The sequence below is a fragment of the Triticum urartu genome, chromosome 6A, assembly GCF_056163025.1.
Source record: "Triticum urartu cultivar PI428250 chromosome 6A, HENAU_Tu73, whole genome shotgun sequence".
Classification (NCBI taxonomy): domain Eukaryota; kingdom Viridiplantae; phylum Streptophyta; class Magnoliopsida; order Poales; family Poaceae; genus Triticum; species Triticum urartu.
The window spans coordinates 557,950,692-558,022,780 of NC_141878.1; the positions used below are offsets into that span (position 1 = coordinate 557,950,692).

At 42.7% G+C, this 72,089-nt stretch overlaps 2 protein-coding genes, 1 long non-coding RNA gene and 1 pseudogene across 5 annotated transcripts; 3 read left to right on the plus strand and 1 right to left on the minus strand.

Moving 5' to 3' along the window:
- Positions 1-15,151: 15,151 nt before the first annotated feature.
- LOC125514994 (large ribosomal subunit protein eL33w) lies at positions 15,152-16,816 on the plus strand. The gene is made up of 4 exons (XM_048680402.2): positions 15,152-15,310; positions 15,392-15,620; positions 15,735-15,779; positions 16,557-16,816. The coding sequence occupies exons 1-3, from the start codon at positions 15,243-15,245 to the stop codon at positions 15,774-15,776; spliced, it is 339 nt and encodes a 112-aa protein (XP_048536359.1). The 5' UTR covers positions 15,152-15,242; the 3' UTR covers positions 15,777-15,779; positions 16,557-16,816.
- A 4,045-nt stretch (positions 16,817-20,861) lies between these two features.
- Positions 20,862-21,601, plus strand: LOC125512725 (histone H2B.2 pseudogene; annotated as a pseudogene).
- Positions 21,602-26,109: 4,508 nt separating this feature from the next.
- Positions 26,110-35,777, plus strand: APC4 (Transducin/WD40 repeat-like superfamily protein). Of its 3 annotated transcripts, XR_015608833.1 has the most exons (22): positions 26,110-26,284; positions 27,110-27,221; positions 28,072-28,163; positions 28,785-28,868; positions 29,073-29,312; positions 29,597-29,677; positions 29,765-29,904; positions 30,241-30,401; positions 30,490-30,590; positions 30,671-30,745; positions 31,128-31,307; positions 31,496-31,578; positions 31,662-31,751; positions 32,146-32,250; positions 32,449-32,587; positions 32,749-32,961; positions 33,047-33,196; positions 33,427-33,508; positions 33,605-34,076; positions 34,161-34,487; positions 34,592-34,920; positions 34,996-35,777. XR_015608833.1 is itself a non-coding variant. In XM_048680403.2 (19 exons), the coding sequence occupies exons 1-19, from the start codon at positions 26,189-26,191 to the stop codon at positions 33,709-33,711; spliced, it is 2,331 nt and encodes a 776-aa protein (XP_048536360.2). In that variant the 5' UTR covers positions 26,110-26,188; the 3' UTR covers positions 33,712-34,210. The 3 variants fall into 3 exon arrangements, 2 of the variants coding, with proteins under 2 accessions (XP_048536360.2, XP_087384923.1); XM_048680403.2 differs by lacking the exons at positions 34,592-34,920; positions 34,996-35,777 and having other exon boundaries at positions 33,605-34,210; XM_087528797.1 differs by lacking the exons at positions 34,592-34,920; positions 34,996-35,777 and having other exon boundaries at positions 32,752-32,961; positions 33,605-34,210.
- A 2,244-nt stretch (positions 35,778-38,021) lies between these two features.
- Positions 38,022-38,931, minus strand: LOC125516929 (uncharacterized). Its single transcript, XR_015607725.1, has 3 exons — positions 38,816-38,931; positions 38,556-38,622; positions 38,022-38,454 (listed from the first exon to the last, which is right to left on the minus strand). It is a non-coding gene; the product is annotated as an uncharacterized LOC125516929 (long non-coding RNA).
- Positions 38,932-72,089: the final 33,158 nt, after the last annotated feature.

The following is a 72,089-nucleotide window of genomic DNA, read 5'->3' on the forward strand; positions in this document are numbered from 1 at the left end:
ATAAGTTTTTTTTTCAATGAGTACATACCTTGACAAGATTTTGAAGTAGTTCAAAATGGAACAGTCAAAGAAAGAATTCTTGCCTATGTTACAAGGTGTGAAATTGAGTAAGACTCAAAGCGCGACCACGGCAGAAAATAGAATGAGAAGGAAAGTCATTCCCTATGCCTTGGCCATAGGTTCTATAAAGTATGCCATGCTGTGTACCAGACCTATTGTATACCCTACACTAATTTTGGCAAGGGAGTACAATAGTGATCTAGGAGTAGATCACTGGACAGCGGTCAAAATTATCCTTAGTGGAATAAGGATATGTTTCTCGATTATGGAGGTGACAAAAGGTTCGTCGTAAAAGGGTTACGTCGATACAAGTTTTGGCACTGATCCGGATGACTCTTAGTCTTCATCTGGATACATATTGAAAGTGGGAGCAATTAGCTAAAGTAGCTCCATGCAGAGCATTGTAGACATAGAAAATTGCAAAATACTTACGGATCTGAATATGGCAGACCCGTTGACTAAACTTCTCTCACAGGCAAAACATGATCACACCTTAGTACTCTTTGGGTGTTAATCACATAGCAATGTGAACTAGATTACTGACTCTAGTAAACCCTTTGGGTGTTGGTCACATATCGATGTGAACTATGGGTGTTAACCACATAAAGATGTGAACTATTGATGTTAGATCACATGGCGATGTGAACTAGATTATTGACTCTAGTGCAAGTGGGAGACTGAAGGAAATATGCCCTAGAGGCAATAATAAAGTTATTATTTATTTCCTTATTTCATGATAAATGTTTATTATTCATGCTAGAATTGTATTATCCGGAAACATTATACTTGTGTGAATACATAGACAAACCAAACGTCACTAGTATGCCTCTACTTGACTAGCTCGTTAATCAAAGATGGTTGTGTTTCCTAACCATAGACATGTGTTGTTATTTGATTAACGGGATCACGTCATTAGGAGAATGATATGATTGACATGACCCATTCCATTAGCTTAGCACCCGATCATTTAGTATGTTGCTATTGCTTTCTTCATGACTTATACATGTTCCTATGACTATGAGATTATGCAACTCCCGTTTACCGGAGGAACACTTTGTGTGCTACCAAACGTCACAACGTAACTGGGTGATTATAAAGGAGCTCTACAGGTGTCTCCAAAGGTGAATGTTGGGTTGGCGTATTTCGAGATTAGGATTTCTCACTCCGGTTGTCGGAGAGGTATCTCTGGGCCCTCTCGGTAATGCACATCACATAAGCCTTGCAAGCATTGCAACTAATGAGTTAGTTGCGAGATGATGTATTACGGAACGAGTAAAGAGACTTGCCGGTAACGAGATTGAACTAGGTATTGAGATACCGACGATCGAATCTCGAGCAAGTAACATACCGATGACAAAGGGAACAACGTATGTTGTTATGCGGTCTGACCGATAAAGATCTTCGTAGAATATGTAGGAGCCAATATGGGCATCCAGGTCCCGCTATTGGTTATTGACCAGAGAGGTGTCTCGGTCATGTCTACATAGTTCTCGAACCCGTAGGGTTCGCATGCTTAACGTTCGTTGATGATATAGTACTATGTGAGTTATGTATGTTGGTTCGGAATCCGGGATGATATCACGGACATGATGAGGAACTCCAGAATGGTCCGGAGACAAAGTTTGATATATGGGATAATAGTGTTTGGTCACCGGAAGGGTTCCGGAAATCACCGGAAGGGGTTCCGGATGTTTCCCGAAATGTTTGGGTACGAGAACACTTTATTTGGGCCAAAGGGGAAAGCCCATAAGGTTTTTGGAAAGCGCAAAAGGAAGTTTTGCGGAGTCCAGGGGCCAGACGCCAGGGTCCCTGGCATCTGGGTCCAGACGCGGGAACCCTGGCGTCTGGCCCTGGAGTCCGAGAAGGACTCTTGCCTTTCGGGTGAAACCGACTTTGTGGAGGCTTTTACTCCAAGTTTCGACCCCAGGGCTCAACATATGAATAGAGGGGCAGGGCTAGCACCAAAGATACATCAAGAAACACCAAGTCGTGTGCCGGCAACCCCGTTCCCTCTAGTTTATCCTCCATCATAGTTTTCGTAGTGCTTAGGTGAAGCCCTGCGGAGATTGTTCTTCACCAACACCGTCACCATGCCGTCGTGCTGCCGGAACTCATCTACTACTTCGCCCCTCTTGCTGGATCGAGAAGGTGAGGTGTCACCGAGCCGAACGTGTGCAGAACTCGGAGGTGCCGTGCTTTCGGTACTTGGATCGGTCGGACGTGAAGACGTACGACTACATCAATCGCGTTGATATAACGCTTCCGCGAACGGTCTATGAGGGTACGTAGACAACACTCTCCCCTCTCGTTGCTATGCATCATCATGATCTTGCGTGTGCGTAGGAAATTTTTGAAATTACTACGTTCCCCAACACTTGCACCGTGTGCCTCATTCTTTCAAGACTTTATTGATGCTTAATGCTCATCCGTACTTTAGTCTTCTCAAGTGTTTTGCCTTGACTCACACACATCATTTTTGTTGAGCCCTTTCTTAAGTTGCCTCTTTTACTTGTTGCTCAACCATGTGTTTGTTGCAAGTACTAGGTTTTGTTTCCGATATGCTCACTTGCACTTGTTGTAAGTTTCTATTGATTTTGGGGGAGCTGTGATCCTATTTTGTGCACTTTGTATCCAAATACAAAAATTCTTATGTGTGCACAAATCATGGGGAGCTTCTCTAGTTTCTTTAGAACACTCCTTTGCTCATATCATAATATCCTTTATTCATGTAGCTCGTAGGATCTTTGGTCTAGTTGGTTCAATTGATACCCGTTGATTGCTTGCTTCAATTGGTACCTTTTGATTGCTTGATTGCTTGTGTCTCTCTTTGTTATGTCCTTGTGGCATATCATTCCTTTAGCAATCTTGGTGCCTCAATATAGTTGGTCTTCCTCCAAGTATTACCGTTGGATATGTGTATTGCATTCCACTCTCTTGTTGAGAAATACACAACTTATGGAGGAACATAATTTATATTGGCCTTCTAAGCTTTTCGCCCATTTTGGCAATCGATGCCAATGGGGGGGAGGTTTCAGAGAGTTTTGTGGATAAGTTTAGAGAGTTTTTTTCTTCTTGCTTTGGTTTTGTACCTAAGCATTTGCATCTCATACACATGCATTGTTGGTTGTTGCGTTGCATGGTGATAAATAATTCCTTATATAAACTCTCTTGAAAGTGAGTGTCATCAATTACCAAAATGGGGGAGATTGAAAGGACATGCGGTGCCCCCATGTGTGGTTTTGGTAATTGATGACAATCTCTATGGACTAACGGTTGCCTTGAGTTATATTTGAAGCATTTGTCCATAGGCTTGTCTTGAAGTCCATGTGTTGGTTTCAAGGAGTTTATGAGATGGCCAAAGTGCTTTTCAAGGAATTATCCAAAGATTGGCCATGTGTGAGTTGAGATGGCCAAAGTGCTTTTCAAGGAATTATCCAAAGATTGGTCATGTGTGAGTTGAGATGGCCAAAGTGCTTTTCAAGGAATTATCCAAAGATTGGTCATGTGTGAGTTGAGCTTGTTGCAAGCATGTCTTGAAGAAGAAGATTGTGTGATCATTCATGTTTACCTTCAAGACATCATGCAAATGAAGAGAGTTGGAAAGATTCAATGTTGATCAAGACTAAGTCAAGAGTGAATCAAGTTGATCAACTCACAAAGCGTAGAAGAAGTACCGAGAGGGATCAAGTGATCCCATGGTATGGTAAGCATTGTCCATTACGCTTTGTGTACTAACCCATGGTCTACATGAGAGTTCTTTGTGGGGTTAGGTGTGTTTCCATGGTCTTGCGTCAAGAGGAAGATCTCATACAACCCATGGAGGATGACATCAAGTGGTGATCGTCAACAAGTTTGCAGTGTGCAAGTTCAAGTGGAGCAACTCGAAGAGTGGCTCACCCATAATGGAGTATGGGGGAGCAATCAAGCTTGAAGCTTGCCGTCCATTGTGGTGTCAATGGAATTTTGAAGATGTGCCAAAGAGTGGCTCACCCATAATGGAGTATGGGGGAGCAATCAACTAGTCTTCATCGAGCCAACACAATCAAGAAAGGTGGTCCAACTTGAGGAAGTCAAGATCGTCATCATCTAGCTCAAGTGGACTATGTGCAAGGCAAAGATTTGCCCTTGATAGGTTTTCTATTTTACCGGTCTCATAGTGGTAGTTGGGAGACTGGGTTGTAGGATCGATTGCCGTACTATCAAGGGGGGCTCTCTAGGGAGTAGCTTGATCGTATCATTAGTCGAGAGCTCAAACCATTGCATCCTTGCATCATGTTTCTTGGTTCTTGTTTGGCTCCATTTGTTAGTCTTAGAGCTTATGGTCATCTTGATGACAAGCTTGAGTTCATCGAAAACGGAGTTCGCATGCATCTTCTATGATGTTTTCGGTGTTGGAGGTTTTACCAGTCTTATCCAAGGAAGGGTTCTCACCATTTTATTATGGTCTCATTTGCTTCTTATTGATATTTCTCTCAAGATTGTGTTAGCCCTTGTCATTAGCTTTCCAACAAACTTGGTTTCGTTGAATTCGGAGCTCGTATGCGAAAGTTGTGGCTGTTTTGATATTGCCTGTTTTACACAGAGAGGTTGTACCGCCCCATGGAGAGGTTGTACCGCTTGACCGGTACAACCGGTGTTTGGAGCGGTTGTACCACTCCAGAATTGGTCCGGAGGTTGTACCAGTCATGTACCGCTCTACCACCGGACTGGTCTCTGTTGTGGTGCGGTTGTTGGGCGGTTGTGGGCCGGTTGTACCGCTTATTGCCTGTTACCGGTTGTACCGGTGCTCATAGAGGTTGTACCGCTCCTATGTTATTCTGTACATAACGGGCAGATTCGTGGGGACCTATTTAAGGGGGTCTTCTTCCCCAATGGTTCTCTATCTCTTGAGCTCGTTTTTGCCCCCATTGTTGACCTTCTTTGAGCTTGCTAACTCTCAATCCCTCCATGGATTCTTGCTAGTTTTTGAGGGAAAAGAGAGAGGAGATCTAGATCCACATTTCCACCAATCACTTTCTCCTCTATGTGAGGGGAACCCCTTGGATCTAGATCTTGGAGTTCTTGGTGTTCTCCTTCTTGTTCTTCCTCTCATTTCCCTCCCTAGCATTAGTTCCTCCGGTGGGATTTGAGAGAGAAGGACTTGGGCACTCCGTGTTCCCTTGCCATTGCATTTGGTGCATCGGTTTGAGTTCTCCACGGTGATACGTGGAAGTGAAGTTTGAGAAGCTTATTACTCTTGGGTGTTTGGGCACCCTAGAGCTTGTTCCTCTTGGGTGCCCTGGCGCCCTAGACGGTTGGTGTTGTTCGGAGCTCAATCATTGTGGTGTAAAGCTCCGGGCAAGCGTCGGGGTCTCCAATTAGGTTGTGGAGATCGCCCCGAGCAATTTGACGGGTATCGGTGACCGCCCCCAAGGGTTGCCAAAGTGTACGGGTTTGGTGACCGCCCCCAAGGGTTGCCATTTGTACGGGTTTGGTGACCGCCCTCAAGGGTCCTTTAGTGGAATCACGGCATCTTGCATTGTGTGAAGGCGTGAGGAGATTACGGTGGCCCTAGTGGCTTCTTGGGGAGCATTGTGCCTCCACACCGCTCCAAAAGGAGATTAGCATCCACAAGGGTGTGAACTTCGGGATACATCGTCGTCTCCGCGTGCCTCGGTTATCTCTTACCCGAGCTCTTTACTTATGCACTTTACTTTGTGATAGCCATATTGTTTCTTGTCATATATCTTGCTATCACATAGTTGCTTATCTTGATTAGCATAAGTTGTTGGTGCACATAGGTGATCCTAGTTTTTTTAGGTTTTGTGCTTGACAAATTAACCGCTAGGTTATTCCGCATTTGTTCAAGCCTAAATCGTAATTATTTTAAAACGCCTATTCACCCCCCTCTAGGCGACATCCACGATCTTTCAAATGGGATGCCACATGATTCACTTGATGTATGTTTTGGTGATCAACTTGCGGGTTCCGCCCATGAACCTATGCATAGGGGTTGGCACACGTTTTCGTCATGATTCTCCGGTAGAAACTTTGGGGCACTCTTTGAGGTCCTTTGTGTTGGTTGAATAGATGAATCTGAGATTGTGTGACGCATATCGTATAATCATACCCATGGATACTTTAGGTGACATTGGAGTATCTAGGTGACATTAGGGTTTTGATTGATTTGTGTCTTAAGGTGTTATTCTAGTACGAACTCTAGGGCTGTTTGTGACACTTATAGAAATAGCCCAACGGATTGATTGGAAAGAATAACTTTGAGGTGGTTTCGTACCCTACCATAATCTCTTCGTTCGTTCTCCGCTATTAGTGACTTTGGAGTGACTCTTTGTTGCATGTTGAGGGATAGTTATGTGATCCAATTATGTTATTATTGTTGAGGGAACTTACACTAGCGAAAGTATGAACCCTAGGCCTTATTTCCTATCATTGCAATACCGTTTACGCTCACTTTTATCACTTGCTACCTTGCTGTTTTTATTATTTCTGATTACAAATACCTTTATCTACTATCCATATACCACTTGTATCACCATCTCTTCGCCGAACTAGTGCACCTATACAATTTACCATTGTATTGGGTGTGTTGGGGACACAAGAGACTCTTTGTTATTTGGTTGCAGGGTTGCTTGAGAGAGACCATCTTCATCATACGCCTCCTACGGATTGATAAACCTTAGGTCATCCACTTGAGGGAAATTTGCTACTGTCCTACAAACCTCTGCACTTGGAGGCCCAACAACGTCTACAAGAAGAAGGTTGTGTAGTAGACATCATTAGGTTTACCTTAATACTTCTGTTGTAGTTGCAGATGCTTGCAATAGAGGTTAATCATAAGTGGGATGCTTGTTCAAGTAAGAACAGCACCTAAGAACCGGTCCACCCACATATCAAATTATCAAAGTACCGAACGCGAATCATATGAACATGATGAAAACTAGCTTGACGATATTCCCATGTGTCCTCAGGAGCGCTTTTCCTTATATAAGAGTTTGTCCAGGCTTGTCCTTTGCTACAAAAAGGATTGGGCCACCTTGCTGCAATTTATTTACTTTTGTTACTTGTTGCTCGTTACAACTTATCCTATCACAAAACTATCTGTTACCACTTATTTCAGTACTTGCAGAGAATACCTTGCTGGAAACCGCTTATCATTTCCTTCTACTCCTCGTTGGGTTCGACACTCTTACTTATCGAAAGGACTACGATAGATCCCCTATACTTGTGGGTCATCAGGGCGCCGCTCCCTCCTCCTTGTCCAATTCGGACTAGAGGGGGAGGGTGCGCGCGGCCTGCCCTGGCCGCCCCTCCTCTTCTCCACTAAGGTTCATTAGGCCCAATATACTCCCCGGGGGGTTCCGGTAACCCTCCAGTACTCTGGTAAATGTCCGAAACCTCCCGAAACACTTCCGGTGTCCGAACATAGTTGTCCAATATATCGATCTTTACGTCTCGACCATTTCGAGACTCCTCATCATGTCCGTGATCATATCCAGGACTCCGAACTACCTTTGGTACATCAAAACACAAAAACTCGTAATACCGATCGTCACCGAACTTTAAGCGTGCGGACCCTACGGGTTCGAGAACTATGTAGACATGACCGAGACACTCACCGGTCAATAACCAATAGCGGAACCTGGATGCTCATATTGGCTCCTACATATTCTACGAAGATCTTTATCGGTCAAACCGCATAACAACATACGTTGTTCCCTTTGTCATCGGTATGTTACTTGCCCGAGATTCGATCGTCGATATCTCAATACCTAGCTCAATCTCGTTACCGGCAAGTCTCTTTACTCGTTACGTAATGCATCATCCCATAACTAACTCATTAGTTACATTGCTTGCAAGGCTTATTGTGATGTGCATTACCGAGAGGGCCTAGAGATACCTCTCCGACAATCGGAGTGACAAATCCTAGTCTCAATCTATGCCAACTCAACAAGTACCATCAGAGACACCTGTAGGGCACCTTTATAATCACCCAGTTACGTTGTGATGTTTGGTAGCACACAAAGTGTTCCTCCGGTAATCAGGAGTTGCACAATCTCATAGTCATAGGAACATGTATAAGCCATGAAGAAAGCAATAGCAGTAAACTAAACGATCAAGTGCTAAGCTAATGGAATGGGTCAAGTCAATCACATCATTCTCTAATGATGTGATCCCGTTAATCAAACGACAACTCATGTTTATGGCTAGGAAACTTAACCATCTTTGATTCAACGAGCCAGTCAAGTAGAGGCATACTAGTGACACTTAGTTTATCTATGTATTCACACATGTACTAAGTTTCCGGTTAATATAATTCTAGCATGAATAATAAACATTTATCATGATATGAGGAAATATAAATAACAACTTTATTATTGCCTCTAGGGCGTATTTCCTTCAAGTACTAGAGGAAGTATAAGCTTCATCGTTAGAGAAACAAGGCAAGGAAAGCAATTCATCACAAGATGTACCAACATTGTGAGTAGATGAATTACAAGGACTAACACATGGCAATATAGCATTTTGACTAGAAGTAGTGCTAGTATCCACATGAGGCTCACTAGATGTTACCTTAGCAATCATGGCCTCATGAGCTATCTTTAGCACATTATGGGATACTAGAAGATCATCATGAGAGCTTAAGAGCTTTTCATGGCTTTCTTCCAATCATAATTGCTAGGTAGCAACTCAAGTTGAGCCCTTAGCTCAACATTCTCCTTCAAAATGGATGCTTCACAAGAAATAGAGTTAGTAGCAGAAGCATCAACATTAACAACAAGGGGAGAAGGCAACTTGGCAAGCTCTTTTAAATATGAAGCTTCAAGTTGAGCATGAGACTCGGTGAGTTTGATGAGCTCACCCTTGATGACCCTTGAGCCATTTTCGAGGTGCTCAAAATCCTCAAGGAGTTTAGCATGTGCAACTTCAAGCTTATCATTTTTACTTTTGAAATTATTGGCCACCTCAAGGGATCTATCATGGGATTCCCTTATTGTAGATAATTCTAGTGCAAAGGTCTCCTCAAGAGATTCCTTGGTGGTTTGTTCAATTTCAAGAGCTTGAGAGAGGTCGGTGATCTCATTAGCGTAATCACGCTCATGACCTTCCATTTTATCAATGGTGACCTCATGCTCCTCAAGACGGGATTCCAACTCCTCAATATATTTCTTGCCCTCAATGGCAATAGACATGATTTCCATGAAGTTGGAACGAGCAATTTTATTTTTATAAAGAGCTTTGAAAATAATTTCCCCCTTAATTTTTAAGGAAGCAACATTATCATTCTCTTCATCATTATCCTCATCATCATCATCCTTAACATCATCAACATCATCATCACAAGATATATCGGCATTCGAAGTAGGAGATACCTTCGAAGCCTTAGCCATAAGGCAAAAAGCAATAGATGATGATGTAGGATCCCTTGAAGCATCATACAAGACCACATCTTGTTCCATGGAGTGTTGAGTTTCCTATACATTGTTAGCACAACAACTTGAGGAAATAGAAGCATTTTTATCATGGCAACAATACATAGCAAGCATATCATCACGCGATTCAATCAAGCAATTTCTACATGATATGCAAGGACTATCAACACAAGCATGTGAGACATTTGGAGTGCTCGAAGTGCTAAAGTCCAAATATGGAGCATTTCAATAAGTGATGAAGGATTATCAACAATAAGCCCACTATCATCATTGCAATGAACACCACTACTCACCATGTCGTTACCTTGTGGCAAACCACATGTAGGTGAAGTAGAAGAAGTTGAGAAGGCAACACGGCCAGAGGTGGAGGGAGGACAATCATCCCCACAAATCTTGGACACACCATCTTTATCTTGAAGCTTTGTCCACAACTCATGAGCATCCCGGAACGACATGAGTTGAAATATAACTACATTGCTCAAACCATCGAAAAGCACATTGGAAGCTTGAGCATTGAGATAAGAGTTTTTCTCATCCTCTAAGGATAATCTTTGGGGATCCTTCGGAGGAGAAAAACCCATATCTACAATTCGCTCTAAATTAGGGTCCATGACCCTAAAGAGATTAAGCATGCGAATAACCCAAACATCAAAATTTGTGCCATCAAAACTAAGAGTGTCATAGAATCCTAATCCCCCAGTCAACATCTTTACTCTCTAGGCGGTTAAGCCTATCAAATACAGACGAGGCTCTGATACCAATTGAAAGATCGTGGATGTCGCCTAGAGGGGGGTGAATAGGCGCTTTAAAATAATTACGGTTTAGGCTTGAACAAATGCGGAATACACCTAGCGGTTAATTTGTCAAGCACAAAACCTACAACAACTAGGCTCACCTATGTGCACCACCAACTTATGCTAAGCAAGATAAACTACTAGGTGATAGCAAGATATATGAAAAGAAACCATATGGCTATCACAAAGTAAAGTGCATAAGTAAAGGGCTCGGGTAAGAGATAACCGAGGCACGCGGAGACGATGATATATCCCGAAGTTCACACCCTTGCGGATGCTAATCTCCGTTTGGAGCGGTGTGGAGGCACAATGCTCCCCAAGAAGCCACTAGGGCCACCGTAATCTCCTCACGCCCTCGCACAATGCAAGATGCCATGATTCCACTAAGGGACCCTTGAGGGCGGTCACCGAACCCGTACAAATGGCAACCCTTGGGGGCGGTCATCGAACCCGTACACTTTGGCAACCCTTGGGGCGGTCACCGAAACCCGTCAAATTGCTCGGGGCGATCTCCACAACCTAATTGGAGACCCCGACGCTTGCCCGGAGCTTTACACCACAATGATTGAGCTCCGAACACCACCAACCATCTAGGGCGCCCAAGCACCCAAGAGGAACAAGCTCAAGGGTACCACGCACCCAAGAGTAATAAGCTTCTCAACTTGTAACTTCCACGTATCACCGTGGAGAACTCAAACCGATACACCAAATGCAATGGCAAGGGCACACGGAGTGCCCAAGTCCTTCTCTCCCAAATCCCACCAAAGCAACTAGTGCTAGGGAGGAAAACCAGAGGGAGAACAAGAAGGAGAACACCAAGAACTCCAAGATCTAGATCCAAGGGGTTCCCATCACATAGAGGAGAAAGTGATTGATGGAAATGTGGATCTAGATCTCCTCTCTCTTTTCCCTCAAAAACTAGCAAGAATCCATGGAGGTATTGAGAGTTAGCAAGATCGAAGAAGGTCAACAATGGGGGAAGAACACGAGCTCAAAGTATAAGGTTCAATGGGGAAGAAGACCCCCTTTTATAGGTCCCCACGAATCTGCCCGTTATGTGCAGAAAACTGAAGGACCGGTACAACCGGTGCACGAACCGGTACAACCGGTCAAAGCAGAGGAAAAACCAACCTGTAGGAAAAAGGCCTAAGCGGTACAACAGCCCGGGGAACCGGTAGTACCGGTTAAACTGAACTAACCGGTACAACCGGTCAACAACCACCCAAGAACTGCTCCAAAACAGAAACTAGTCCGGTTGTAGAGCGGTACATGGCCGGTACAATCTTCGGACCAATTCTGGAGCGGTACGACCACTCCAAACACCGGTTGTACCGGTCAACCGGTACAACCGCTCTAAGGGGCGGTACAACCTCTCTATGTAAAACAGGTAAGATCAAAACAGCCACAACTTTCGCATACGAGCTCCGAATTCGACCAAATCAAGTTTGTTGGAAAGCTAAAGACAAGAGCAAACACAATCTTGATAGAAATATCAAGAAATGGAAATTGAGAAAATACCCAAAATAAAATGGTGAGAACCCTTTCTCAATTAAGAACGGTAAAAAATCCAACACCGAAACACAAAAGAAGATGCATATGAAATCGGTTTTTGATGAACTCGAGCTTGTCATGAAGATGACCATAAGCTCCAAATATCACAAGGATAAGAACCAAACAAGAACCAAGAGAGATGATGCAAGGATGCAATGGTTTGAGCTCTCGACGAATGATACGATCAAGCTACTCACTAGAGAGCCCCCCTTGATAGTATGGCAATCGATCCTACAACCCGGTCTCCCAACTACCTCTATGAGACCGGTAAAATAGAAAACCTATCAAGGGCAAACCTTTGCCTTGCACATGGTCCACTTGAGCTAGATGATGATGATCTTGACTCCCTCAAGTTGGACCACCTTTCTTGATTGCATTGGCTTGATGAAAGACTAGTTGATTGCTCTCCCCATACTCCACTATGGGTGAGCCACTCTTCCGCACATCTTCATAAGTCCATTGCCACCACAATGGACGACAAGCTTCAAGCACTTGATCTCTTCGTGATGCTCCACTTGAACTTGCACACGGCAATCTTGATGATGATCACCACTTGATGTCATCCTCTCCATGGGTTGTATGATATCTTCTTCTTGACGCAAGTCCATGGACACATACCTAACCCCACATAGAAATCTCACATAGACCATGGGTTAGTACACAGAGCGTAATGGACAATGCTTACCATACCATGGGATCACTTGATCCCTCTCGGTACATCTTATACGCTTTGTGAGTTGATCAACTTGATTCACTCTTGACTTAGTCTTGATCAACCTTGAATCTTTCCAACTCCCTTCATTTGGATGATGTCTTGAAGGTAAACATGAATGATCACACAATCTTCTTCTTCAAGACATGCTTGCAATAAGCTCAACACTCACACGACCAATCTTTGGATAATTCCTTAATGGCACCTTGGTCAACTCATAAACTCCTTGAAACCAACACATGGACTTCAAGAAAAGTCTATGGACAAATCCTTCAAATATAACTCAATACAACCATTAGTCCATAGAGAATGTCATTAATTACCAAAACCACACATGGGGGCACCTCATGTCCTTTCACATTCCCACAAGTACACAATGGTTATCAAAATCGAATAAGCAAACTTGTAAATCCTATAAAACAATGGGGCGAAATTCAGAAACCTTACCATCCAAAGTTGCCAAATAAACTACAGTACAGATTGATGTATAGGATAAGTAAACATTAGATGCATGTCATAATTATGTTGAAGTGGGAGAACACGATGGTAAAATATTGCATGTTTGGGCAATAGGATAAGCATGCAATTCGGTACATGATATAAAGGAGAGGAGTCCAAGCACAAAATATATCCATATGGATGATGTATCTAATGACACAATACACCTACAAATGAAAATCCTATAAAACAATGGGGCGAAATTCAGAAACCTTACCATCCAAAGTTGCCAAATAAACTACAATACAAATTGATGTATAGGATAAGTAAACATTAGATGCATGTCATAATTGTGTTGAAGTGGGAGAACACGATGGTAAAATATTGCATGTTTGGGCAATAGGATAAGCATGCAATTCGGTACATGATATAAAGGAGAGGAGTCCAAGCACAAAATATATCCATATGGATGATGTATCTAATGACACAATACACCTACAAATGAAAAATATGCAGTGATAAGGTATGAGGTTTCTGAAATATTGATCTTAAAACCAACAAGTAGAAAGCTAGGAACCTGAAGTTTTGAAATACGAATTTGTCACCACATCTTTAGAAGAAGTAGGGGCAATGTTTTTATCAAACACCCTGTAGAGCAACATAGCCCACTATAACAACTCGATAAAAGTTTAGTTGGGTCGGAAGATGATTCTACTGCACAAACAACAAACAAAGCAAAAAACTACCTTCATCCTTCCCTCTTTTGTGTGCATACATCACAAAAAGGGAAATGCATGAAAGCAAGAGTTCCAACAAAATGGCACGAGCTAGTTCACAAAACCAGCGTTAGCAGACAAATCGACAAACTCCTCCATGCACGCAACAAGTTGCCAAGCACATACCACCAAATTCACCACCCAATGCGGACAAACCATGCATGCAAACTAAAAAAATGTTCAATGAGTGTAAGAGCACCAATAAGCATTAATTTGAGCTAGAAATAAAAAAATTATCCATTATCAAAATTTATAACCTACAGAACTGGGCCATGAGGCAAACAAAAATAGGCATTGCTTTTTTGAGGAATGAACATCAATTTAGATGATCACTTATGAGATTATGTGATTTCTGAAATTTGATTCAACTGAGATTTCTATGATTTCCACATGCCAAAATAATGCACAAGAGCTTGGAATTTTTTTGGCTACTATATGGTGTAATCCACTAACTTCACATAAATATATTTGATCTTAAAGATAAAATGGCTTAAAGTGTGAAGGGTTGTTACTCTGCAATAACATGGGCCATAGCAAGTCAAGCACACATGCTTTTACATTGAAATCCCTATCGGGAGATAAAATAATAATGTAATATTCTACCTCTTCCTGAGCACACAAAAAGTGCATCATTAACTCCTTTAGCAGCATCCAACAATTCCATGCACGCACTACACATAAATACTTTACTGGACCAATAAGAATAATATGTTTTAGGCATATCGATATCACAAAAAATCAATTGTATCACCGCGAGAATCTAGAATCCAGGCACATCCATTCCATACCTAGGGGCAGTGCATGCACAAAGCGAGCGGTGTCCAGTTTTGAAAATACTCCCTTCATTCCTTACTTTGTACTAAATCTGCAACACTTATTTTGGGCGGAGGTTATTTTGGGACGGAGAGAGTAGTACCTTTCTGTGTGAAGTTAATTATAAAAAGGGTAAATGCAACCTGTAAATAAGAAACCAATTTACTCCCTTTGTTCACTTTTATAAGTCCTTGAAGACATTTCAGACAACATGCAAAGCAACCTATTTTCAGTTGTCTAAAATGACTTATAAAAGTGAACGGAGAGACTACATTTTTTTTAACTTATTAGTAACCAAATTTACATTTTTATAAGGGCATGTTGCCAATTTTACTTGCCGCGTGAATTAATTTCCACGGCCTGCTTACGCCCTTGACCCGGCCTTCCGTCAGCCCATCCAAACTAGCTAACCTCCTTAGGCCTGCAAAAGAGAAGCGACCCACGTACGATAACAGGCCCCGCCCGCCTCAGCTGCGCATTCTCCCCCAAAAGCGAATCACGGCCGTCCATACAAACCCTCACCAGCAAATCCCCACCATCCACTTCCACACAGAGGGATACATAACCCACCAGGAGCGCCGCCCGCTAGGGTTTTCTCTCCCCTTCCTGGTTGCGCAGCTCACCCCGAACCCCCAGCCCCCCTCCCCGGCGCCGCCGCAGCAGCAAGATGGTGAAGGGACGCACCGGCCAGCGCGTGAGGCTCTACGTCCGCGGCACCATCCTCGGATACAAGAGGTGAGCAGCTTCGCTCCTTCTCCGGTTCTCCCTCGCGTGGGTCTCTGACTGAATCCGTGGGGTTTGGTCGGGCGCGTGCAGGTCCAAGTCGAACCAGTACGAGACGGCGTCGCTGGTGCAGATCGAGGGGGTGAACACCAGGGAGGACGTGGCCTGGTACGGCGGCAAGAGGATGGCCTACGTCTACAAGGCCAAGACCAAGAGCAACGGCACCCACTACCGCTGCATCTGGGGCAAGGTCTCCCGCCCCCACGGCAACACCGGCGTCGTCCGCGCCAAGTTCACCTCCAACCTGCCCGCCGAGGCCATGGTGAGTTGCTCGGTCCAACTTCTCCGGCTGTCTGTTCCGGTGCCATGCCTGCTGCTCTTTGATGTACTATCTTGTGTCGCATGCTGACGGTGCTGTGGTGTTTGCTTTGCTCAGGGGAAAAAGGTCAGGATCTTCATGTACCCGAGCAGCATCTAAAAGGTTAGAATCGATCCGTTGCTGGTTATTTGTTTACTATCTCGAATGTGTTGTTGCCTGATGCACAATTTTCTAAATCGAATTGTCAGCTATTCATGATTCATCCATGTGTATTTAGTTTGGTCCGTCCGTCAGTAAAAATCTTATCACACACTTGCAGTATGTAATATGTGCTGGCATTCTTCTCTTGAGCAAATTACATAGTGAAGTGGGAAAATGGGCACTACTTGTGTATACTGAATTTGGTCCCATATGTAAATTTGTGTATCATGCACAGATATTTCTGCTCTTGCAGCATCTTGCTGGACATGTGACTTCACCTTGATCAACTGAGGATTAGTCGCTTGGAACTTGCATAAAAAATAGCTGCATTAGTTAGCCTTTAGGCATTTGCAAGCACTATTGATACGTCATTTTTTACTTGCACTGAATAAGAGAGAGGGAAAGAATGATGGTAGGGATGAGTAATTTCTGGTTGTGTTTCTCTCACATGCTCGGGAATTTTAGTTTGATGATATTCTGTTGCCGCAGTATCTTATTTTGTGCATAATTAATCATTTTTTACTTGCACTGGATAAGAGAGAGGGACAGAATGATGGTAGGGATGAGTAATTTCTGGGTGTGTTTCTCGTACATGCTTGAGAATTTTAGTTTGATGATAATCTGTTTCCCCAGTATCTTACTTTGTGCATAATTATGTTTCGAAATTCTTCATATAAATCTTGATTCAGAGCCTTCTGTGTGATCCACTAGTAATGTTATATGTCCCATCGAATGCAGGTTATTTTGAAGTCTGGAGGGTTTCGCTCGTCCCTTAGGTTTCATTTCGAGTCATGTAAGATGGATTCAGGCCGGGATAGCAAGTTGAACTGCTGTTTCCCTGTGAAGAACTGTAGTCTTCATGTTATCTTGAATGTGTGGGTCGCACATTATATGATGTTATATGTAGTTCGAACCTGATGCTGTGTTTTGCCCACTTTTTGCGTTCTATCCTTGCAATTTTAGCTATCAAATCTGATTCAGTGATGTTTTTACTCTTCTTTTATGAATGTTTGTATGCCCTTTTGATGATTGGTGGAAGAGTTTAACTTCTTTTGGCTGGGTACTGACCAGCGCAAGAAGATCAAAATGCCTCCGAGGAAATTGTTGAACGCCCATGTCTGTTAGACTATACACTACTAGCTTTTGATATGTAGTTTTTCAGAAGTTCAAACATGGTTCATGTGCACTTTGTGCTTGTCCTCTCCCGGATCGTTAGCCTCTAGCATGTTGTCAGCACCTCCCCATGCACGTTTCCCTGCCCCCTGTGCATGTATTTTTTGCCCTTGGCCAGAAATTCTAATATCTGAAAAACAATTTCTGGTAACCAGTTGGTGGTTACATAATTCACAATATGTGCATTTTGGTTCCAAAGATCTGCAGCAAGGCTTTATCCAAGATGCTGGCCGGTTACACATTTTTAAAATTCTAAAAAAGGTGTGTAGGGTAAGCTATGTTTTTAGCGAATTATGTGACTTCATTAATAGTTATAATCAAATTTCTTCAAACATCGCATGTCTAACTTAATTCAAATTTTTTTGCTGTAGTTTTTGCTAAGAAACTGCATATTGTCGAATATGCATAAGCCGGGATAATCTCATTGATATCGTAGAGCATGTTGGGGTCACACCCCTTACAAGGCAAGCCGTTGAATTGGCATTTTATCAATCATCATCACTGCCATCAGTACCTGCCTTGCCTCTTTAGCAAACTAGCCAATCATACATTTTTCACATATGTCCATGATTCCTTTGCATCAGGAAATCTTTCACGTTTCTTCATTTCTCCCTTTCGTATTTCATGTGCCTTGGTGAAAATTTCCTTCCTAATCTGTGAATCACGGTAATATTCTTTCTAATCTTTTTGTGAATATATCCTTCCTAATCTGTGAATGATTGATTCTTTCCAATGCATGGAAATCATGTATTGTTTTCCGACTTTGTTTGTTCATGAGATGATGAAGAAAAATGCAGTCACATTTTTTTCTTGATTTTTTTTCATGATCGAGGTGAAACGCATAAAGCTCATATATATTTTCCTTATGTTCATGATCGAGATAAAAACATAAACATAAACTCTAGCATGGTTATTTTTTAATAACACAAATATGATTTGTGTGAGAGATGAGAAGATAGATGAAAAATTTGTGTACTGGGAACTCACTAAAATAGAATGTTCGTTATGTAAAATGGAAGGGACTGAATGGCGTACGATAGCTAAAGCTAATGGGGTAGAATATATTGCAAAGAAAAGACACAAATCTTAGGGGTGCGCTCAATTAGATCTAGAATTGCATTTTCGGTTGATGTGGTCGTGTGTCCTTCCCCTGATTTGAGGGTCCATCTTTCGAGCAAAGGTCCAATCACCAAAAATTATCTTCTTGGGTTTCCCGTCATATCTAAGGATGGCAATGGGTCGGGTTTGGATCGGTTGAACAATCTCAAATCCATATCCATGTCCATGACGACAGTCTTTGCCCATCCATGAAAAAATCCATGGGTGAAAAATTATGTCCATGTCCAAATCCGATGGATATCCATACCCATTGGATATCCATTGGTCCCTCGAGACATATAAATAAGACATAACACAATATTAACATAAACTCTTCCATTCTTCACCTCGTGGTAGGCTATGCTTCACTTATGGTAAATCAACATCCACTAACAACCTAAGATCATTTAGTATTTTTCTAACAGATGAGAATGACGAGCCATTTAAGAAGAAGGTAAAAATAAGGAAAGGGGTGTTGGAGTATGTTACAGAGAGGATTGAATGTCAACTAAAAAAAGTTACGATGGGGATTGTGTAATTTCTTATGCATGTTTTAGATAAAAAAATATAAAATTGTTGTGAGACATATGACCGTGGGGCAGGGATAGCAGATTTTCCTCCATTAAGTCATACTATCGGGTCAGGTTTGGGTATATCCACGGGTACAAGATTATATCCATGCCCTATCCACGAACAATCGGGTCGGGTTTGGACGCCGCCCATGGACACAAAAGTATATCCAAACCCTATCCATTCCGGTCGGATATCCATGGATGTCCATGTCCATGGATAAAATTGCCATCCTTAGTTATATCTCAGTGCCGCCTGCCAACCCAAGCACAAAGACTCAATGGCCGATGATTTGAAGGAGGTCGTCATGAAGGCCACCAGCAACGTGTGTCGTTGTTGCGCAAGCCAAGAAGGCTAAGGTCACCAGGAAAGCCAGCACTCCTGCTCTCTCATCCGGCTCGTGTCTAATGTGGGTGGGCATGAGCACCATCCCAAGGTCCTTGCCATTCTCAATTTTTGTAGTGGCGCTCACCGACTATGAGAGGGCGGGGAAAGATTCAACGGTAGCATTTCAATGACATGTGCGAGGCCAACTCCAACACAGAAAAGGACTAGCCCAAGACAAGCAAAACCAAAATAAAGGCAGCCAATTTAAACTACACACCAATCGAAAAATAAAATATAATCCAATAAGTGAAAAACGGGTGCGGCGAAGCACATGTATCCCTCTAGTTCAGATTATAACCCACATGAACTACAGTGACTGTCCGTCCGAACGAAACATCAAATGCTTATTGGTGTCGGGCGCATGGTCTAAGAGCGTCACACTTATGCAACATGCATGAAGAATATTAACTCAAGTATGCAAAAGAGGATTTTATATCCACTCGGCGTTCAACACTTAAACATACTAGGGTTCCTCCATATCCCCGAGAATAGGGGTAGTACTTGGACACAGAAACGACACATCACAAGGATAACAATGTGAACATGGATGAACGATCAATGTAATACACGTGCGTTTCCACCTAGGGTCTACTATTACAAAGAGATGAAAAGGGGATGGTGACGACTATGGCTGATGCCGGAGTCTCCTTGGTCAAGATGTTGGCATGATAGAGCCCTTCTATCGATTCCCCCTTGAATCCCTTCCGGAGGCTAGGGTTCTTAGTTCCAGTGAAGTTTCTCGTGTCTTTTCAACTCTGATTCGTGTCGAATCCTTCGTGGTGAAATAGTCGATCCATTGAGGCGAAACCACTTGGTATGAGCGAGGGTACAAGAGGTTGCGCTCATACCAGGCGTCGTCTTTCTCTCATGGGTGCCCTATTTTGGCTGGAAATTGCTCCACTCAATCGCTTCTCTTTATGATAGGTTTCCATCGTGTGAAATAACATGATTTTCATCCATATAGCCGTGTTCTCCTCTTTAACGCTTGCTTCAGATCCTCTTGTTGGTTAAGATCATGGTGAAATCAATCAAAAGGGTGCGCGAACGATGTAAAAATTCCGATAATCTACAGATACAACATAGAAACTAGAGGTAAAAACTAATGCAAATCTAGACTCATCAGGCGCGCTGAGAGGCCTCTCACGCTACCCCAATTGAGAGGTCACGACGATAGGAGTTTCTCCCCGGTCGCCGAGGGGACGCCACTACTGGATTCATGCTCTCTATGCATGGATGCAACAAAAGTCCAAGGGTCGGGGCTCATGTCCCGCCTGAGCACGAGGGCCCCTTCAAAGATCTCATTAGCCCCAATGGATGCAATCTGTTCCAAGCGAGGCCCATGCTCGTCGCAGAACACCATCACACCGTACGTGGCGACATTAGACAAGTGCTTTAGAGGAATCGTTCGAGGACTGAGAACCCAAACCCGAAAGGCGAGGGAAGGGAGGGGAAGTACCTGAATCAAGGTTGCAGAGTACAACTGTGGCCTTTTGTTTTGGGTCGCACGAGTAACATACTCCTAGTTGTGAGAGAAGTAATACTGTTTTTTTTTAATATATGCGTCGCATCCGTAAAAGACTACTCCAACAAAATTGTGGAGTAGCACAAAAGGGGGTATGTTTTTTTTTTGAGGATAAGGGAGTATGTTTCTAAATTGTGTTTCTGTGCGCCGAAATTACAAAATTCCCGCCAGCCACGGAGAAAATTTCCTGCTGCCCACCACTTCGCCCACGTCATCGATCCGAGGCACCGGCCTCTCCACCAATCAGCGCGCACCTCCTCCCCTCTATATACTTCCTCCGCCCCCCGCCTCCATTCACATCTGCAATTCCCCACCTCCCAGCGAAACACCTCCCGCTCCCTCTCCCACCTCCGAAGCAGCAGCAGCAGCCATGGCCCCCAAGGCAGACAAGAAGCCGGTCGCCGAGAGCAAGGTCGAGAAGGCGGCGGAGAAGACCCCGGCGGGCAAGAAGCCCAAGGCCGAGAAGCGGCTTCCGGCGGGCAAGACGGCGGCCAAGGAGGGCGCCGGCGGCGAGGGCAAGACGAGGGGCCGGAAGAAGGGCAGCAAGGCGAAGAAGGGCGTGGAGACGTACAAGATCTACATCTTCAAGGTGCTGAAGCAGGTGCACCCGGACATCGGCATCTCCTCCAAGGCCATGTCCATCATGAACTCCTTCATCAACGACATCTTCGAGAAGCTCGCCGGGGAGTCGGCCAAGCTGGCGAGGTACAACAAGAAGCCCACCATCACCTCCCGGGAGATCCAGACCTCCGTCCGCCTCGTCCTCCCCGGCGAGCTCGCCAAGCACGCCGTCTCCGAGGGCACCAAGGCCGTCACCAAGTTCACCTCCTCCTAGGCAGAATCTGAACGCGTCGCCCTTGTTGTTCCAAATGTTAGTAGTTGGCTGCTGCTGACTCTGCTTATCTCTCTGCAAGTAGTGGTAGTACCGTAGTAGTAGTGCGAGTGCTAGATGATTGCCAACGCTTTGTTGGATCCTTGGTTGTTGCTTTTGCAAGCTGTTATCTATCTAGAAAATGTTGCAGTCGTGGTTCTACACCGCATCAGTGATGATCTGGTTGATGTTGGCTTTTCTGCTCTTCTGAACTGAACGCAGCCATGCCTGGCCAATTCGCATTTTGTGTGCGAATTCTACCGCTAATGGATCGGAATGCAAACTGAGATGCGGTTTAGAATAACGATGCATTGCTGCTCGTTTGTGATTCCTTCAGTCTGATTTGATTTGCACTAGTCTCTGCCATGTGTGTTCTGCTTTTGCACGGTAGTAAGTTCAGTTTGCAGACCCCTGATCCTCCGTCAGCAGGTTGCGTTTCTGCACGAAACCGAGAAAACCAGTGCTCGGTGGAACATGTCAGCGCAGAATTGAGAGCCTTGGCATCGCTAATCCATTACTCTGTAAATAGTGTCAGTCAATTGGTTAACCAGTCTGTAGCAGCTTGGCTTATCTGTTTTATTGCCTCGCTCTTCATTGAAGAAAACTTACACGCCTTGTACGCACATTTTGTGTACCATGGAACGGATCCTATGCTCTTGTCCTGTGGCCGGGGCTTCAGTCTTGGCAGCATCGTCTGCTGAAATAGGACATGAGATATCCACAATCAGTAGAAGGATTGGTAACTTCTGCGACTTGCGACGGCAGTATTTTTTGTATCTGTGCTGTTTTGTAGTAATACTACTAGCCATTACTGTAGTACGCACAAGGTAGAGGAGACCTTTCGAGTTGGAGCGAGCCATGGTTCTTGAAGACGCATGCGATTTTACTGCATTGAAGCAACCGAAAGAAAGTGACACACAGCTCTAGTGGAATCAGCGTATGAAATGTTTCTAGTGTTTGGGTTCAGCTTATTCCACGTGTTGGGTGATTCTAGTTTACACAGTACTCCCTCTGTAAACTAATATAAGAGCATTTAGATCACTAATTTAGTTATCTAAACACTCTTATATTAGTTTACAGAGGGAGTACTGCACAATACTACGTACAAGCAATGCGTGGCAAAATACGCCGCACAAATCTCCGATTCACATACCAGTAAACAGTAATGGCTTTGTCTTTAAAGAGATAGAGTACTTTGGAAGTAAAAAAAGTAGCGAATCGGCAATGGAGCCGTATTGAGCTTGGGCGAAGAGGTGATCCGTCCCCTTTTTACTTTGGTGACCGCTTTGGTGGTGTTGGACAAGGGTGACAGAAGCTGGCATCAAGCTTAAGAGATTCTTCGGTCTTGCTTGTAATTTTCTTTTTTGGTCAGTGTCTATGTGACTTGTACTTTATTTTTCGGTGACAACTTTATTCTCTGATGCTGGCTGGTTAAACATTTTTTAAATTATAAAAATATGTGCACATTTCTGTATCTTAAGCTGCACATATTTTTGTGCAACTCTAGTACTCTCAATATTCAAGTCGTTCGAAATCAAACCATGAGGTTTTCTCTTGTGGGAATGCCAAAGTGGGTTAAGCTACATTCTTTTAGCAAACTAACCGACTTTCTTAATAATTAATCAAAGTTCTTCGAAAGTCACATCACTAATTGAAGTCAAATGAATATCAAATTTGTATAAGCTGGGCTAACCTCAGCTTTTTCTGAAAAGCCGCATAGCCACCCATGAGGTATCTAGGGCATGGATGTGGTTGGGGCCACACCCCTTGCAAGGCAAGCCGTTGAATTGTCACTTGGTCACTATCATCATGATACCACCATCACTACCACCACTGCCTAGTGACTGCTGATAATCCACTTGAACTAGAGACGACTATCCGTCCAAACAAAACACCAAATGCTTCATGGTGTCAGGTGCATGGTCTATGAACGCCACACCATGACAAAAATATAGCCATGCAAGTTTTATTATACTGTCATCGCGAAAAACAAATCTAGAATGGAAGAACCTAAAAGTATAGCTATGGCATTGATCCATAGTTCTCCTACTCTCAATGGCTTGTGATAGAAAAACCGAGAGAAAACTTTTTTTGGAGTGAAGAGAGAAATTTGGTAGAGCAAAAAAAATAAATAAAAAAAATGGAGCTTCTTCTTTGGCGGCCAAAGTTTTTTCTTACTCTTGATGGCCGAAGGTTAACTGGGGTGGGTCAGGTGGCAAATCAGGACTACAAAGAAATAGGTTTGCCACATGGGCTTCAGTAACTGTTGGGCCATATATCCTGCAGGCTCAGGCCATGGCCACGGAAGTGCATACAACCCTTGCCTAAAAAAAGTACATACAACCCAGGCTTTCGTTTGCCTAAAAAAAACGGCCCCACTTGGGAGATCTGGAAAATATACCCCTGTAAATATTCTACATCTGTATTTTACTTGTTACCAAGGGAAGGGGGGACCACCAAATTTTCTTAAAATTCATGTCGATGCAGGCATCAGACGAGGTAGGGAGGTTCGGCAGTGGCAATCTGTCGTGATAAAAATGATAACTAGCTCGGCAGCTCAGTACTGGTAATTGCGGGAGTTGAGGATGCCCTCACCATGGAAGCCATTACATGCAAAGAAGCCCTTTATTTAGCCGAGGATCTAAACATCAACCAGCTCGTCATAGCCTCTGATTCTAAACAAGTAATAGGTGATATCAACCAGGGAGGACAAGGGAGATATGGAGCCATTATCAGTGAAATAAAAGCTAGAGCTACTTCTTTTACGTGTGGTTTTACTTTTGAAAGTCGAACTTCTAATGTTGAAGCTCATAAGTTAGCAATATTTTCTCTCAATCTAGCTTTAGGACGACATGTGTGGCTTGGCTAGCCTCATGACACATTTTGTATCCCACACTTTTGTGGAATTTAATGAATAAAGTTTGGCTATTCCCTTGAAAAACAATGGAAGGGGGAACCATGTGACACTCGTGGTAAGCAATCTAAACTTGACGAAAGCCAATGGAATGGGGAATTAGTTCAAAAAAATAAAAATGGAAGGGGGAATCTATTTGGCGCGGGGTCACCGGTTAGCGACCGTGTGCGTACCCCCCTTGTGCGTGCATTTTTGTATGGGCCGGTCCATTTATGGGTTTCATCCCAACCTGTTTTGGGAAGGTTCTCCTTCCCTGAACCTTATTTATTTATTTTTTCTTTCGGTTTTTTCTTTTATTCCTTTTCCTATTTCCTTTTTATTTTCATTTTTCATTTTTCTTTTATTTTCTGTTTTTCATTTTCATTTTTGTTTTTCAATTTTAAAAAATATTTTAAATTCATGAAAATTTTGTATCATAAACATTTTTTAAAATCATGAACATTTTTTTAATTCAAAATTTGTTTTTCGAACATTTTATTACAAATTCATGAACGTTCTCTTAAATCATGAACATTTTTTGAATGAACATTTTTTCAAATTCGTGAACAAAATCTTGAAATAATGAACTTTTTTAAATTGGTGCACATTTCTTTAAAAAAATTGTAAACCTTTTCAAATTCGTGAACTTTTTTGAAATCACTAACATTTATGTGCCTTGTAAAGAAATCCGGGTGGGCTTCAATTAGGCGATTGCTTGGTTGTTTTGGTCCGTAAAGTTTACAGGGGCGATCCAATCGGGGGGCCATGCTCTCGTTCCCTTCTTCTCGCTCCCTCTTTCTTCATTGTATAAAGAAAAACGAAAACACTAACGCCCACATGTATGGGCGTATGGCAACTTGTCCATACGCATATATCCTTGTTCAATCAATTCTACACGAATTTTAACGCGTTCTAGTAGTTTTTGTGTGTCACATAGGACTAAGCTGGTGTGTGGGCATTCATCCGGTCATCCACATGTCCTTTTTTACCATACGGGGGGCTGATGTGTGGGCGTTTAGCAATTCGCCCACACATAAGTTTTCACGCACGTAGAGGGAGCTAGTGTGTGGGCGTTTATCACTTCACCCACACGTCCGTCTTCTCGCCCACATCCAAAGCTGGCAGTTATCATGTGTTTCTGCAGGATACATCGCAATTGCCCTAACTTTGCTTGTAAGCAGATGACAACTCTTTTTTACCCGAGTTACCATGTGTTTTTGCATGGTACATGGCAACTGCCCTAGCGTGCACGTAAGCAGATGGCAACTCTTTCTCTTTACATGACAACTGCCCTAGTGTGCTTGTGAGCACATAGCAACTCTCTCTTTTACCCGAACATGTTTTTTTGCCATGCCTTTTTGTAGTGCTACATGGCAACTGCCCAGTGTTAGTGGGTGGCAACTTCTAAAGTTTTGAAATCATTGCAACTGCAGTAGACCAGACCATACATGGCAACTGCAGTTGAGCAACCATGACAACTGTAGTTGTCCGACATGGCAACCGAAGTTCAACGACATGGCAACAGTTAAACGAACATGGACGAGGGTCTGGACCATGGCAACTGCAGGACGCGTAGTGACTGTCACGTGGGGCGTGCGAGACCATGAGGTACGAGGCCTGACGTACGAAACGTGTGTAAAAGGGATCAGGAAGAAAAAAAAAGTGTATAAGCATTACTTGTTTTGCCTACATGTAGGTGTGTGAGCTGATCTTCTTATACACCACACAAAATGTGTGGACAGACCCCTGACACCGTACTTATTGGCGTCGAAGAAAAAAACCCTCTCTTTCTTCCCGCCTGTCCGCCGCCCAAAAATACTTCCCCCAAAAAACCACCCACCAAGCAGCAGGTCGCCATGGCGGAGGAGCAGATGGAGGAGGCGGCGTCGTCGTCCGCGGCGGCCTCCGGCACGCCGTTCCAGCTCCAGTTCGACAAGCCCATCCCCTTCCAGGTATCTCGCCTCCTTCCCTCCTCCCGCTAGCCGAAACGCCCTCCCTCGGGCGCGAGCTCGCCTCGACGAGCTTCACCAATCTGCGCTGAAGCTTCCGCATCGCCCCGCCCCTCCCCTCCCTGAATTAGTGCAGGCCAGAAAGTCCCCCCTACCCCCGCAGCGGCGACTCGGGTGGCCGAAAACCTAGCCCCGCCGCCGGCCTTTCCCCGCCCCTCTCTCCTCCTTGTCGCCACCAGAGGGGTCCGCCGGCTCGCCGCCTGGGCTCCGTGTCGCGCCGCTCTCTCGTGCGGCGGGCTTCGAACACGAGGCGGCGGCCTCGCGGGAGGACGCGGGTGGATTTGGGCTGGTAATCCAGGGGTGGCCGCACCCTTGCCGCATGCCAACCGTTTGCTGAAATTCCTAAGAGGGCTGGGCCGGGACCTAGTGGTTCCCTACTGTCACTTCGTGCGGCTGAGAGGGGTTTTGTCTGGGACTTAGCAGTGGATCGATTCGTCTGACCTCAACACGATCAGGAACCACGCCATTTTGATAATCTGGAGCGACAAACACCACATTTGTTTATCGAGTTTAGCTTTGGCATTTGCACTCACTGATCAATTTTTCGGCCCTTAGACATGCTTGATTCATTCGATTTCTATTTTATGCCCTATTCAGCAACATTCAGCTATATAGTCAGCTATATAGATCCAACAGTTAAGCGCTGCTGAGTATTTGACACCTTTATGTATTGCGTGCACCTTTTCCACTTTCTGTTATTTATTTATTATAGATTCATATTAATATGATCCATTAGAAATTGCCTTACACATGTTCTACTATTGTTAGATAAAATTGGCAGAGTGGAACCCAGAGAAGGATCTGCTTGCTATGGTTACTGATGACTCCAAGGTTCTCCTCCATCGCTTCAATTGGCAACGGCTGTGGACTATATCCCCTGGTTGCTACCCTCCCACCCCTTGGTGCTCATAATAAAAACGATGAGCCATCTATCAAATTATTATTTTTTCTTTCTTTTTAAATGCCAAAAATAAATAAATAGTTATAGACAATTCCTCATGTTCGGTATGTTCAAAGAAGTACATGTCTTGTGTTGAGGCGCACCTTGTCTATTCAACAATAACTACATATTTTGCAGTCGTATCCTAAGTAAAAGGCAGATGGTTTGGCAATTTGTGTTTAGAAGAAGTGAGATCCCTGCTCCATGACAAACTTCACCAGCTGAGAACACTGTCCGTTTTCTGTGTAGTCTTATTATACTTGCACCCTTAGGGCCTATTTGGAATGCAGGATTCTAAAAAAGGCAGATGCCATGACTTCCTGGATCTTACAGGAACTTGCAAACATGTCTCTTTAGACTTCCACAAAAAGTTTGCTGGAATTTAAAGATAGAGAATGTGCATACAGGACATAAAGAATAATTTTCATAAGGTCTAACCCCTAGTAGAGATCCTTTAAAATTGGGATGTTGGAGAGCAACCCATATAATTTTTTGGTGGTCCCATTCCTTCGATCCAAAGGGCTTCTATTCAAAAGTAATGCTATGGATTGAAATCCTACAAAATCGTATAAAAATCCTTCAACCCATGGGAAGAGCTGGCAGATCCGACATCGGCACTGGATAATGGATCACCTGGCGGTAGCCAAACTTCGAAAATGACCCTTTTCTTTTCCTTCCTCAAAATGCAAGGGGCCCTTGATGTATGCTTTCTCAGTAATTGAACTGACAGCATCTGTTTTCAAGTTAAAATGGTAGCAGGCACTAAAATAGTAAAATGCTTATTTTTCAGGGAAGTGCATCACATCAATTTGCTGGAGCCCTGATGGTAAAATAGTAGCACTTGGTACAGAAGATGGTTTTGTTCTTTTGCATGATGTTGAGGTGTGTATGCTGAAAGCAATGAGTAGAAACTATTGATGCCTTCTTTTTTGTTGCCGGACTATCTTTTCATACTTCATGCAAACCTGAACTCTGCATGGTTCCTTATAATTTGCTAATGGCACTGTTCTCATTTGGCCTTCGTAACTTTTGACTTTTATGTATGGAATTATTAGGAGATCACTGGGGGCACATGGTCCCAAGGACCTCTGAGACAACTATGTGCATACATAAAGAATATGGATCTTCCCATAAAAATTGTGTCTCAGTAATATAATGAAGTGGTTAGTTGATGCTAAAACCAGACACATTGATACAGCACATTTCGAATTGCTTTATTTTCTGTTGAGCACCATTTCGAATTTGCAATCTGTTGCAGTTTCATCGTAACTGAATTTGCAATATCATTTTTGTATCACTGTGTGTTAGTAGTTATTGTAAAAACTCCTTATATGATCTCGAAGGTTGTAACATAAGTACATAATCTATTTTATGTTTTGACTCTTTTGCAATTTGTGTTTTTTGTATTACACAAACAATCATGCATGCTATTACAGTTTACTTGTTACTTCTATTTACTTTACCACTTCGTGTATGTATAAATAACGTGAGTGCTAATTGCAGAATGGGAAGATGTTACGAAGTATAAAATCTCACGATGTTGCCATCGTATGTCTGAATTGGGCAGAAGATGAACCACTATCAAGGGTATATTTATTCCCTTGAAAAACATTTACTATATTTACTCAAGATATTATTTGTTAAATCACATTTAGCTTGCATCTTATTGAAAATTATTCAGTGAAACTTGCAACCGGAGATGATCAACTGCTTGAATTTTGCACTTACTGAGAATAGTATAGGGTTTCAGTGGAAAAGTTCCTTACTAGAGCCCTCTGCTAATTACTGCAGACTGACAAGGAAGACTTGTTATCTTATGAAGACCGCACTACACGTTTCTTTCCTCCTGCTCCCGTGATGCCTAGGATAGGTGGGCTCAATTCGGGAGATACTGGTCTTGCAGATGAGAATGAAGAAGCCATTCAGGCATTTTCAAGCGCTTCGTGTCAACGTTTTAATATTCTGTGCACTGGTGATAAAGATGGTTGCATTTGCTTCAGTATTTTTGGAATATTTCCAATTGGAAAGATAGTAAGTAAACACAATAACTGAATGCTCTACATTTACAGTCAATATAATCAGCTATGCATGCTTTCTTCTGATTCTCAAGGTTGTTCTTATCATTAATACCCTTTTGTTACTTTGACAGCAAGGCTCGTATACCTTAACAGTAAATATGATATTATGAAATAGTTATTTCTGCAATATTTTTACGATCTATGGATATTGACAACCTGTTGCCTACCTTTTGTCTTTGTAAATTATTAGTTCTGGGGCATACCGTGGCAGTAATGAGTTTATTGGTGATATTTCAGAACATAAATAAGGTTCCAATCCATGTACAATCCTCTGGAAAAAGAACTAGCTACCGACTTCAGGATGTTTCCATAAGCAAGGTCATTAATTCTTCACTTCTTAGGTTCTTATGCACGTATCAGTCTGCTGGATATGATATTCTGAGCAATAGTTGTTCTTAATATCAGGTCTCTTTATCACGAAATCTCCATCAGTTGGTTCTTCTGTGCTCTGGAAAGCTGATTAATACTGACAACCTTTCTCTCAGTAATGATCTTTCTGTTGGGGTACATTGTTTGCACCTTGATACCTCTATCTTTTCCAACAGGTAATGGCATACCAATTCCATTGCCTTTTAATGCCTTCTGTCCTTGTTCCAAAACCATCTTCTTCTTGTGGTCTTGTATGAAAATAAAAATAGATCCACAAAAGGTGCTAGAATAACACATTCACTGGCACCTAAAAGATTGAACTCTGACGGTCCAATTCACCGATCGTAACTAATTATTTGGCCAAGTGTAAATATCTTAGGCTTTTGTTGTTTCCCTAAAATATAGCAGCAGTATTTCAGTACTAAAGTTTGTAAGGATATTGACTGCTGTGCTGTTCCTACTAAAATTGAATAAAGATTTTTTTTATTCTGTTTGTCTTATCACCAATAAAGGAAAAATGAGCTACATCAGGTGTCTCAACAAGCGTCAAGTATTCAAGATCTGGTCGAAGTTGTCCGTGCTTCCATATCTATGATGTCCAAACAATGGTCGAATGCTATGAACTTATTTCATGAGAAATTTAGTGCCTTGCCTTCTCTGCTTACTGCCCATGGTATGATTGGTTTCTTTTGAAGCCATAACCATCAAGAATCACATACCTTTATTTTTCTACATTGGTCTAAGTTTTTGACCATTTACAGGGATGGAATCTAGCTCCGAGGATGAGTTTATGAGCCTTTTGTTTGGGACACATACAAGTCCGGCTCTACATCAATTTCTAGTCAGCTCCCTTGGTGAAGCGGTATTTATTGCTATTGCCATAACTTGCATACCTTCTTTTCTTAAATAACCTGTCTAAACTTGTTATTTTTTATATGAAAGGGTCTCAAGAGGATAGCTAAGACTATTGAAAGTGCTGGAAGAGAACTTCGTATTGTTGTCAGTGAGCATCTTCAGGTCAGCTACTACATAATGATACCAGAGCAACATATTATTGGTACTATTGTCTGTATTTTTGGTTCCTTGTAATGGATACTATAGAGTTTGTTAGGCAGCTTCACGTCTTTCTGCTATAATTAGTTAAGTTGTTAGTGCTTTACTAGTTAGGTGACTCAGTTATTAAAAACAAAGTTAGTTGACTCAAACCAGGAAGTACTGTTAGTATTGGTAGAATACCACAGCCATGTCTTCCTTTATATCACAACATTAAAGTCATAGCTCACTAATTGGAGGTCAACCCATCTGGTTTGGCCAGACTAAACATGTGTTATACCTGCAACCTATTTCAAGTTTCTGTAATTAAAATTGAGTTGCTTGCTAATATGTTCTTTATTTATAGCCTGCAGTCGAAATTATTTCATTCAGACTTGCAGAACTAAGAGGCCTTGCGAGATGGCGTTCACGATTTCAGAACATTGGGTTAGATGAAAAGCTTATGGATGGTGTAACTGAGAGGGTAGGGATGCTAGTTGTGCAAGTTGAGCGCTTTTCAAGGGTTGCAGCTACTGTTCTTTATCTGGTACACTTTTTTTCTTGTTTCATGTTTTCTCAAATTTTGTTGAGAATTGGGACTCGTGTCTCCTTCCTGAACAAGTGCGCATATCATTTCCCTTTTTTTTGGCATATCCAGTTATGGTTACTGATGATGATGATGTACCTTTGGTAGTTTCTCATGTAGTAACTTTCATTGATTCATTGACATTCCAGTTCCAAAATTTCTTCAGCTGGGTTTTGAAGTGTGTTAAGATATTGTTAAGTGAACCAACTGATCAAGTTCCATCCACAAACAGGTTTATGTCTTTCTTTCTTATTGTCCTCTTCATTCTCATGTCATGAATTTTGTTATTAACTAGCAGGGGATTATCTTCTGTAGTGAACTTGTGGTGATTTTTCTGAAGTTTCTTCTTGATAAGGATCCAATCAAGCAGTTAGTTGAAACAGATCAGATATTTGAGTGGGATATGTAAGTAGCATGCCAGTTGTTGTTTTATGTTTGCTATTGATTTATTGGACTTCATTTACACTATCTGTATAGATTTGATGATTTTTGGTACCTATTTGCATGTTACCATTCACCATTTATAAACATAAGTGCATGGTTGTATCTGGACACTTATGGGTTGTACTGTTGTACTATGGAAGTTTTCGTAGATGCAGTTTTCGTACATGGTTGTGTCTTGGCGTTGCTAACTGCATGGCTTATCTTTAAAGAAGAAACATCATTCCTGCTTGCATGTACCTTTGTGGTCTGGATGTTTTTAGCATTGCTTTCATAGTTCGAAGATTTATGGTACCTATTCCCAAGTTGTGATGATGCGTGGCTAACTTATTTAATTGTGTGCAACACACTTCTTCAGTGATACTGCGAAACATGTTGAGCATCTAGTAGTTTTTGGAGGATTTACAGACACAAAGTTTTTGGAAAGGAGTTTGGCCAAGCAATTTAGCGAGTTGGAAGAAAGGTGAATCATTTTATTGCTTCAAATTATTTGCCAGTACACGTGTCTCGACTCAATGTACTGTCAGTCAAATCTTTGTGTATTCAGTTTCTACAGACAGAATAACTTTAAACTTGTTCCTAGTTACTTAAAATAACTGTTCCTTCCTTTTGTGAAGCAATTTTATGCTATGCTAACAACTCTATATCCCATATTTTTTAGCTTGAAGGAGGCTTTCTTGATGCCATTCACTACTGTATCTTCACAAATACATTGCCAAGGATTGCTTCCTCTTTATCCTGTTACATCGTCCGATGCCTTGTCATCAACCAGTACTCCAGCATCAATTGCGTTCTATAAGGTTTATGTTCTCTTTGGTGATTTCTTCCAACAAACTAATGGTCCTGATGTGAACATACTCATTGCTTATTTCCATGTTTTTCTTTAACTTATTCTGTACATGCTTTGCATTGGGTCCATGATCTGTCACTTTTCAAATTCCTAACTGATTACTCAAAATAGCAGGATAAAGATTCTCAGCATAATGCTTCTTCATATAGCTCGACTGACTACATATGCTTCAAGATACCTGATGGATCGTTAAATTTAAGAAATTTCGTTGCTGTGATAAAGGACCTCTGCAACTCATGCAGTACCTCCAGCACACCATCACTTTCAGGTTTTCTGTTGCATATACCTGTTGAATACGAGTGTGTTGATCTGTCTCTTTACAAGGTATTCCCTGTTACAGTTATTGAGGCAATACTTTGCTTTTGTAAAGCACTTTGCATATCTTAGAAAAGAAAACGGTTATTCACAGGACAACCAGGTGGTTTTACTACTTAGTGGAAAGTCCAGTTCTGAAAGTGCCGGGAGATCTTGGATGGTTATGCTGCAGACAGAGAACCTCTCTTTTTCACAGCTCTCAAGAACATTCCCTGCAAATTATTACAATCTCCAAGAATTGGAGGTACGAATTTACTTAAATGAGAACAGTATGGGAGAAACCTACTGAAATAAGTTATACTACACAAAATTAAAGTAGCCATATTAGTAGTAATTAATCGCTGCAACAAGATAAACAAAATCGCACTGGATCTGTAAATTGGTCCATTGACAGGAGATGCTTGTTGAAGCTGACTTTACTTTTTTTGCTGGCAAATGGTAATAGCGCTAATTTCCTGCCATGAACATGTTTAGGTGCTGGAACTCCAATTGGATACAGATTATGGAAAAGTTCGTAGCATCCCTCACCCTTTGTCTACTCCGCTGGCAGTCAGTGGTAGGTTGAGTGTTTATTTCCGCACATGATTTTCAGTTGGTATTCATTTCACATAACAAGTAATGTCTGGAGCTCGCTTTTCCTCAATGTTTACAGCCTCAAGAGGAGTGGCTTGTGTCTTCTCGTCGCGGAGGCATGCTTTGGTCTATATCCTTGACGAGGACGAAGACGAGGATGAAAATGAAGGTTCTGAGATGGAGTGACCATGGTACAACACCAGCAGCTTCAGCTCGCCATGCAGCAGAAAAGATTGTAGAATTGCACTATCCTGTGCTGAAAACAGTGCATAAGTAGCTGCCAGTCACAATGAGCAACCTGCGGTCATGATCACCGGGAGCCTAGCGCAGGACACGTTGAAATTTCCTTGCCCAGTTGCAAATGCTTGTTCGCCCAGTTGCTGCAGCTAAATGGTGTTGGTACCGGTTTGGTCAGGTCTGAAACTCACATTTCGGGTGTACATCTGCAGAGTCAACTTAGGACGATACTCTGTAAATGGTGGTGTTGCAACAGAAATGTTGTACTCCCTGCAACTCTGTACTGAACCAGTGACTAGTAATATGGATCGGAGGTAGTACCTAGTTTTGCTGTTAATTGCGTGAAGTTGGTGTGTTGATAAGTTATTATTCATGGTTGAGCTTTTATGTAACACCAGGACAGGACCGAAGCGAAGTCATCTTGGCATTTGCCAGTTCACTCGTTTCACAGCTTTGAACGTCTCAAAACCTTGTAGTAACAAGTTGCATCCCAGTTTCTCCGTCGCTTTGCAGCACTCGTGTGGTTTGTCTCGTCTGCCACGCAGCTCTAAGACGGCGACCACATGATTGAAACACTTCATCTCACGTGCAAATGGTCCTATTGTTCTGCTCTCAAATGTACATCACCTTACCCAAGATCTGGTGAAGGGGAAGCAGATGCTGGCACAGTCCGAGCTCAAGGTCCAAAGCCCTGAGCACTGAGCAGAATGTCGGGAGCGCCACAGGTACGCTATGTCGACCTTTTTACCATTTGCTTCATCATAATATTATGAAGCTTTCAGCAGAATGTCTAAAAAAAACTCCTGATACACCTGTCATCTGTTTACAGGGTCCGAAAAAGGCGGGTGGCCGAGCTGGAAACCCAGCTCCGGACTGCCCAACAGCAGACCCAGGCCGCCCGGGAAGAAGCCGGTACTCCCCGGGGTGAGGCTCAGAAGACGGTCGCCCTCTACGAAAAAGAGCAAGAGGGGCTGCCAAGGATGCGTCCGCCCTCCTCCAACAGGACCTCAACAAGCGCATCGAGGACTACAGCCAGCTGAAGGTTGAAAAAGGGATACCTTGGTTGAGGATTTGAAGACGCAAACCTCGGACCTCAAGGAAACCAAGCAGCGCCGGGGTACTGCGAGGAGGTTAGGCAGACAGGCGGCATCATAGCCGGTAAGTCGTATCTTCTGCAGTGCATTTTTTGGACACCAACGTTACCTGAGCTGACACAAGCTCGGCGTGATTCAGAGCACTTCATCGATCTGCCCCAGAGTGCTCCCCGCGCACAACCTTTTACCAAGGGAGCCATGATCCAGAGCACGGGCAGGATCGAGCTTTCTGGGCGCAATTCCAGGACGTCTCCTGTCCTGTCAGTCTCGCTGACAAGCTCAAGCAGCTCTGGGAGCTGCACCCCTTCCTCCGTCCAGGGTGTGCCCCGGGGAGGCTACCCCGGACACTCTCTTCGACCTCGCGCTTTGTCTTCAAGGTGCCCCTCTTTGGACCGACGCCTGGAAGTCCTCTGCTACCCAGGAAGGGGCACGACAAGCATCGGCAACGCTCCAGGCCCACACCCCGGAGCTCGGTATTCACGGCTGGTCTTGCTTCACAAGGAGGGGCCCTGCGCCCCCGACGTCCAGCTTCATCTCGGCGGTCACCTCGCCGGTGTAAGGGACGGCTGCAAAAAAGAAGAAGCCGACGACGCTGCGGGCGGTGCCAGCCCAGCCGGCGGTGGCCTCTCAGGGATGAGGGTCTGCGATGTGGTCGAGTCTGGAGGTCCATATGTTCCTATGTTAGTCACAACATTCATATGTGTGGTGTGCTGGGGTGTTCTCTGCTGTCAATTTGGTTAGACTGGCTGTATGTTCTTAGCGTGTTACCTATTTTCAGTTTGGTCAGGTTGCTTGCATGCTGTTAGTTCAGTTCGCTGGTGGTGCCTGCAACTTTGTGGCCGTGTTATGCTAGTTTCCCATGGATGTAGTCCTTAATTGGAATGTACGAAGAGGAAAGCAGTGTCTAAGGTTGCAAGAGAATTGAGATGCAATGTGGTCTGCCTACAAGAAACTAGAAGATAAGGTTAATGTAATGGATACAAAGACTTACATCACCAAGAACCCTATAAAAACAGGAAGGACAAATACTCATGCACATGCACCACGTGGTCAAGCAAAAGTTCCAGAAAAAAGCGTTCGCCAGACAACTCAAAATCCTATCAAAAAATTGCGACAGCCTCTCCGACATTTTGCCGCTGCCGCTTCATATGTACCCGCAGTTGAAACAACTACGATCCAACAATCACATACACATGTCAAGCATCAGCACAAGCTATCTAGTACTTCATCAAATGCACAAACCTGGTAGGCGGACACAGTAAGCAAATCTAGCGTGATAATCTTAGCATTATTAAAAACAAACTGTTATATAATGAATTCAATGGCTTTGATTTGGTATTGTGAGTGTTGATACTTTTTCCAGAAGTGATCAAATTAAAGATATTTCGACTTTGGACAAAACTTATATGCAGACTAAAAAGGACCAGAGGGTGTACAATGAAATGAAGCAATTTATGTAGCCATTTTGTCACACATGCCGTTTCATGTTCGTAACACAAAGAAAAATGAGGACAGAAACAATTCAAGCTACAACAACAACACAATTTGCAGAGCAAGTAGTTGATACTTAATGTCATCAGACAAACAAATGAAAAGTTCAAATGAGGTTCCGCAAGTGATAACCTTAAGCTTTTTTCAACACAAAGTGCAGTAATGGAGTGAAACATGCATTGCATCATCAAAATTGTTGGTGCCAATAATATCAGATCAACACAAAATTGGTTGAAACATGCATTGCAGATTTACACTATATTAGGTCACAACCAGGTTATAAACAAACATAGCATAAAATCTATATGCAATTCAAATCCTAATCACACCCAGGCTTCACAAGTGCATGGCTTACATAGCATTCTTGATATTTTAATCAGTGAGTACAAAAGTTGCTTGAATCCATAAATGATATCTATCAGCAATCGGTGAACAACCATATGTTTCAAATTGATGCCATAAAATTTAACAAGATAAACGATAATTTTTCAGGCACAATAACTAGGGATTAACAAATGTCACAAGAAGAGCTGGGATAGTCAATTGGACTACCATCATCACAAGAAAACATATGTACCCGCAGCGAAACAGCAAGGATCCAACAATCACATACACGTTAAGACCGGCAGACAATCGTATCCAAGCATCAGCACAAGCTATCAACTACTTCATCAAATGCACAAACCTGGTAGGCAGACACTGGGCAAATCTGGCGTGATAATCTTCACGTTATTAAAAACAAACTGTTACATAATGGATTCGATGATATTGATTTGGTATTGGGAGTGTTGATACCTTTTTCTATAATAGATGTGTTTTGACTTTGGACAAAACTTATATGCAAACTAAAAAGGACCAGCGAGTACAATGAAAAGAAGCAATTTATGCAACCATTTTGTCATCCATGCCGTTTCATGTTCATAACACAAAGAAAAATGATGACATAAACAATTTAAGTTACAGCAACAAAACAATTTGCAGAGCAAGTAGTTGATTCTTAACGTCATCAGACAAACAAATGAAAAGCTCAAATGAGGTTCCACAACTGATAGCCTTAACTTTTTTCAACAAAATATGCAGTAATAGAGTGAAACATGCATTGTATCATCAAAATTAGTTGGTACGAATAATATCAGATCAATACAATATTTATGCACAAAACACTATGTGTTCTCTGGTGAAGGACCAGTCGATCGACAGCCTCTTAGACGGGGCTACTGCATTCTTAAATGGATCAAGAAAACATCAATTATTTAACGACACACACAGCAAGGACATACTGCAGTAGGTTACTATTTGACATCAGTGTGAAAATAGCAGAGAGCTTATGGCAAAAAGAACATTCAGGTGCATGATGATCAGGTATCTCAACTACAGTGTTGTTCTAATCAGGAACAGTATTCAATATAAACATGAGAATCACCAGTATTAAGGTGTGCTTATAATATCTGGATGATAATTAACATAAGAATCATGAGTAGCAAACAAGTGATAACACAAAGATGATGATTAGAACATACTCCTAGTACTAATCAAACCCAGACCTAGCCACTTCCTATCACAAAGCATTCGACGAGCAGACCAATTTAGATTTCTGGAAACAGACTATGAAGGTTGCCACGGACAAGCCCTACAGCAGCACTGACAATAGACTGCCTGACATTGGAACCAATGTAGTAAAATGGACACAATAAATTTCAGTCATGAAAGCATTAAGCACTGCTCTGCAAATGCAGTCTCAATAGTCTTAGATACATAAATAAGCCAGTGCGGCAATCATCGTCTGCCAGAGTTGACATACATAGGACTTTCTAAATGCTCGAAGATACATAAGATAATACTCTCAGTAGCAGATGAACAGCCACGAAAATAAGACACTCAACGCGAAAGCGTGGAGCAACCTCACTCATGCCCGTCTGTAGCCGAACTCCTTGAATAGGAAGGTGAACAGTACGATGAAAAGCGAGACGAATGGTGTTGCCCCCACAAGCCACTGGAGCATGCCCCCGAGGCCGATGCAAATGGAATCCGAACCCCAGATATGCACGAAGTAAAGACACGCCAGTATGTGCCAGGTGGGAACGCAACACCACTCCAGTACGGTCAGCTGCGAAAGGAGATAGGTTACATTAATACTCTGTTGCCAATCAATCTTCGAGAACAAGGTAAAAGAAAAATTTCGGCTGAGAACGAAATAAATCAACTTACCACCCTAAGCATGAACCTCCCGATACGAACCCAGGCATCTTCGTGTCCATGCGGCTCCACCGCCTCACTGCAGCGGAGACAAGAAGTCAGTTGCTGGGTTGCGCTGGGACGAGTAAATCCAGCCGCGCCTTCCGTGCAAAGCACGCAACCAGACGACGACGGGGACGTCGCGTCTCGCGGGGACGAGGCGCAGAGGAGGAGGCGCTCGGGGTTGAGATGCCGATGCGGGTGGTGGTAGAGCTCGAAATGGAGAGACTCACCTCGCTCCGAGCAGCCCGAGGAGGAGGATGAGCCTGGCCGAAGGAGAGCTCCAGCTCTGGCGAAGGAGGGTTACCACTCACTGGACTGGAGAGGTATAATGGGCTTACGGTTTTCTTTCTTGAGGGGCACTGGGCCTGAATGTTTATGGCTATAAAGGTATAACTGCTGCTACTTTTTCCCTAAAAAAAGGGTGCTGCTACCTTTTCTTTTCTTTTCTTTTTTTAGACTACGGTTTCCTTTTTCTATACGGTTTTCTGTTTGTTTGTTTGTTTGGTTTTGTTGTTCATTTTATTTTTTTCCCTTTTGCCCTTTCCTTTTTCTCATTTAAAAAAATAAAAAAATATTAGTTTCACATTCACGAGCATTTGTTTTCCCCCCAAATTCTAAACATTTTTAAAATTCAGGAATGTTGCTCGTGACATTTTTGCATCGGCACTAGGCTTCCTACCGCCCCTTATCACGTATCTATCACGTGGGCTCGCCCATGAAACCGCTTGATATAACCCCATGTGTTGTCACGAACGGCATTGTTAATAAGAGTGGCCAAGGAAGAAAGGAGAAACATGTAGTGTCTGCTCTGCGTTAGAAAAGGAAGAATTGTGTTACTGTTCATGATACCAATCCGCTGGTTCATCAAGTGAGCAAGTTCTATCATGACAACACGGTGGCATGTATTTTTGTTGGAGAAATCCCAATTCAAATTGCACCAATGGATGAAGTTGAGCCGAAGTTCGAGATTGCATGCAAAAATCTCATGAATCGTGCCATTAAAGTTTAAGCTTGAGCCATACATGATCACAACAAAGCCGCACATGATTTTTTAAAAAAGTTCACAAATTTGTAAAAATGTTCACAAATTTGAAAAATGTTCATGGTTTCAAATATGTTCATGAGATTCATAATGTTCATATTTTTTAAGTCACGACTTCACTAAAATATTCACAAATTTGAAAAGGCATTCACAAAAAAGGAAAAAAGAAAACAGAAAAGAAAAACGAAAAAGAAAAGAAACAAGGGAAGAAAAACAGAAAACCCGGTTCAAGGAAGGTTCTAGAACCTTCCCAAAACCTGTGAGGAAGAAAAACAAAAAACCCGGTTCAAGGAAGGTTCTAGAACATTCCCAAAACCTGTGAGGAAGAAATCCAAAAATGGGTCGGCCCAAAATACGATCGAAGGCAGGATGGGGTACACGCTAGGTCACTACGTGCCAAATAGCTAGGTCGCTACGTGCCAGATAGGAAGCCCACACGTAGTAGCGGTTCGGAAAATACGTTTTAGACACAGAAATCCCCCCACCTAGGCCTGCTCACATGGTAGCGACCGGAAAAATACCATTGGGAATCCCCCTGATGTCTACTACGTAACTTTATCTTTGTAGGCGTTGTTGGGCCTCTAAGTGCAGAGTTTTGTAGGACAGTACCAAATTTTCCTCAAGTGGATGGCCTAAGTTTTATCAATCTGTGGGAGGCGTAGGATGAAGATGGTCTCTCTCAAACAACCCTGCAACCAAATAACAAAGAGTCTCTTGTGTCCCCTACACACCCAATACAATGGTAAATTGTATAGGTGCACTAGTTCAGCGAAGAGATGGTGATACAAGTGTAATATGGATGATAGATAGAGGTTTTTGTAATCTGAAAATATAAAAATAGCAAGGTAACTAGTAACAAAAGTGAGCGAAAACGGTATTGCAATGCTTGAAAACAAGACCTAGGGTTCATACTTTCACTAGTGCAAGTTCTCTCAACAATAATAACATAATTAGATCATATGGCAATCCCTCAACGTGCGACAAAAGTCACTCCAAAGTTCCTATCGCAGAGAACATAAGATGAAATTACTTGTAGGGCACGAAACCACCTCAAAGTTATTCTTTCCGGTCAATCCGTTGGGCTATTCCTATAAGTGTCACAAATAGCCCTAGAGTCCGTAGTAAAATAACACCATATGACACACATCAATCAACCCTAATGCACCTAGATACTCCAATATCACCACAAGTATCCGTGGATCAATTATACGATATGCATCAAACAACTTCTGATTCATAATATTCAGTCCAACACAAAGAACCTCAAAGAGTGCCCCAAGATTCCTACCGGAGAAACAAGGACGAAAATGTGCATCAACCCCTATGCATAGATTATCCCAATGTCACCTCAGGAATCCGCGAGTTGAGTGCCAAAACATACATAAAGTGAATCAATAGAACACCCCATTGTCACCACAGGTATCCCACGCAAGACATACATCAAGTGTTCTCAAATCCATAATAGTATTCAATCCGATAATAGTGAAACCTCAAAGGTAAAACTTAATTCATCACAAGAAGGTAGAGGAGGAGAAACACCATAAGATTCAACTATAGTAGCAAAGCTCGCGGTACATCAAGATTGTGCCATATCAAGAACACGAGAAAGAGAGATCAAACACATAGCTACTGGCACATACCCTCAGCCCCGAGCGTGAACTACTCTCTCCTCGTCATGGAGAGCGCCGGGATGATGAAGATGGCCACCAGTGATGGTTTCCCCCTCCAGCAGGGTGCCGGAATGGGCTCCCGATTGGTTTTTCGTGCCTATAGAGGCTTGCGACGAAGGAACTCCCGATCTAGGTTTATTTCTGGGGATTTCTATATTTACATGATTTTTTGGCGTCGGGAACAAGTCAGGGGGTCCATGAGGCGACGACAAGGCAGGGGAGCGCACCCTAGGGGGGGGGCCTCCACCCTTGTGGATGCCTGATACGTCTCCGTCGTATCTATAATTTTTGATTGTTCCATGCCAATATTATACAACTTTCATATACTTTTTGGCAACTTTTTATACTATTTTTGGGACTAACATGTTGATCCAGTGCCCAGTGCCAGTTCCTGTCTGTTGCATGTTTTATGTTTCGCAGAATATCCATATCAAACGGAGTCCAAACGGGATAAAAACGAACGGAACTTATTTTTGGAATATTTGGAAAATCTGGGAGAAAGATCAACGCGAGACGGTGCCCGAGGTGGCCACGAGGCAGGGGCGCGCCCCTGACCCTCGTGGGCCACCCGTAAGGCGGTTGATGCCCTTCTTCGGCCGCAAGAAAGCTAATTTTTGGAAAAAATCACGGCGAAGGTTTCAGTCCAATCAGAGTTACGGATCGCCATATATATACGAAACGGTGAAAGGGCAGAGGAGAACGCAGAAACAGAGAGAGACAGAGAGACAGATCCAATCTCGGAGGGGCTCTCGCCCCTCCCACGCCATGGAGACCATGGACCAGAGGGGAAACCCTTCTCCCATCTAGGGAGGAGGTCAAGGAAGAAGAAGAAGGAGGGGGGGCTCTCTCCCCCTCGCTTCCGGTGGCGCCGGAACGCCGCCGAGGGCCATCATCATCACCGCGATCTACACCAACACCTCCGCCATCTTCACCAACATCTCCATCACCTTCCCCCCTCTATCTACAGCGGTCCACTCTCCTGCAACCCACTGTACCATCTACTTGAACATGGTGCTTTATGCTTCATATTATTATCCAATGATGTGTTGCCATCCTATGATGTCTGAGTAGATTTTCGTTGTCCTATCGGTGGTTGATGAATTGCTATGATTGATTTAATTTGCTTGTGGTTATGTTGCTGTCCTTTGGTGCCCATCATATGAGCGCGCGCGTGGATCACACCATAGGGTTAGTTGTATGTTGATAGGACTATGTATTGGAGGGCAAGAGTGACAGAAGCTTCAACCTAGCATAGAAATTGATGCATACGGGATTGAAGGGGGACCAATATATCTTAATGCTATGGTTGGGTTTTACCTTAATGAACGTTAGTAGTTGCGGATGCTTGCTAATAGTTCCAATCATAAGTGCATAGAATTCCAAGTTAGGGATGACATGCTAGCAGTGGCCTCTCCCACATAAAACTTGCTATCGGTCTAGTAAAGTAGTCAATTGCTTAGGGACAATTTCGCAACTCCTACACCACTTTTCCACATTCGCTATATTAACTTTATTGTGTCTTTATCTAAACATCCCCTAGATTTTATTTACGTTCTCTTTATTTTCTTGCAAGCCTATCCAAAAATACCTACAAAGTACTTCTAGTTTCATACTTGTTCTAGGTAAAGCGAACGTCAAGCGTGCGTAGAGTTGTATCGATGGTCGATAGAACTTTAGGGAATATTTTTTCTACCTTTAGCTCCTCGTTGGGTTCGACACTCTTACTTATCAAAAATTGTTGCGATCCCCTATACTTGTGGGTTATCAAGACCTTTTTCTGGCGCCGTTGCCGAGGAGCAATAGCGTGGGGTGAATATTCTCGTGTGTGCTTGTTTGTTTTATCACTAAGTAATTTTTATTTGCTGTTCTTAGTTGTTTTCTATCTTTAGTTATGGGTAGGAAACGCAAAATACCAAAAAAAATTAGTTGTACCTACTAAACCAATGGTTGAAGAACCACTCAAAATCTATCACACTGCTGAAGCTTATTACTTGGATTATCTTCGATCCCTATGTGCTCATGCTGAAACCCCAACTAGCTTAGTTGAGGGCAAATCTTTAGATGAGCATGCTTGTTATGTGCGACACCGCATATCTGAAAAAGGGAAACTATTATTGGGTCAAATTCATCGTTTGCAATGCTATGCTTGGAATTTATGTGAAATATACGATATTACTTGTTGTTCTGAAGACCCTAAGAAACACCTTCCCTACCAATGTTTATTTAGTGATAATGGAATCGTATCTTCTTATGCTAAAGGTGTTTATAATTACTATGATGTTCAACAAATTGAAGAATTTGTTGCTTTTAAGGGTGCTTACGAAATTGCTTCTTTGATTGAAAAGTATGGTGCTACTCTTTACAAATCTGAAAATTTTACCATACTTAAATATTGCTATGATAATTATGCTTCTAACGCCTATGTTGAACCATATATTGAGGACTACTCCGCTGTCCAAGAAAAGGATAATATTTTGCAGGAGTCTATGGAAGAAGAAATTGATGAAACTGTGAGCTCATTGGATGAAAAAGATGATGAGGAGAATGAAGAACAAAAGGAGGAAGAGCGGAATAGCTACCTGTGCCCACCTTCTAATGAGAGTAACTCTTCAACTCATACATTATTTAATTTCCCTTCGTGCTTACCGAAGGATGATTGCTATGATGACTGTTATGATCCCGCTGATTGTCTTGAAATATCCCTTTTTGATGATGCTTGCTATGCTTGTGGCCAAGATGCCAATATGAATTATGCTTATGGATATGAACTTGCTATAGTTCCTTATGTTAAACATGAAATTGTTGCTATTGCACCCACGCATGATAGTCCTATTATCTTTTTGAATTCTCCCGATTATACTATATCGGAGAAGTTTGCACTTATTAAGGATTATATGGATGGGTTGCCTTTTACCGTTGCACATGATGATTTTGATGAATATAATATGCATGTGCTTGATGCTCCTACTTGCAATTATTACGAGAGAGGAACTATATCTCCACCTCTCCATGTTTCCAACACGATAAAATTGCAAGAAACTGTTTATACTATGCATTGGCCTTTACTATGTGTGCATGAATTGTTCTTTTATGACATGCCGATGCATAGGAAGAGAGTTAGATTTCGTCATTACATGATATATGTTGATTTGTGCTCACTACTAAATTTCAAATCATTGCTAATTAAAATTGGATTTGATATACCTTGGGATCCGGGTGGATTCACTACTTGAGCACTATATGCCTAGCTTAATGGCTTTAAAGAAAGCGCTGCCAGGGAGACAACCCGGAAGTTTTAGAGAGTCATTTATTTCTGTTGTGTGATTTTATAAAGTTTAGAAATAAAAATAATGTGCCAAGGTTTGCCTTTAGGATGTTTACAATGCTTGTTGGTTTGTGCGGTGCAGGACAGAAACTTTGGCTGTAGTGCATGATTTTTACTTTTTTACTGGAACGTCAAATGGTTCTTATTTGTTTTGCACTGTCTTTATATACAAATTGTTTATTTTTCCTAATTTTGGCAGAAATTTTCAAGTATCAGAAGTATGCTGAATGTTCAGATTATTACAGACTGTTCTATTTTAGACAGATTCTGTTTTTGATGCATAGTTTGCTTGTTTTGATGAAACTATCAATTTATATCAGTGGATTAAGCCATGAAAAAGTTATATTACAGTAGACACAATGCAAAAACAAAATATGAATTGGTTTACAACAGTACTTAGAGTAGTGATTTGCTTTATTATACTAACGGATCTTACCGAGTTTTCTGTTGAAGTTTTGTGTGGATGAAGTGTTCGATGATCGAGGAGGTCTCGATGTGAGAAGAAGGAAGAGAGGCAAGAGCTCAAGCTTGGGGATGCACAAGGCACCCCAAGTAAATATTCAAGGAGACTCAAGCGTCTAAGCTTGGGGATGCCCCGGAAGGCATCCCCTCTTTCTTCAACAAGTATCAGTATGTTTTTGGATTCGTTTCGTTCATGCGATATGTGCAATCTTGGAGCGTCTTTTGCTTTAGTTTTCATTTTTATTTCATGCACCATGCTGGTATGAGATAGTCCTTGGTTGATTTATAGAATGCTCTTTGCACTTCACTTATATCTTTTGAGTATGGCTTTATAGAGTGCTTCATGTGCTTCACTTATATCATTTGAAGTTTGGATTGCCTGTTTCTCTTTACATAGACAACCGCCATTTGTAGAATGCTCTTTTGCTTCACTTATATTTGTTAGAGCGTGGGCATATCTTTTGTAGAAAGAATTAAACTCTCTTGCTTCACTTATATTTATTTAGAGAGATGACAGGAACTGGTCATTCACATGGTTAGTCATAAAATCCTACATAAACTTGTAGATCACTGAATATGATATGTTTGATTCCTTGCAATAGTTTTGCGATATAAAGATGGTGATATTAGAGTCATGCTAGTGGGTAGTTGTGGATCTTATAAATACTTGTGTTGAGGGTTGTGATTCCCGTAGCATGCACGTATGGTGAACCGTTATGTAACGAAGTTGGAGCATGATGTATTTATTGATTGTCTTCCTTATGAGTGGCGGTCAGGGACGAGCGATGGTCTTTTCCTACCAATATATCCCCCTAGGAGCATGCGTGTAGTACTTTGTTTCGATGACTAATAGATTTTTGCAATAAGTATGTGATTTCTTTATGACTAATGTTGAATCCATGGATTATACGCACTCTCACCCTTCCATCATTGCTAGCCTCTTCGGTACCGTGCATTGCCCTTTCTCACCCCGAGAGTTGGTGCAAAATTCGCCGTTACATCCAAACCCCGTGATACGATACGCTCTATCACACATAAGCCTCATTATATCTTCCTCAAAACAGCCACCATACCTACCTATCATGGCATTTCCATAGCCATTCCGAGATATATTGCCATGCAACTTCCATCATCATCATATACATGACTTGAGCATTTATTGTCATATTGCTTTGCATGATCGTAAGATAGCTAGCATGATGTTTTCATGGCTTGTCTGTTTTTTGATGTCATTGCTACGCTAGATCATTGCACATCCCGGTACACCGCCGGAGGCATTCATATAGAGTCATATCTTTGTTCTAGTATCGAGTTGTAATATTGAGTTGTAAGTAAATAAAAGTGTGATGATCATCATTATTAGAGCATTGCCCAGTGAGGAAAGGATGATGGAGACTATGATTCCCCCACAAGTCGGGATGAGACTCCGGACGAAAAAAAGAGAGAAAGGCCAAAAAAAGAGAAGGCCCAAAAAAAGAAAAAAATGAGAGAAAAAGAGAGAAGGGGCAATGTTACTATCCTTTTACCACACTTGTGCTTCAAAGTAGCACCATGTTCTTCATATAGAGAGTCTCTTGAGTTATCACTTTCATATACTAGTGGTAATTTTCATTATAGAACTTGGCTTGTATATTCCAACGATGGGCTTCCTCAAATGCCCTAGGTCTTCATGAGCAAGCAAGTTGGATGCACACCCACTTAGTTTCTAGTTTGAGCTTTCATACACTTATAGCTCTTAGTGCATCCGTTGCATGGCAATCCCTACTCCTCACATTGACATCAATCGATGGACATCTCCATAGCCCGTTGATTAGCCGCGTCGATGTGAGACTTTCTTCCTTTTTTGTCTTCTCCACATAACCCCCATCATCATATTCTATTCCACCTATAGTGCTATGTCCATGGCTCACGCTCAAGTATTGCGTGAAAGTTGAAAAGGTTTGAGAAACGTCAAAAGTGTGAAACAATTGCTTGGCTTGTCATCGGGATTGTGCATGATGTGAATATTTTGTGTGGTGAAGATGGAGCATAGCCAGACTATATGATTTTGTAGGGATAACTTTCTTTGGCCATGTTATTTTGAAAAGACACGATTGCTTTATTAGTAGGCTTGAAGTATTATTGTTTTTATGTCAAATAATAGACTATTGCTTTGAATCACTCGTATCTTAATATTCATGCCATGATTAGATACATGATCAAGATTATGCTAGGTAGCATTCCACATCAAAAATTATCCTTTTTATCATTTACCTACTCGAGGATGAGCAGGAATTAAGCTTGGGGATGCCGATACGTCTCCGTCGTATCTATAATTTTTGATTGTTCCATGCCAATATTATACAACTTTCATATACTTTTTGGCAACTTTTTATACTATTTTGGGACTAACATATTGATCCAGTGCCCAGTGCCAGTTCCTGTCTGTTGCATGTTTTATGTTTCGCAGAATATCCATATCAAACGGAGTCCAAACGGGATAAAAATGGATGGAGCTTATTTTTGGAATATTTGGAAAATCTAGGAGAAAGATCAACGCGAGACGGTTCCCTCGTGGGCCACCCGTAAGGCGGTTGATGCCCTTCTTCAGCCACAAGAAAGCTAATTTTTGGAAAAAAATCACGGTGAAGGTTTCAGTCCAATCAGAGTTACGGATCTCCATATATATACGAAACGGTGAAAGGGCAGAGGAGAACGCAGAAATAGAGAGAGACAGAGAGACAGATTCAATCTCGGAGGGGCTCTCGCCCCTCCCACGCCATGGAGACCATGGACCAGAGGGGAAACCCTTCTCCCATCTAGGGAGGAGGTCAAGGAAGAAGAAGAAGGAGGGGGGCTCTCTCCCCCTCGCTTCCGGTGGCGCCGGAACGCCGCCGGGGGCCATCATCATCACCGCGATCTGTACCAACACCTCCGCCATCTTCACAACATCTCCATCACCTTCCCCCTCTATCTACAGCGGTCCACTCTCCCGCAATCCACTGTACCCTCTACTTGAACATGGTGCTTTATGCTTCATATTATTATCCAATGATGTGTTGCCATCCTATGATGTCTGAGTAGATTTTCGTTGTCCTATCGGTGGTTGATGAATTGCTATGATTGATTTAATTTGCTTGTGGTTATGTTGCTGTCCTTTGGTGCCCATCATATGAGCGCGTGCGTAGATCACACCATAGGGTTAGTTGTATGTTGATAGGACTATGTATTGGAGGGCAAGAGTGACAGAAGCTTCAACCTAGCATAGAAATTGATGCATACGAGATTGAAGGGGGACCAATATATCTTAATGCTATGGTTGGGTTTTACCTTAATGAATGTTAGTAGTTGCGGATGCTTGCTAATAGTTCCAATCATAAGTGCATAGAATTCCAAGTCAGGGATGACATGCTAGCAGTGGCCTCTCCCACATAAAACTGTTGGAAATATGCCCTAGAGGCAATAATAAATTAGTTATTATTATATTTCCTTGTTCATGATAATCGTTTATTATCCATGCTAGAATTGTATTGATAGGAAACTCACATACATGTGTGGATACATAGACAACACCATGTCCCTAGTAAGCCTCTAGTTGACTAGCTCGTTGATCAATAGATGGTTACGGTTTCCTGACCATGGACATTGGATGTCGTTGATAACGGGTTCACATCATTGGGAGAATGATGTGATGGACAAGACCCAATCCTAAGCCTAGCACAAAGATCGTGTAGTTCGTATGCTAAAGCTTTTTCTAATGTCAAGTATCATTTCCTTAGACCATGAGATTGTGCAACTCCCGGATACCGTAGGAATGCTTTGGGTGTACCAAACGTCACAACGTAACCGGGTGGCTATAAAGGTACACTACGGGTATCTCCGAAAGTGTCTGTTGGGTTGGCACGAATCGAGACTGGGATTTGTCACTCCGTGTGACGGAGAGGTATCTCTGGGCCCACTCGGTAGGACATCATCATAATGTGCACAATGTGACCAAGGAGTTGATCACGGGATGATGTGTTACGGAACGAGTAAAGAGACTTGCCGGTAACGAGATTGAACAAGGTATCGGATACCGATGATCAAATCTCGGGCAAGTACAATACCGCTGGACAAAGGGAATTGTATACGGGATTGATTGAATCCTCGACATCGTGGTTCATCCGATGAGATCATCGTGGAACATGTGGGAGCCAACATGGGTATCCAGATCCCGCTGTTGGTTATTGGCCGAAGAGTTGTCTCGGTCATGTCTGCATGGTTCCCGAACCCGTAGGGTCTACACACTTAAGGTTCGGTGACGCTAGAGTTGTTATGGGAAATAGTATGTGGTTACCGAAGGTTGTTCGGAGTCCCGGATGAGATCCCGGACATGACGAGGAGCTCGGGAATGGTCCAGAGGTGAAGATCGGTATATTGGACGAAGGGTATTGGAGTCCGGAATTGTTCCGGGGGTACCAGGTGATGACCAGCGTGTCCGAAAGGGGTTTCGGAGGCCCCGACAAGTGTTGGGGGGCCTTATGGGCCAAGGGGAGAGGGCACATCAGCCCACTAAGGGGCTGAGCGCCCCTCCCACCCCATCTCACGTAACCAGGAGAGGTGGGGGCGCCACCCCTAGGGCAGCCGCCCCTCCCGGCTTGGGGGGCAAGTTTCCTAGGGGGTGGGGGCGCCCAAACCCATCTAGGGTTTCCCCTGTGGCCGCCGCCCCTCCCCTAGGGAACCCTAGGGCGCCTCCCCCTCCTCCCTTCCCCCTATATATAGTGAGGGAGAGAGAGGGCAGTCGCACCCTTCCCCTGGCGCAGCCCTCTCCCTCCTCCAACACCTCGTCCTCCTCCGTAGTGCTTGGCGAAGCCCTGCCGGAGAACCACGAGCTCCATCACCACCATGCCGTAGTGCTGTCGGAGTTTTCCCTCAACTTCTCCTCTCCCCTTGCTGGATCAATAAGGAGGAGACGTCCCCAGGCTGTACGTGTGTTGAACGCGGAGGTGCCGTCCGTTCGGCACTAGGATCATCGGTGATTTGGATCACGACGAGTACAACTCCATCAACCTCGTTCACTTGAATGCTTCCGCTTAGCGATCTACAAGGGTATGTAGATGCACTCCCCTCTCCCTCGTTGCTGGATGACTCCATAGATTGATCTTGGTGATGTGTAGAAAATTTTAAAATTCTGCTACGTTCCCCAACAGTGGCATCATGAGCTAGGTCTATGCGTAGTTTCTATGCACGAGTAGAACACAAAGTAGTTGTGGGCGTCGATTTTGTCAATTTACTTGCCGTTACTAGTCTTATCTTGATTCGGCGGCATCGTGGGATGAAGCGGCCCGGACCGACCTTACACGTACTCTTACGTGAGACAGGTTCCACCGACTGACATGCACTAGTTGCATAAGGTGGCTAGCGGGTGTCTGTCTCTCCCACTTTAGTCGGATCGGATTCGATGAAAAGGGTCCTTATGAAGGGTAAATAGAAATTGGCATATCACGTTGTGGTTTTGACGTAGGTAAGAAACGTTCTTGCTAAGAAACCTATAGCAGCCACGTAAAAATTTGCAACAACAATTAGAGGACGTCTAACTTGTTTTTGCAGCATATGCCGTGTGATATGATATGGTCAAAAGGATGTGATGAATGATATATGTGATGTATGAGATTGATCATGTTCTTGTAATAGGAATCACGACTTGCATGTTGATGAGTATGACAACCGGCAGGAGCCATAGGAGTTGTCTTAATTTATTTATGACCTGCGTGTCAACATAAATGTCATGTAATTACTTTACTTTATTGCTAACCATTAGCTGTAGTAGTAGAAGTAATAGTTGGCGAGACAACTTCATGAAGACACGATGATGGAGATCATGATGATGGAGATCATGGTGTCATGCCGGTGACGATGATGATCATGGAGCCCCGAAGATGGAGATCAAAAGGAGCGAAGTGATGATGGCCATATCATGTCACTATTTGATTGCATGTGATGTTTACCATGTTTTTACATATTATTTGCTTAGAACGACGGTAGCTTAAATAAGATGATCCCTCCCTAAAATTTCAAGAAAGTGTTCTCCCTAACTGTGCACCGTTGCGAAGGTTCATTGTTTCAAAGCACCACGTGACGATCGGGTGTGATAGATTCTAATGTTCGAATACAACGGGTGTAAGCCAGATTTACACACGCAATACACTTAGGTTGACTTGACGAGCCTAGCATGTACAGACATGGCCTCGGAGCACGGAAGACCGAAAGGTCGAACATGAGTCGTATAGAAGATACGATCAACATGAAGATGTTCACCGATGATGACTAGTCCGTCTCACGTGATGATCGGACACGACCTAGTTGACTCGGATCATGTATCACTTAGATGACTAGAGGGATGTCTATCTGAGTGGGAGTTCATAAAAATAATCAGATGAACTCAATTATCATGAACATAGTCAAAAGGACTTTGCAAATTATGTCGTAGCTTACGCTTTAGTTCTACTGTTTTAGATATGTTCCTAGAGAAAATTTAGTTGAAAGTTGATGGTAGCAATTATGCGGGCTGGGTCCGTAAACTGAGGATTGTCCTCATTGCTGCGCAGAAGGATTGTGTCCTTAATGCACCGCTCAGTGAGCTGAACCTTGAACGTCGGTTGTGGATGTTGCGAACATCTGACATACACGTTTTGATGACTACATGATAGTTCAGTGCGTAATGCTAAATGGTTTAGAATTGAGGCACCAAAGATGTTTTGAAACATCGCAAAACATATGAGATGTTCCAAGGACTAAAATTGGGATTTCAGGCTAGTGCCCATGTCAAGAGGTATGAGACCTCTGACAAGTTTCTTAAGCCTGCAAACTAAGGAGAAAAGCTCAATCGTTGAGCATGTGCTCAGATTGTATGAGTACTACAATCGCTTGAATCGAGTGGGAGTTAATCTTCCAGATGAGATAGTGATGGTTCTCCAAAGTCACTGTCACCAAGCTACTAGAGCTTCGTGATGAACTATAACATATCAGGGATAGATATGATCCTTGAGCTGTTCGCGACACCGCGAAAGTAGAAATCAAATAGGAGCATCAATTGTTGTTGGTTAGTAAAACCACTAGTTTCAAGAAGGGCAAGGGCAAGAAAGGGATACTTCATGAAACGGCAAAGCAGTTGCTCTAGTGAAGAAACCCAAAGTTGAACCCAAGCCCGAGACTAAGTGCTTCTGTAATAAGGGGAACAGTCACTGAAGCAGAACCACCCTAGATACTTGGTAGATGAGAAGGCTGACAAGGTTGACAGAAGTATGTATTGGACATACATTATATTAAATGTGTACTTTACTAGTACTCCTAGTAGCAGCAGGGTATTAGATACCAGTTCGGTTGCTAAGTGTTAGTAGCTCGAAATAAAAGGCTACAGAATAAACGGAGACTAGCCAAAGGTGAGACGACGATATGTGTTGGAAGAGTTTCCAAGGTTGATGTGATCAAACATCGCACGCTCCATCTACCATCGGGATTGGTGTTAAACCTAAATAATTGTTGTTTGGTGTTTGCGTTGAGCGTAGACATGATTATGTTTATCGCAATACGGTTATTCATTTAAGGAGAATAATGGTTACTCTGTTTATTTGAATAATACCTTCAATGGTCTTGCACCTAAAATGAATGGTTTATTGAATCCCGATCGTAGTGATACACATGTTCATGCCAAAAGATATAAGATAGTAATGATATTACCACATACTTGTGGCACTGCAATTTGAGTCATATTGGTATAAAACGCATGAAAAAGCTCCATGTTGATGGATCTTTGGACTCACTTGATTTTGAATCACTTGAGACATGCGAACCATGCCTATTGGTATATATGCATGAAGAAACTCCATACAGATGGATCACTTGGGCTCACTTGATTTTGAATCACTTGAGACATGCAAATTATACCGCATGGGCAAGATGACTGAAAGGCCTCGTTTTCAGTGAGATGGAACAAGAAAGCAACTTGTTGGAAGTAATACATCTTGATGTGTGCAGTCCAATGAGTGCTGTGGCATGTAGTGGATATCGTTATGTTCTTACTTCACAGATGATTTGAGTAGATGCTGAGTATATTTACTTGTTGAATCACGAGTCTAAATTATTGAAAGGTTCAAGTAATTTCAGGGTGAAGTTGAAAGATCGTCGTGACAAGAGGATAAAATATCTATGATATGATCATAGAGATGAATATCTGAATTACGAGTTTGGCACAAAGTTAAGACATTGTGGAAATTGTTTCACAACTAATACCGCCTGGAACACCATAGTGTGATGGTGTGTCCGAACATCATAACTGGACCCTATTGGATATGGTGCATACCATGATGTCTCTTATCGAATTACCACTATAGTTTATGGGTTAGGCATTAGAGACAACCACATTCACTTTAAATAGGGCACCACGCAATTCCGTTTGAGTCGACACCATATGAACTATGGTTTAGCGAAACCTAAGCTGTCATTTCTTAAAAGTTTGGGGCTGCGACGCTTATGTGAAAAAGTTTCAGGCTGATAAGCTCGAACCCAAAGCGGATAAATGCATCTTCATAGGACACCCAAAACAGTTGGGTATACCTCCTGTCTCAGATCCGAAAGCAATAGGGATTGTTTCTCGAATCGTGTCCTTTCTCGAGGAAAAGTTTCTCTCGAAAGAACTGAGTGGGAGGATGGTGGAGACCTGATGAGGTTATTGAACCGTCACTTCAACTAGTGTGTAGCAGGGCACAGGGAGTTGTTCCTGTGGCACCTACACCAATTGAAGTGGAAGCTTATGATAGTGATCATGAAACTTCGGATCAAGTCACTACCAAACCTCGTAGGACGACAAGGATGCATACTACTTCAGAGTGGTACGTAATCCTGTCTTGGAAGTCATGTTGCTAGACAACAATGAACCTACGAGCTATGGAGAAGCGATGGTGGGCCCGGATTCTGAAAAATGGCTCGAGGCCATAAAATCCGAGAGAGGATCCATGTACGAAAACAAAGTGTAGACTTTGGAAGAACTACTTGATGGTCGTAAGGCTGTTGGGCACATATGGATTTTAAAAGAAAGACGGACAATGATGGTAAGTGTCGGTGTCAAAACTGGCGGATCTCGGGTAGGGGGTCCTGAACTGTGCGTCTAGGCGGATGGTAACAGGAGGCAGGGGACACGATGTTTTACCCAGGTTCGGGCCCTCTTGATGGAGGTAAAACCCTACGTCCTGCTTGATTAATATTGATGATATGGGTAGTACAAGAGTAGATCTACCACGAGATCAAGGAGGCTAAACCCTAGAGCTAGCCTATGGTATGATTGTTGTTCTGTCCTACGGACTAAAACCCTCCGGTTTATATAGACACCGGAGAGGGTTAGGGTTACACAGAGTCGGTTACAATGGTAGGAGATCTACATATTCACATCGCCAAGCTTGCCTTCCACGCCAAGGAAAGTCCCCTCCGGACACGGGACGAAGTCTTCAATCCTGTATCTTCATAGTCCAGGAGTCCGGCCGAAGGTATAGTCCGGCTATCCGGACACCCCCTAATCCAGGACTCCCTCAGTAGCCCCTGAACCAGGCTTCAATGACGACGAGTCCGGCGCGCAGATTGTCTTCGGCATTGCAAGGCGGGTTCCTCCTCCAAGTACTTCATAGAAGATTTTGAACACAAAGGATAGTGTCCGGCTCTGCAAAATAAATTTCCACATATTGCCATAGAGAGAATAATATTTACACAAATCTAATCTGCTGACATATTCCGTAGCGTGACATCACACTACGGCCAAGCCTTTATTCGAATCATTTTTACTCCCCCACCTCAGCGCGTTTCGTGAGGCGGTTCCTTGGCACGTCTTGTCAAAGCAGAGATCGTGTCCCCTTTATTTACGGGATCCTCATCAATACAGATGTGGGTAACCCAACCGCGTCATTGATTACGGCGCTTGGGAGATAAGCGAGTTTTTTCAGTCCGGTGGGGACGCATAGCCGCATCCGCCCATATAAGGGGATAGGGATCCACCTTTTTACCTACGCCTTCTTCCTCCTTTGCCTATCCATCTTCCGCGCACTCGAGCTTTAGCGCCCAAGCCCGCATTCCCCACCTCGACCTTCTCCAGTCATGTCCGGAGCGGGAGGCAAGTGGATGGTCTCCTCCGTCATGGAGGGACACATCAAAAAACTGAGGAAGGCCGGATACTTGTCTGACGACATCGCGCACCGGCTTCCCGAAGAGGGGCAGCTCCTCCCCACCCCAAGGCCCCATGAGAGGGTAGTGTTCCTTCCCCACTTCCTCCACGGACTGGGCTTTCCTCTCCACCCATTCGTCCGGGGACTCATGTTCTACTACGGCCTGGATTTCCATGATCTGGCCCCGAACTTCATCCTCAACATCTCGGCATTTATCATCGTGTGTGAGGCTTTCCTCTGCATCCGCCCCCATTTCGGCCTATGGCTCAAGACTTTCAATGTCAAGCCGAAGGTGGTGCACGGCAACCAGGCAGAGTGCAAAGGCGCCATGGCAGGCAAGATGCCCAACGTCCTATGGCTCAAGGGCTCCTTTGTGGAGACCCTGAAGGGGTGGCAATCGGGGTGGTTTTACATCACCGAGCCGCGCGACCCTGAGTGGGTCACAGCCCCCAAATTCCAGTCCGGGCTCCCTACGCGGCTCACGTCCTGGAAAGAGACGGGCCTGTCATGGGGCAACAAAGGAGAGGTGACTGGACTGCAAAAATGCATCCAAACCCTGGTGAACAAGCATCTCAAGCTTGTCAACGTAGTCCAGGTTATGCTCATCCGCCGGATCCTCCCGTGTCAACAATGGGCCTTTAATCTGTGGGAGTTCGACCCGGCGCAACACCGAACTCTGAGCAGGCTCTTCGACACGACGTACGAAGATGCCTGGAAGGTGCTTTTCAAGGGCACCGAGGCTCCCGCATCCGCTTCCGAGGACCGCGGATTCAGCACGCAGCGTCACGCTAGTGCGGTAAGCTATTTGTACCTTTTACAGGGTATAAGTTCTTCATAGATTGACTCTATGCGGGATCTAAGATCCCTTACCTTTGACAGGATTGGCAGGCGAAGTCCGGACAGATGACTGTCCGGCTCCTTTGCCCGAAGACCCAGCCGATGCTCGCTTGGCGAAGCTGCTGGTTCCGGCACCCTATGTGGTGCCGGAGAAGAAGGCCAAGAATAAGGCCACAGGGACTCGAAAGAGTGCCCGGCGCCTGGAGGTGTCGGATTCATCATCCGACGAATCCGAGACGCGCTCCTCCCGTGAAGACGAGGAGGAGGAGGAAGAAACCTCTCCCCCTCCAGCGGGGGAGGAAAGAAAAGGAAGGCCGCCCCAACCGGGGAGGCCGAAGGGTCCAAGAAGGGGAAGACCCTTCCTCCGGACTGCTCCACTGACGCCGACGATGGCGAAGAGGAGTGGCCGCATAGGGCCAAGTGCCCGGCGAAATCGTAAGTATCCGGATACCAGAGTAGTTCATAGTATCCCTTTATCGCACAGCCTTTCCTTATGTCGAATATGATTATGCAGTCCGCCCAAGGCCGGGCTCGACGAGTCGTCGAGCAGCTCCCTGGATTCGTCGGATGTGAATTCACTTCCGACGGCCACCCCCCCGCCCTACGGACGATGCCGAAGTGTTGTCCCAACAGGTTCCAAGTCAGGAGGAGGTGATTCCGGAGGCGCCGCAAGGCGACCTCCCGGATTCCAGGAGTGAAGGGGATAGATCCCCCAAGGGCTCCGAGTCTGGCTCTGAGCCAGACTCTGTGCCGGAACCTTCAACGGTTCCGGACTCCGGTACGCAGCCTCCTTCTAATGTGTCTTTATCTAAACAGCCCCTAGATTTTATTTACGTTCTCTTTATTTTCTTGCAAGTCTATCCAAAAACACCTACAAAGTACTTCTAGTTTCATACTTGTTCTAGGTAAAGCGAACGTCAAGCGTGCGTAGAGTTGTATCGGTGGTCGATAGAACTTTAGGGAATATTTGTTCTACCTTTAGCTCCTCGTTGGGTTCGACACTCTTACTTATCAAAAACTGTTGCGATCCCCTATACTTGTGGGTTATCAATGCCTCGTGGCTCCTCTGGTCCATCTCCGATACTTCGTGGGCTTCTTTTGGTCCATAAAAAATGTCGTAAAGTTTCAGCTCGTTTGGACTCCGTTTGGTATTCCTTGTCTGTAGAACAGAAACTGGCACTGGGCTCTAGGTTAATAGGTTAGTCCGGAAAATCATATAAAATAGCATATAAAACATCCAAGATGGATAATGTAATAGCATGGAACAATCAAAAATTATAGATACATTGGAGACGTATCAAGCATCCCAAGCTTAATTCCTGCTCGTCCTCGAGTAGGTAAATGATAAAAACATATTTTTTGATGTGGAATTCTACCTAACATATTTATCAATGTAATCTTCTTTATTGTGGCATGAATATTCAGATCCATAAGATTCAAAACAAAAGTTTAATGTTGACATAAAAACAATAATACTTCAAGCATACTAGTAAAGCAATTATGTCTTCTCAAAATAACATGGCCAAAGAAAACCATCCCTACAAAATCATATAGTCTGGCTATGCTCCATCTTCATCACACAAAATATTCAAATCATGCACAACCCCGATGACAAGCTACGCAATTGTTTCATACTTTTGATGTTCTCAAACCTTTTCAAGTTTCACGCAATACATGAGCGTGAGCCATGTGAAGGAAATATGCCCTAGAGGCAATAATAAAGTTGTTATTTATATTTCCTTATATCATGATAAATGTTTATTTTTCATGCTAAGAATTGTATTAACCGGAAACTTAGTACATGTGTGAATACGTAGACAAACAGAGTGTCCCTAGTGTGCCTCTACTTGACTAGCTCGTTAATCAAAGATGGTTAAGTTTCCTAGCCATAGACATGAGTTGTCATTTGATGAATGGGATCATGATGACCCACAAGTATAGGGGATCTATCATAGTCCTTTCGATAAGTAAGAGTGTCGAACCCAACGAGGAGCAGAAGGAAATGATAAGCGGTTTTCAGCAAGGTATTCTCTGCAAGCACTGAAATAATAGGTAACAGATAGTTTTGTGATAAGATAATTTGTAACGAGCAACAAGTAATAAAAGTAAATAAAGTGCAGCAAGGTGGCCCAATCCTTTTTTGTAGCAAAGGACAAGCCTGGACAAACTCTTATATAAAGGAAAGCGCTCTCGAGGACACATGAGAATTATCGTCAAGCTAGTTTTCATCATGTTCATATGATTCACGTTTGGTACTTTGATAATTTGATATGTGGGTGGACCGGTGCTTGGGTGCTGTTCTTACTTGAACAAGCATCCCACTTATGATTAACCTCTATTGCAAGCATCCGCAACTACAACAAAAGTATTAAGGTAAACCTAACCATAGCATGAAACATATGGATCCAAATCAGCCCCTTACGAAGCAACGCATAAACTAGGGTTTAAGCTTCTGTCACTCTAGCAACCCATCATCTACTTATTACTTCCCAATTCCTTCCTCTAGGCCCAAATAATGGTGAAGTGTTATGTAGTCGACGTTCACATAACACCACTAGAGGGTAGACAACATACATCTTTTTTTCGTTCGCTAAGTGCGCATTCCGCGCACGTGGCCACCGGCGCACGGGTCTCATCGACCTCATGCTCGGGGTGTGCTTCCATTTGGCACTAGACAACATACATCTCATCAAAATATCGAATGAATACCAAATTCACATGACTACTAATAGCAAGACTTCTCCCATGTCCTCAGGAACAAACGTAACTACTCACAAAGCATATTCATGTTCATAATCAGAGGGGTATTAATATGCTTAAAGGATCTAAAAATATGATCTTCCACCAAATAAACCAACTAGCATCAACTACAAGGAGTAATCAACACTACTAGCAACCTACAGGTACCAATCCCGGACTTGGAGACAAGAATTGGATACAAGAGATGAACTAGGGTTTGAGAGGAGATGGTGCTGGTGAAGTTGTTGATGGAGATTGCCCTCTCCCGATGAGAGGATCGTTGGTGATGACGATGGCGATGATTTCCCCCTCCCGGAGGGAAGTGTCCCCGGCAGAACAGCTCTGCCAGAGCCCTAGATTGGTTCCGCCAAGGTTTTGCCTCGTGGCGGTGGAGTCTCGTCCCGAAAGCTTGCTTATGATTTTTCTTCGGACGAAAGACTTCATATACTAGAAGATGGGCACCGGAGGGCCAACAGGGGGCCCACGAGGCAGGGGAGCGCGCCCAGGGGGGTAGGGTGCGCCCCCACCCTCGTGGCCAGGTGGAGGCCCCCCTGATGTATTTCTTCCGCTCAATATTTTCTATTATTTCCAAAAATAACTTTTGTGGAGTTTCAGGACTTTTGGAGTTGTGCAGAATAGGTCTCTAATATTTGCTCCTTTTCCAGCCCAGAATTCCAGCTGCCGGCATTCTCCCTCCTTATGTAAACCTTGTAAAATAAGAGAGAATAGGCATAAGTATTGTGACATAATGTATAATAACAGCCCATAATGCAATAAATATCGATATAAAAGCATGATGCAAAATGGACGTATCAACTCCCCCAAGCTTAGACCTCGCTTGTCCTCAAGCGAAAGCCGATAACGATAAATATGTCCACATGTTTACAGGTAGATGTGTCGAAAAAAATAAATACGGACATGAGGGCATCATGATTATTCTCATAACAGCAACATATATGGATATTGTCATATGATCTATTATGCTCAAGTAATAATCTGTTCACAATGCAAAGTATGAATGAGAAACTTTATTGAGAACCAACAAACTATAATCTCAGTCATTGAAGCAATTGCAATTTATCATAACATCAGAAAGAGTCTATGTCAGAGCTTTCTAGCAAGTCCACGTACTCAACTATCATTTAGTCTTTCATAATTGCTAACACTCACGCAATACTTGTGGTTACGGAGTTTTAACCGGACACAGAGAAAAATACGGGCTTATAGTTTCGCCTCCCAACCTTTTACCTCAAGGGTAATGTCAACAATAATAGTTCATGCTAACCTACATCCAATTAGATATATCTATCAGGATCTTTCCAACACCCTGTGCTTGCCAAAGGATAAAATGTAAAAAGGAAAGGTGAAGATCACCATGACTCTTGCATAAGGTAGAAGATAATAATAAAAGATAGGCCCTTCGCAGAGGGAAGCAGAGGTTGCCATGCGCTTTCAGGGTTGGATGCACAAAATCTTAATGCGAAAGAACGTCACTTTATATTGCCCCTTTTGATATGAACCTTTATTATGCAGTCCGTCACTTTTATTTCTTCCACATCACAAGATCGTATAAAGTTTATTTCCTCCACACCAATCAATCATACATATTTAGAGAGCAATTTTTATTGCTTGCACCGATGACAACTTACTTGAAGGATCTTACTCAATCCATAGGTAGGTATTGTGGACTCTCATGGCAAAACTGGTTTAAGGGTATTCAGAAGCACAAGTAGTATCCCTACTTAGTGCAAAGAATTTGGCTAGCATGAGGGGGAAAGGCAAGCTCAACATGTTGGATGATCCATGACAATATACTTTATCTCAGATATAAGAAAACATAACCCATTACGTTGTCTTCCTTGTCCAACGTCAACTCTTTAGCATGTCATATTTTAATGAGTGCTCCCAATCATAAAAGATGTCCAAGATAGTATATTTATATGTGAAACCTCTCTTTCTTTATTACTTCCTATTAATTACAATGATGACCAAAGCTATGTTTGCCAACTCTCAACAACTTTTAATCATCATACTCTTTCTATGTGAAGTCATTACTCTTAATAAGATCAATATGATTTCTTTGTTTCTTTTTATTCTTTTCTCTTTTCTTTTATTCACTCAAGATCATAGCAAGATAATCAAGCCCTTGACTCAACACTAATCTTTATTATATAGCTCACGAACTCGATTACATAGAGGGATCATAAAGCAAAACTCAAAACTAGATCATGCCAAAACTTTATTCTACTAGATCAAGATACTACTAAATAGGATTGAACTAAGAAAAACGGTAAAGATAGGAGTGTGATGGTGATACGATACCGGGGCATCTCCCCCAAGCTTGGCGGCTGCCAAGGGGAGTGCCCATACCCATGTGATTATGTCTCCTTCGGGGATGGTGGAGATGATGGTTTAGTTGATGGCATAGGCTTCATCCTTAATTTGCGCTTGAGGACAGAATTTTGATCCCTCAGGTCATCAATCTCCCGCTCCAGGCTTAATATCTTTTTGCATAGTTCCTGCTTGTTTTCCTGCAAGAGACGAAAAGGGATAAACTCGATCTTAAGTTTCTTTGCTCTATCAGGGAGGCTTGACTTTTTAAACTCCACATGCATGTCCCCAGGTTGAGGTAATGGGACTTCATCTTCATCTGAGCTCGTCTCCTCCCTCCTCTTGGGTTCATAGTCCTCTTCTTCTTCCGTAGTCCAACCACAATGCTCCACATCTCCATAGACCTTAGGATTTGCAAGGTAATCAGCCACATAGCTTTCTCCTTCAGAATCCTGGGACGACATGTTGCTCTTATCTGCAGCGGGACAACTCGAAACGAAAACAGAGGATATTTGCGTGATACGGGAGTCAAAACCTTCGGGAGAATATATAATGAATTTTTACCGACCAAAATACGTATCGTGCAAGAAAACGGAGTCCGGAGAGAACACGAGGTGCCCACGAGGTAGGGGGGCGCGCCCAGTAGGGTAGGGCGCGCCCTCCACCCTCGTGGAGGCCTCGTGTCCTTCCCGGACTACTTCTTATATTTCTATTTTTCTAAATATTCCAAAACGGAGAAATATTGCCTTAAAAACTGTTTTGGAGTCGGTTTACTTACCGTACCACATACCTATTCCTTTTCGGAGTCTGAAACGTTCAGGAAAGTGTCCCTTATGTATCCCTCCGGGGTTACGGTTTCAATAACATTGGTTTCAACATTTATAGGATTACCTTAGATATAATGTTTAATTCTTTGACCAGTCACCACCTTAGGATTTGTGCCTTCGAAGTTGTTGATTTTTATGGCACCGGAACAATAGACCTCCTCGATAACGTAAGGGCCTTCCCATTTAGAGAGAAGTTTTCCTGCAAAAAATCTTAAACGAGAGTTGTATATCAATACATAATCACCTATATTAAACTCACGCTTTTGTATTCTTTTGTCATGCCATCTTTTAACCTTTTCTTTAAACAGCTTGGCATTTTTGTAAGCTTGGGTTCTCCATTCATCAAGTGAGCTAATATCAAATAACCTCTTCTCACCGGCAAGTTTGAAATCATAATTGAGCTCTTTAATAGCCCAATAAGCCTTATGTTCTAGTTCGAGAGGTAAGTGACATGCTTTTCCATAAACCATTTTATACGGAGACATACCCATAGGATTTTTATATGCAGTTCTATATGCCCATAATGCATCATCAAGTTTCTTGGACCAATTCTTTCTAGATCTATTAACAGTCTTTTGCAAAATTAATTTGAGCTCTTTGTTGCTCAATTCTACTTGACCACTAGACTGTGGGTGATAAGGAGATGCAATTCTATGATTAACGTCATACTTAGCAAGCATTTTACGGAAAGCACCATGAATAAAATGTGAACCACCATCAGTCATTAAATATCTAGGGACTCCAAACCTTGGAAAAATAACTTCTTTAAGCATTTTAATAGAGGTGTTATGATCAGCACTACTAGTTGGAATAGCTTCTACCCACTTAGTAACATAATCAACAACAACTAAAATATGTGTATATCCATTAGAGGCAGGAAAAGGTCCCATATAATCAAAGCCCCAAACATCAAATGGTTCAATAACAAGTGAATAGTTCATAGGCATTTCTTGATGTCTACTAATATTACCGATTCTTTGACATTCATCACAAGATAGGACAAACTTACGGGCATCCTTAAAGAGAGTGGGCCAATAAAAACTGGATTGCAATACCTTATGTGCAGTTCTATCTCCAGTGTGGTGTCCTCCATAAGCTTCGGAGTGACACTTGGGTAGGATATGTTCCTGTTCATGCTCAGGTACACAACGTCTAATAACACCATCTATTCCTTCTTTATAAAGATGTGGGTCATCCCAAAAGTAATGTCTCAAATCATAGAAAAACTTTTTCTTTTGCTGGTATGTGAAACTAGGTGGTATAAATTTAGCAACGATGTAATTAGCATAATCAGCATACCATGGAGTACTACAAGAGTCATTTATGACATTTAATTGTTCATCCGGAAAGCTATCATCAATAGGTAATGGGTCATCAAGAACATTTTCTAACCTAGACAAGTTGTGTGCGATGGGGTTCTCGGCTCCCTTTCTATCAATAATATGCAAATCAAATTCTTGTAGCAAGAGAACCCATATAATAAGTCTAGGTTTAGCATCTTTCTTTTCCATAAGATATTTAATAGCAGCATGATCCGTGTGAATAGTTACTTTAGAATCAACAATATAAGGTATGAACTTATCACAAGCAAATACGACTGCTAAGAATTCTTTTTCAGTAGTAGCATAATTTCTCTCAGCATTGTCTAGAGTTTTACTAGCATATTGAATAACATTTAATTTCTTATCAACTCTTTGCCCCAGAACAACACCTACAGCATAATCACTAGCATCACACATAATTTCAAAAGGTAAGTTCCAATCAGGTGGCTGAACAATAGGTGCAGAGATCAATGCTTTCTTAAGTATTTCAAATGCTTCTACACAATCATCATGAAAGACAAATGGTATATCTTTTTGTAATAAATTAGTCAGAGGCCGAGAAATTTTTGAGAAGTCCTTAATGAACCTCCTATAAAAACCGGCATGACCAAGGAAACTTCTTATACCTTTGATGTCCTTGGGACATGGCATCTTTTCAATAGCATCAACCTTGGCTTTATCAACTTCAATACCTCTTTCAGAAACTTTATGCCCCAAGACAATACCTTCATTAACCATAAAGTGGCACTTTTCCCAATTCAAGACAAGATTAGTTTCTTCACATCTCTGCAAAACACGATCAAGGTTGCTCAAGCAATCATCAAAAGAGGATCCATAAACGGAAAAATCGTCCATGAAAACCTCACAAATCTTTTCACAGAAGTCAGAGAATATAGCCATCATGCATCTTTGAAAGGTAGCAGGTGCATTACATAAACCAAAAGGCATACGTCTATATGCAAAAGTACGGAAAGGGCAAGTAAAAGTAGTCTTTGATTGATCATTGGCTGACACAGGTATTTGAGAGAAACCAGAATAACCATCTAGAAAGCAAAAATGTGTATGTTTGGATAATCTTTCTAGCATTTGATCGATAAAAGGTGAGGGGTAATGATCCTTTTTAGTAGCTTTGTTTAATTTGCGGAAATCAGTTACCATCCTATAACCTGTAATAATTCTTTGCGGAATCAATTCATCTTTATCATTAGGAATGACAATAATACCTCCCTTCTTTGGGACACAATGGACAGGACTTACCCACTGACTATCAGCAACGGGATAAATTATACCTGCCTCAAGGAGCTTTAGTATTTCTTTTCTTACCACTTCCTTCATCTTAGGATTCAGCCATCGTTGATGATCACAAATTGGTTTGGCCTCTTCCTCCAAATTTATTTTGTGTTGACATAGAGTGGGACTAATGCCCTTACGATCATCAAGAGTATATTCAATAGCAGCACGGTGCTTCTTCAGAGTTTTCAATAAGCTCTCTTCTTCATGCTCTGAAAGGTTAGCACTAATAATAACAGGATATATCTTCTTTTCATCAAGATAAGCATATTTAAGAGTATCAGGCAACGATTTAAGCTCAAACACGGGATCACCCTTGGGTGGAGGGGGATCCCCTAGGATTTCGACAGGCAAATTGTATTTTAGGATAGGTTCCTGTTTAAAGAACACTTTATCTATTTCCCTTCTTTCATTCATAAACATATCATTTTCATGGTCTAGCAAATATTGTTCTAAAGGATCACTAGGAGGTACGGCAATAGAAGCAAGACCAATAGTTTCATCCTTACTAGGCAATTCCTCTTCACGGTTTTGTCTACTAAATTTAGAGAAATTAAACTCATGAGACATATCACCCAAGCCAATAGTAACAACATCCTTTTTGCAGTCTATCCTAGCATTAACAGTGTTCAAGAAGGGTCTACTGAATATAATGAGACAAAAGCTATCTTGTGGGGAACCAAGAACAAGGAAATCAGCAGGATATTTAGTTTTCCCACACAAGACTTCAACATCTCAAACAATTCCCATTGGTGAAATAGTATCTCTATTGGCAAGTTTAATTGTGACATCAATATCTTCTATCTCAGGAGGTGCAATATCATGCATAATTTCTTTGTATAAGTCATAAGGTATTGCACTAGCACTAGCACCCATATCACACAAGCCATGATAACAATGATCTCCTATTTTAACAGAAATAACAGGCATGCCTACCACAGTTCTATGTTTATCTTTAGCACAAGGTTTGGCAATTCTAGCAGTTTCACCGCAGAAATAAGTAACATGCCCATCAATATTATCAGCCAAGAGATCTTTAACAATAGCAATATTAGGTTCAACTTTAACTTGCTCAGGAGGTGTATAGGTTCTAATATTGCTTTTACAAACCACAGTTGAAGCTTTAGCATGATCCTTTATCCTAACAGGGAAAGGTGGTTTCTCAACATAAGAAGTAGGAACAATAGGATCATTATAAGTGATAGTCTTTTCTTCAACTTTAATAGGTGCAACTACTTTTACTTCTATGGGAGGATGATATTTAAACCACTTCTCCTTAGGGAGATCAAAGCAGCAAAAGATTCACAGAAAGAGGCTACTATCTCAGAGTCAAGTCCATATTTAGTGCTAAACTTACGGAAAACATCGGTATCCATAAAAGATTTAACACAATCAAACTTAGGTGTCATACCTGACTCCTTACCTTCGTCGAGATCCCAATCTTCAGAGTTGCTTTAATTCTATCCAATAAATCCCATTTGAATTCAGTAGTCTTCATCATAAAAGAGCCAGCACAAGAAGTATCGAGCATGGTGCGATTGTTATCAGAAAGCCGAGCATAAAAACTTTGAATAATTATTTCTCTTGGAAGCTCATGATTGGGGCATTAATATAACATTGATTTAAGCCTCCCCAAGCTTGAGCGATGCTTTATCCTTCGCGAGGCCAAAAATTATATATATAATTGCAATCACGATTGACAAGATGCATGGGATAAAATTTCTGATGAAATTCCAATTTCAATCGTTTGTAGTTCCATGATCCCGTATCATCACATAGCCTATACCATGTCGATGCATCTCCCTTCAAAGATAAAGGGAAGACCTTCTTCTTAATAACATCACCGGGTATACCTGCAAGCTTAAATAATCCACAAACTTCATCCACATAGATTAGGTGCTCATCAGGATGCTTTGTTTCGTCTCCTGCAAAAGGATTAGCTAGCAGTTTTTCCAACATACCCGAAGGAATCTCAAAGTGGACATTTTCATTTTCAGTAGGTTCAGTAGGTTGAGGAGCAACTCTTTGCTCTACTGGTCGGAGTGAAGATACCCTGAACAAGCCCCTTAGAGGATTACTTTCCATAGTAACAAGTGACAGTAAATTTCAGCACACTATATAAATTTTTCCTTACCAAATTCCACCTACCAAAGGCGCTTCACTCCCCGGCAACGGCGCCAGAAAAGAGTCTTGATGACCCACAAGTATAGGGGATCTATCGTAGTCCTTTCGATAAGTAAGAGTGTCGAACCCAACGAGGAGCAGAAGGAAATGATAATCGGTTTTCAGCAATGTATTCTCTGCAAGCACTGAAATAATAGGTAACAGATAGTTTTGTGATAAGATAATTTGTAACGAGCAACAAGTAATAAAAGTAAATAAAGTGTAGCAAGGTGGCCCAATCCTTTTTTGTAGCAAAGGACAAGCCTGGACAAACTCTTATATAAAGGAAAGCGCTCCCGAGGACACATGTGAATTATCGTCAACTAGTTTTCATCACGTTCATATGATTCGCATTCGGTACTTTGATAATTTGATATGTGGGTGGACCGGTGCTTGGGTGCTGTTCTTACTTGAACAAGCATCCCACTTATGATTAACCTCTATTGCAAGCATCCGCAACTACAACAAAAGTATTAAGGTAAACCTAACCATAGCATGAGACATATGGATCCAAATCAGCCCCTTACGAAGCAACGCATAAACTAGGGTTTAAGATTCTGTCACTCTAGCAACCCATCATCTACTTATTACTTCCCAATGCCTTCCTCTAGGCCCAAATAATGGTGAAGTGTTATGTAGTCGACGTTCACATAACACCACTAGAGGATAGACAACATACATCTCATCAAAATATCGAACGTATACCAAATTCACATGACTACTAATAGCAAGACTTCTCCCATGTCCTCAGGAACAACCGTAACTACTCACAAAGCATATTCATGTTCATAATCAGAGGGGTATTAATATGCATAAAGGATCTGTACATATGATCTTCCACCAAATAAACCAACTAGCATCAACTACAAGGAGTAATCAACACTACTAGCAACCTACTAGCACCAATCCCGGACTTTGAGACAATAATTGGATACAAGAGATGAACTAGGGTTTGAGAGGAGATGGTGCTGGTGAAGATGTTTATGGAGATTGCCCTCTCCCGATTAGAGGATCGTTGGTGATGAAGATGGCGATGATTTCCCCCTTCCGGACGGAACTGTCCCCGGCAGAACAGCTCTGCCGGAGCCCTAGATTGGTTCCGCCAAGGTTCTGCCTCGTGGCGGCGGAGTCTCGTCCCGAAAGCTTGCTTATGATTTTTCTTCGGACGAAAGACTCGATATACCAGAAGATGGGCACCGGAGGGCCAATAGGGGGCCCACAAGGCAGGGGGGCGCGCCCAGGGGGGTAGGGCGCGCCCCCACCCTCGTGGCCAGGTGGAGGCCCCCCTGATGTATTTCTTCCACTCAATATTTTTTATTATTTCCAAAAATAACTTTTGTGGAGTTTGAGGACTTTTGGAGTTGTGCAGAATAGGTCTCTAATATTTGCTCCTTTTCCAGCCCAGAATTCCAGCTGCCGGCATTCTCCCTCCTTATGTAAACCTTGTAAAATAAGAGAGAATAGGCATAAGTATTGTGACATAATGTATAATAACAACCCATAATGCAATAAATATCGATATAAAAGCATGATGCAAAATGGACGTATCAGATCACATCATTAGATAATGATGTGATGGACAAGACCCATCCGTTAGCTTAGCACTATGATCGTTTAGTTTATTGCTATTGCTTTCTTCATGACTTATACATGTTCCTATGACTATGAGATTATGCAACTCCCGGATACCGGAGGAACACTTAGTGTGCTATCAAACGTCACAACGTAACTGGGTGATTATAAAGATGCTCTACAGGTGTCTCCGATGGTGTCTGTTGAGTTGGCATAGATCGAGATTAGGATTTGTTACTCCGAATATCGGAGAGGTATCTCTGGGCCCTCTCAGTAATGCACATCACTATAAGCCTTGCAAGCAATGTGACTAATGAGTTAGTTGTGGGATGATGCATGCTACCTCTTGAGCACTGCGTTGGATTTCCCCGAAGAGGAAACACTACAAAAAAATACACTTCCGTGATGATACGTGTTTGTCACAGTAGGTCGCTTTTTTGTCATGCATGTACATCCATGACAAATTTATGACAGAATCAAGATAGTCATACCTGTGCTGTCATAGAAGTGTTCGATGACATTATCAAAAATATCATCACGGAAGTGTCCACTTCCATGACGATAAATCGCGCGTCACAGAAGTGCTTTCGTCAAGGTGACCGACACGTGGCATCCACCGTAACGGAACGCCGTTAAGCTATCGGGTCGGGTTTTGGATCCGATAACCCGTTAACAGCCCCGACCAATGGGAAATTTCCACGTGTAAAATTCTTATTGGCCGGACGAAACACGTGTCAGCTCATCAGTGGGTCAGATAGGCGCCTATGATATGTCGACACGTGGCACGGCCCAACAGTGGCCCATTCTGGTGAAAAAGGCCGGCCCAGTAAAAATTAGCAGGCCGACCCATATAAGGTCTACTTGTGTCAGGTCCATTTAAGCCCACGGCCCATACGAGATGTGCCAATTCGGCCCGTTAAAGATTTGACACCATTGCAGCCCATCATCAGTTCGAGCCCGTTAACAGCCCGCTATACACTTGGGCTCAATATCGACCCGATGAGATTTCGGCCTGTTAACGGCCCATTTAATGGATGGGCCAATTTTCAGGATGTACATCTTCCGGCCTTTTAGCGACCCATTTAAATGTTGGGATAATTTTTGGCCCGGTGTGTCTTTCAGCCTGTTGACGACCCATAAATCTGATGGGTCATTTGTAGTCGGACCTGAGTTTCGGCCTTTTAGTGGCCCATTTAAGTGTTGGGCCAATTTCTGGCCGGTGTCACTTTCAGCCTGTTGACGGCCCATAAATCAGTTGGGCCAATTGTTGTAGTCGGACCTGAGTTTTGGCCTTTTAGCGACCCATTTAAGTTTTGGGCCAATTCCCGGCCCTGTGTGTCTTTCGGCCTGTTAACGAACCATAAATGAGTTGGGCCATTTGTAGTCGGACCTTAGTTTTGGCCTCTTAACGGCCCATGCCCTTCATGGTCCAATACCAGCCCGGTTTCTCTTTCGGCCTGCTAAAGGCCCACAACACAGTTGGGCCGTTTACAATACGACCTGACTTTCGCCCTCTTAGCGGCCCATGCTCTTCATGGTCCAATACAAGCCCGCTGTCTCTTTCGGCCTGCTAAAGGCCTACAGTATAGTTGGGCCATATGTAGCCCAAACTTAGTAACGGCCTGTTAACGGCCCATGAAATAAATTGGGGCCACCTGTTGCCCACTTCGATGTCGCCCTGTTAATGACCCGGGAGGTAAGAGGGCCGACCATTAACTTTTGGCCTAGTAATGGCCCATTAACTCAATGGGCCCACTAAAGTTCGTTCATGTCTTTAGGCCAAATTAGATAATTTGAGCCCATTACGACGAGCAAAGGTACGGCATACAGGGAATAACGTTGCACATCCAGAATATATTACAGGAAATTACATCCACTGGGCAATCAAAGATTGATGCCAGTGCAAATAAATGAGCAGAACCTAACCATCTACAACGTCACAATCTGCAACCTCAGCACAGATGACGCCCATAAGCATGTGGGAAAGTTCTTGCTGCTTTGCCACACTGTCTCTGAAAACATTGACCAGTTGTTGTGTCGCACGACTCTGCACCTCTGATTCATCGACCATTTCCATCATTGCTTCAGCCATTAATTGGTTCACAAACATACATTTATTCCGTTGCATTCGAGACAGAGGATACTGAACAGATTCAGATGGCGATTTTGGCAGGCTTGTATTATTGATAGTGGAGAGTGTCTTGACCACTGCATCATAACGTAAATTAGGACGGGAACCAAATAGATTAATCATGAGTTATTGCCATATTACCTGGCCTAGATTTACTGGAAAGAAACAATGGGGTCGCCTTGCTGTTTTCAGAGTTTGTCTTCTTATCTTCAGAAGCCTGCACAAAATTAACACACTAGCATTGCTATCATTGGCCAAGTCAGATAATAGTAAAGCAACATTGACACAATGAATGTTTGGGCAACTAGCCTACACCAAATTAACACAATATGACACAGCTATCATCAGCCAGGTAAGGTAATATGAAAGCAACATTGACACAATGAATGAATGGGCAACCAGAGAAGCACTACAATTCAGTAATGTGCGTGATATGAGATAGCACATTCATGCAGCTCAGTACACAAAACTACCAGGCAGTTTTCCTTACAAAAATCAACATTGGCGCCTTTAACATTTTGCTACAACTAATTTTAGATCAGATAAAGGTTAGATTCATGCCGATTAACAAAAATACATGCTGATGTAAAAATATAGTGATATACAACAGGTACTTACATCAGCACTGGAGCACAGAGAATTCCCGCAAGATATTTTCCTCGAATACGATCCCAATGGAGGAAGTCTTGTATCGTTTAACCTTATTTTCTAAAAGAGAGACGGGTAAGAAACATGTAGAAAATATGATCAGAATGCTATAAAATTTCATGGTGCGAGGATACGCACACGCTTCTTAGAATGGAGTTGACATTCTTTTGCTAGACTGGAGCGGACTAGTTCTTTGGCCACTGGAATCTGCTTATTATCAGTGGGAGTTGGGTTTCTCTGTGCTGGAGCAGTATCTATGAAAAATGGAGTTGGTTTATTATCTCCTGGCGTTTGGATCTTTTGCAAAGACCTGGTTTGTAACCCTTCAGATTCTAACATAGCCGTCTTCCCCTTGCATGCCTTATATAGAAGAATGGTGATTCAGTTATAAAACATGCTACATCAGAGATGGAATAGGTACTGAAGAATAGAAAGGCATGACATATTGACATGTATTCACTCCATCCGGAAATAAATGGATGGGTCTAGGCGTATTTCAATTCTAGATACATCTAGTTTTATCCATTTCTGCGACATTTAATCCGGACGGAGGGAGTATGATGTAAGAGCTAGGGATACAACAGGACAACACAGTAAAAAAAACACTGAAAAACCCACTGCAGAACCAAAGTATTCAAACCCACTGATATGAGATAGTACACTCATGCAGCTCAGGATGCAAAACTACCAGGCAGTTTTCCTTGCAAAAATCAACATTGTGGCCTTTAATCATACATTTTGCTACAACTAAATTTAGATCAGATAAAGCTTGGATTCATGCCGATTAACAAAATACATGCTAATGTAAAAATATAGTGATATACAACAGGTACTTACATCTACATTGGAGCACAGAGAATTCCTGCAAGAATCTTTCCTCATAAACGATACCATTGCAGAAAATCTTCTATCTGTTAAGCTTATTTTCTAAAAGAGAGATGGGTAAGAAACATGTAGAAAATATGATCAGCATGCT

Excerpts from the sequence above, each read along its gene's own strand:
- LOC125514994 (XM_048680402.2), top strand. The coding sequence starts at position 15,243 with ATGGTGAAGGGACGCACCGGCCAGCGCGTGAGGCTCTACGTCCGCGGC. Across the intron at positions 15,311-15,391 it reads ACCATCCTCGGATACAAGAG|GTCCAAGTCGAACCAGTACG; the intron begins GTGAGCAGCTTC and ends GGGCGCGTGCAG. Across the intron at positions 15,621-15,734 it reads ACCTGCCCGCCGAGGCCATG|GGGAAAAAGGTCAGGATCTT; the intron begins GTGAGTTGCTCG and ends TGCTTTGCTCAG.
- APC4 (XM_048680403.2), top strand. The coding sequence starts at position 26,189 with ATGGCGGAGGAGCAGATGGAGGAGGCGGCGTCGTCGTCCGCGGCGGCC. Across the intron at positions 31,752-32,145 it reads CAGATATTTGAGTGGGATAT|TGATACTGCGAAACATGTTG; the intron begins GTAAGTAGCATG and ends ACACTTCTTCAG. Across the intron at positions 32,251-32,448 it reads TTTAGCGAGTTGGAAGAAAG|CTTGAAGGAGGCTTTCTTGA; the intron begins GTGAATCATTTT and ends CATATTTTTTAG.